The following is a 72,089-nucleotide window of genomic DNA, read 5'->3' on the forward strand; positions in this document are numbered from 1 at the left end:
GAGCTAGATTATTCTGTCAGGAATTATGCTAGGAATACAACAAAATTTAAAATGTGGGGTCTCCCTTTCAATAAGTAAAGTTATGTCTTCTTATTTTGCAGATTCTCTAGAAGCAATAGTATGATGATGGTTAAGGCCACAACTCTGGAGCCAGACAGCCCAGTGTCAAGCCTCAGTTTCAATAGTTAAAGTCAGTTCAGCTGTGTGACCTTGGGCAAATTACTTACCCTTTCTGTGCCTCAGCTTCCTCATCTATTAAATAAGAACAATGGAATCATAGTGGCTACTTCATGGGTGAATTGAATAAGTAAAGATGCATCATCACTTAGGACAGTAGGGCTTGGTGCCTGGGCATATGTAAGTGTTGGCTATTGTTATTGATGGCCATCCACAGACTTGAATTCATTATCATTTGAAAAGGACTTATTTTGTAAGAAAGGAAAATATCACTTCCCTATCTGCTTTTTTCAGCTCTCAAGGGCCCACTGTATTCTTTAAATCGTCCCTTCTGGGGATTATACACAGCCATTCAGTTAAGGATGCTCTCAAAGCAAGTCTTCTATGGACTTTTCAGCGAGCTGGAGGTCTGCATTGCAGCACCTTGCTACAATTAGCCCAGACCAGTTTAGCATGTTGTCTTTAAACAGTGCAGTGCAAGTAGATTATTTGAATAGGATGTAAAACTTTATACTGGTGCAGCTGATAAACCTCTCCCCACGCCCACCCTCCACCAGCTGTTAGGTGTTTCAGGTAGCACATCGCACAGAAAATTAACTCCTGACTGATCCTTTCCCTTTTTGCTGTTGCCCCTTACAAGCCTTTCTCCACAGGACAGCCAGAGTGATCTCTTTCAAATGCAAATCAGATGACTTTCTTCTGCTGAAATCCTTCTAGCTTCTTCCTATTACACTGGGAATGCAATTCGGAATCTTCCCTGTGCGATACAAGGTCCACCTCATGCCTGTGCTCCAGGCACCCTGGCCTTTACTGAGCTCCTTCTAATACCCAGGGTGTTCACCTTTGTGATTTCCTCTGTCTGGAATATTCTTTCCTGGCTATTCACAAGGCTGGATTTTCTCATTCTTATGGGCTCAAGTAATGAGATATCACTTCCTTAGAGAGGCCTGTACAATCACCCTACCTAAAGTGAGCACTGCCCTCCCCCCAGTATTCTCTCTTAGCACACTGCTTATCTTACTAGAACATTTCTCAGTCTGTATAATTATTTCATTTCTTTATACACTTGCTTGCTTCTTGCTGCCTTTCCTGCTAGACTTCACACTTCCTGAGGGCAAGGGCCAGGCCTGCCTGGCTCTCACTGCATCCCGAGTGCCTGGTGCAGAGAATCCAAGTCAAAAGTACACAGTACACCAAAGTTGATGTAATTGCCTCTGGATCATCTAAAACCAAATTCTCCACTTGCTTCTGACTTCTGCTTTAAATGTCACTTGCTAATTCACCTTATCTCTTTTTTTTTTTTTGAATAGAAAATAAAACCAGTTTCTAGCTGTGCTGTTAGTAAAATGCTATGATATTTATTTTATACTTTTTTCATGCTCCTGAATAGGAGAGGTAAAAATTCCCTTTGGTCGCAGAGTTTTTGGATAATCTCTTTCTGAAACTCCTGTTGAGTGCTTTAGGATCTTTTGTGAAAGAAAAGAATTTATGAGGAGTAAATAAAACAGTGGTTTTCAAAGTGTGGTCATCAGACGGGGCGGCAGCAGCATCACCTGGGAACTTGTTAGAAATGCAGGCTTTCAGCTGCCACCCTAAACCTACTGATGCAAACTCTGGGGGTGGGGTCCAGCAGTGAGTGTTTTAACAAGCCCTCCACGTGATTCTGATGCTAGCTAGTTTGAGAACCAGTGAAATAAACTAACTTTTGTCAGAGAGAAGTGGAAAAGTTGCTAAGTTCTATGAATCTTTATGCAGGTCAATAGTTTAAAAGCAGGTAATTAACATCTACTGTATGCCAGGAATTGCCTGGGGTGCCTGGGATTCAGAATTAAACCAGAGAGGGCCTGATGTGGAGAGAATGGCAAGTAAACAGTCTATTGCAATATATTATTTTGCCTGTTGGGATGGAGGAAAGCAGAAAGAGCTGGGGGGGGGGGGGGAGCAGGACTCTTTCAGCTGAGAATCTTTGAGAGTAGCATAGGATAAGGGTACAAAAGTGTGCGCTTCGGAGACACCTGCCCTGAGTTTAAGCCAACGTCCATTATTTACCAGCTGTGTGATCCTGAGTAAGTTACTTAACCTCTCTGTGCTTCAGTTTCCTAGCTTAAAAATGAAAGTGATAATACTAATAGTAACCTACTTCATAGGGTTGTTGTGCTGATTAAATGAGTTAATAAGTGAAAAGCGCTTCAGTGCCTGGTTCATTGCGAGTACTCAATAAGTATTAATTAGACATTTCAACGTCATCTGCTTGCAAGCAAAGGCTATCAGATGTACCTGATCATTAGGGCGGTGAGTGAGGGGAGGTTATCCAGGGAAGGTCTCCACTGTAATTGCTGGCAGATCTTGCTACTCAAGGTGGGATCCCTTCACCAGCAGCGTCAGCAGCATTTGTGGGCTTGCTAGGAATGCAGAATCTCAGGCCCCACTCCCGACCTCCTGAATCACAACCTGCCTTTTAACAAGATCCCCAAGTAATTTTTTTTTAATTCATTTATTTTATTTATTTTTGGCTGTGTTGGGTCTTCGCTGCTGCGCGCGGGCTTTCTCTAGTTGCGGAGAGCGGGGTCTACTCTTCGTTGCGGTGCGTGGGTTTTTCATTGCGGTGGCTTCTCTTGTTGCGGAGTGCGGGCTCTAGGTGCGCGGGCTTCAGTAGTTGTGGCTCACGGGCTCTAGAGTGCAGGCTCAGTAGTTGTGGCGCACGGGCTTAGTTGCTCCGCGGCATGTGGGATCTTCCCGGACCAGGGCTCGGACTTGTGTGCCCTGCGTTGGCAGGCGGATTCTTAACCACTGCGCCACCAGGGAAGTCCCCCTAAGTAATTTTTATTTATTTATTTATTTATTTACTTTTTATTGCGGTACGCAGGCCTCTCACTGTTGTGGCCTCTCCCGTTGCGGAGCACAGGCTCCGGACGCGCAGGCTCAGCGGCCATGGCTCACGGGCGCAGCCGCTCCGCAGCATGTGGGATCGTCCCAGACCAGGGCACGAACCCCGTGTCCCCTGCATCGGCAGGTGGACTCTCAACCACTGCGCCACCAGGGAAGCCCTAAGTAATTTTTTTAAAGCAGTTTTTAAAAATGGAGAACCACTGGTGTAGAAGAGTGGTTCTGAGCCCTGGCTGCACATACCCGAAGAGGGGATATACAGGCAAAGGCACTGACTCCTGGGACAGAAACGCCTACAGATCTGTGTTGTGCGACAGGAAGTGGTGGCGGGGAGAGGAGGTGTACACGAGCATGGCCATGGCGGGAGGGTTGGACCTCATCCATGGGCAGGTTTGCAGCAGTGAGGCCAGAGCTGTGGTGCCTTTTTATTTGAGAAGCTCAACATGGCGACCCTGCAAAGGCTAGAGGAAGGAGGGCCGTAAAACTGCCCTGCTTCCCTGGTGGTACAGTGGTTGAGAGTCCGCCTGCCGATGCAGGGGACTGGGGTTCAGTGCCCCGGTCTAGGAAGATCCCACATGCCGCAGATGCGGCTGGGCCCGTGAGCCATGACCGCTGAGCTTGCTCGTCCGGAGCCTGTGCTCCGCAGTGGGAGAAGCCACAGCAGTGAGAGGCCCGCGTACCACAAAACAAACAAACAAAAAAACTGCCCTGAAAGAAACGATGAGACTCGGAGGCAGTGAAGGTGGAGAAGAAATGAGGTTGAGGGTTATGCGAAGATGACGCAGGCAGGTAGGACTGAGCGTGGGAAATGAAGGCAGAGGAGTCAAGCGTGACTCAGGCTCTGAACTCACGTGACTAAGTTTAAAAAGCTGCTCTTTGGAAGTTTTTCTTCCTAACTCCTTTCCAGGGTTTCTCTCTAGTTCAGTTTCCCAAAGACTGTCCAGTGCACAACCTTCTATTCCTAGCCACCTAGGGATTTCTTGCAACACATTCAACAAGCATTTGGCATTGCCTCCTGCCATACGAGGGTTTGGGACAAAATGTTCTGTTGGATGCCAGGAATGATGGTGGGATCCTTCCATCTTTGTCTCATGTCTCTAGCCGTCTGTTCAATTATAGCAAAACTTCAGTTCCCCAGGCCCCTTACAGAATGGATCATCTCATGTAAGCAAAGTTTTCATGTAGCTGAGGACTAATCTTTAATGTGTGGGAAAATTTTATTTAAAATATTATACTGTTTTTGAGGGTATATTTTAATGCATTCGTTTTCATACTCTTTCTTAAAGCAATGGGGCCTTTTTTTTCAAGTAGAGTTATAGAATCTCAGTATATAAAACAGAATAAAGAGTTACTTTAAAGAAGTAAGGAGCAGGCCAAGCCCCTGGCACGTGCTTTCTAATTTCTCCATAATTTGTTTCCTGAGAGTCCTTCACGCATACCTTGGACCCTGTCAAACAGTTTGAACACCTTTGTTTTAAAATGAGCTTATTCTCTACTGATTTCTTAAACAAAAGAATCAAGTGTAATGTTTTTGTATGACTGGGGACTTTGTCTTCAATATCATTAATGTGACATGATTGAGTTGGTACAGATAACTTCCACTGCAAGTGATAGGAATCTGACTGTAACACCGGCAAAATGATGAATTTATTGGCACATGTAACTGGGAAGACTTGAGTGATGGTTGTATATCTGGCCTGGCTGTGCTAAAATGCCTCCATCAGGGTTCATCCTCTCTCTTCATCTATCGATTTCGACCTCTCTCTGTTTCTAAATGTGTCAACATTTAGCAATATTCACTCCTGCCAAAGGGAGCTCCAGACTTCCTGCAAACAAGATAATTTTGTTAGACTCAGGTAAAATCCTTATAGGTCTCGGAACAGAAACCCTCTTCCTCAATATCCATGTAGCAGTTCTTGTGGGAGTGCTCAATTACCCTGCCTGGGTCACATGCTGACCTGTAAGGCCAGTGGTCAGGTAAGTCATCGTGATTGACAGTTGTTCTAGAATCCCATAGGATGGGCCAGCTATAAAAAGATGCTGGGCAGATGACAGCAATATAAGTCTACTACTGTGCTGTAGGCTCCTTTAAAAAAAAAATACTGAATTCGTACTGGGTCCTGTGGCAGAGACCATGAATGAAACAGGTCTGAACAGGATGAAACAGAAGACCACCCAGAATTGAGCAAGCAAGGCATACGCATAAACCACAGACTGTTATAATGTGATGAGTTGTGTCTGAGGGGAACACATGAAGTGTTCTGGGAGAAATGCTCTGGACTGAATAGATGAACAGTAAACTGTGCTGGAGGAAATCAGGAAGGACTTCACGCAGGAGGTGATATTTGATGGCATTTGCGTGGTGGAGGAGAAAAGTGATCTCAGGTGGAAGGAACAGAACATGGAAAAGTAGGGAAGTATGAAAGAGGTTGGGGCAGTCGGAGGTGAAAAGCTGAGAGTGGTGTTACTTTCTCAAGAGCTGGAGAGATGGTGTGTCAGTCCATGGCTACTGTCCAGCCTCTCCTCCCCGAGACTGCAGACCTGCTCTGGCCCCCAGCTCCCCGATCCTCAGGGCATCACCACCCCCTGCTTTAGTTACCATTTACCTCTCCTCCCCTGACCACGAGATCCAGACCATTCTTCCTGCCGTCCATCTCTTCTTTCGTGTGTTCTGTTTTTCCTCTTGTTGCTTCCACACTTTTCAACCTTCTTACGTAAAGAAAGAACACCAATTTTAAAGACCATCACGCCAGTCAGAACATTTCTTTACTCCAGTGAATTTTTGCAACCTGGGCTCCCCATTACAATAACCTGGATCTACCCCCAGAGACTGATTCACTAGGTCAGGTGGAGCCTGACCATCAGTAATTTGTAAAGTTCCCCAGGTGACTCAAATATGCAGTTTGAGAGCCACTGCTTCACTCTATGTGCACAGTGCCTCATGCACTCACAGGAGCTTTGGAACATTCTCACAGAAGCCTCTCTGTGGCTCCCCTGCCTAAAGATCCTGCCACAGCAGAAGCCTGGTCCCTTGATGGTCACCAAGACTTTACTGTAGTTAGGTTTAATAAGCTAGCCCCAGGCTTGTTACGCTATGGTCTTGTTCATAAAAAATTATGTTTTAGCCTTCCGGACATCTAATTTTGCAAATCAGTGTCAGGTACAGAAAAGATACTGTCACTAGAGAGCAAGGCATTCAGTAATTTTAAAGGTCAAAGACCCACGTGGAAATTAGCTTTCAGCTATTGAAATACATTGACTTACACACAACAGAAAATGTGGTCTCAGGGCACACTGGGTATTTACACATCTGTAAATTAGTCCATTAGTTATATGGATCCTGATATCTCAAGTACTCACTGATGATGCTGGTAGTATGGTGAGAAACACTCGTAAATGAAGAAAGGGATTCTGTTTAAAGGCTACTATAATAATAGCTCTCATTGATGGAGCGTCTACTTTATGACAGGCACTGCACTGCAAGGTGTGTTTACCCCAAATCCTCACAACAGCCCTGCAAATAGGAAACTCGGGCTTATTAAAAAAGGGAATTTACCTACAATAATACAGTTACAAGTGAAAGAGCTAGGATTCCATGCCAGACCATCTGAGCAAAAAAACGCTCCCATCTGTGCCACACGTTCCTGCTCAGTTCCTGATCGTCAATGACAACAGTGTGCCGGGGGTATGCTGCGTGTGACCCGGCATCCCGGGAGCAGGGCTACCTCCAGTGCAGGGGAATCTGTCCCCAGAACCCTTGCCCACACTGTGTATTATTTTTTAAAAGAGTATTATTGATTTGACCAATGGAATATGATGGCTCATGTTAATTTTTTTCAGATGTTGGTTCTGATCAATTTCCTTAATTTTGAATGATCTGACTCAAGTACATTGTATTGAAAGTAATTCAGAGGGCAAGGATGCCGTTGGTTTGTTTCTTTGAACTATTAACCTAGGAAGGGGAAAAGAATGGCCAGATTTCGAGCACTGATTTTAGTATTTATCGACATACCAGTCATCAAGGTAGAGAAGTAGAAATTTGTGGTCACCCTCACCAAAAGATTACAAAGCATGTTTTGTTTGTTTCGTTCAGTTGGTCAAAAATTGTGTCTCCTAACTGTTCTGCATCCGGGGGTAAAACTGAGCTCACTAGCAAAATGTCCGTTTTGATAAATCGGGAACCAAAAGACCAAAACTAATGACTTCCACAGTGGAAGGTGCCCTGGGAAATATAATATAGAATAGTGGCATCAGGGGCTTGTTTACCATGATACTGTGTATCTATCTGATGGGGAGTATAAATAGTTTTCTTTGCGCAAAGGGACCCAGGGAATAGTGAATCAGGGAATAATTGACTTGTCTTGGTATGTTTGTGAATGTGCATTTTTATCTGATGGCAAATATGCTGTTGGCCTTTGAGTCAGTCACCCACTGTAAAATTTCCTTAGCATCATGTGCAGGATAGCATGCCCATCCCCCCAAAAACACACCAGCTTGAAATTAATTTGAAATTAACATTAATCAACCAATGTTGTATTTGGGGCCCTATGTGAAAGCCACCTACTGCAGCTGACTGCCCTTCAGCAGGCAAGAAGTGATTTGCAATATAATTTAAATGAAGAGTTGGTTTCCTTTCCCATTTAGACCACACCAGTATGGAAAACTGATTGTCAGCCATTCTGGTGATGTGCATCAACTTGGCTATTCACTCAGAAAATGAAGTTTCCTGAGACACTGGCACATTTAATTTATTTTTTTTCGCTGTGAAGTTAACTTCAGCTTGTTAAATACAATGATGATCCAAACCACAGAAAAGCCAGCACCATTAATTTTAATGCTCATAATGTAGTGGAAAGAGATTATATTCATTTGGGAGTTTTTCCCTATTAATAGAATGTTTACTTGCCCCTCTCCTTATGAGTTAATTATTATTTTCCTTCCGTAATGCTCTACTTATATCTGAGCAGCCAGTGTGTCTATTAATGTCTTGAGTTTATGAGTTGCTGGTGAATCTATCATTTTGCCGTGTCTATCACTAAAATACCAACAGCTTGGCAGTGTGGTGAGTGAAGGTGCAGGTGATAGGGATGCTATGGGTCCCTTTACAGAACCTTCTCACCTATTTTTATAAAACATTTACTTTTAGTAGAGTTTCTTTTCTATGCTTTGATTGGGAGATTGAGTGACTTTTCAGTGAATTATAAAGTAGTGAGTTAAGAATTTGGTAACTTTCCCTTGTTTATCATTCAGAGGTTTTTTGTTTGTCTTAAGATTTTTTTAACTTTTTTAAATTAAAAAATATTTTAATTTTTATTGAAATATAGTTGATTTACAGTGTTGTATTAGTTTCAGGAGTACAACAAATATGTATCTAATTCTTTATATATATATATATTCTTTTTTAGATTCTTTTCCATTATAGGTTATTACAAGATATTACAAGATATTAAGAGCCTCAATATCTTGTAATGACCTTGTGTCTTGTTCCTTGTGCTATATAGTAGGTCCTTGTTGGTTATCTCTTTTATATATAGTAGTGTATATATTTTAATCCCAAACTCCTAATTTACCCCCCCTCCTTTCCCTTTGGTAACCATAAGTTTGTTTTCTATGTCTGTGAGTCTATTTGTGCTTTGTAAATAAATTCATTTGTATCATTTATTGTTTTTTACATTTTTAATTCATCTATTTCTTAATTTAATAGACACAGAGCAGCCAGTTATGCAAGTAGTGTGCTAAGTACTGGGGATTAAAAATAACTAAAGCAGGCTTCCCTGGTGGTACGGTGGTTAAGAATCCGCTTGCCAATGCCGGGGACACAGGTTCAAGGCCTGGTCCAGGAAGATCCCACATGCCGCAGAGCAACTAAGCCCGTGTGCCACAACTACTGAGCCTGCGCTCTAGAGCTCAGAGCCACAACTACTGAATCCCGCACGCCTAGAGCCCATGCTCCACAACAAGAGAAGCTACCGCAATGAGAAGCACGGGCACCGCAACAGAGTAGCCTCTGCTCACCACTGCTAGAGAAAGCCCACGCGCAGCAACAAAGACCCAACGCAGCCAAAAATAAATAAATACATTTATAAAAATAAATAAATAAGGCATCTTCCAGGAGCGCATAGTTCTGAGCAGGACTGACAACAAGGAATTGTAGCACAGTAAGATGAGTGGTACAGGTGAGCTGGGCATATGGTAATAGAGGGTGGGATGGAAGGAGCTCTCTCTCTGCAGAGGGGGCTATCAAGGGAGGCTTTACAGAGTAGGAGGTGCTAGAGCAAGATCCCAGTGACCTGGGCCTTGAGTTCTTCAGGTTGGCAGTGAAATGATGGGTGAGGGTGGGAAAAGGCAGTACAGGCAGAGGGAATAGCAAATTCGAGGTGGCGACTGGGAGGCTTTTATTGGAAACCAGCTACCTGCTATTTAAATAACAATCATAGGAGCTGATATTTAAGTGCTCACCATATGTCACACACTGTTTCAAATTCTTAGATCTGCAAACTCAGTTAAGCCTTATAATGGCTCTTTGAACTTGGTATTACCGGCATCCCCTTTGCAAATCCAAATCAATGCCTGGAGAGATTTGGTAATTTGCTAAATATCACACAGCTGATAGGATCAGGACCAAGACTGGAACCCATGTTCTTTGACTCCAAAGCCTACAAGTTTAAGTATTATGCTCATGGCCTCATTGCCCTTTAGGACCTTCATTCCAGCTTTGCAGATAAGGCATGCTAATAGTGACTGACGGTCGGGACTGTCTAAGGGGGATAATAACAATACCTATCTGTCACCTGTGAAGAGGGTTAAGTGAGATATAGAAAGTATTTAGAACAGTGCCTGGTGCATAGGAAAGCATTTTAAACTATTATTTAAACTAGTATTATGATTTAAACGAGTATTTTAAACTAGTATAATAATACCAACTTCAAAGTAGTATTATTAAAAGTAGTAGAGCCCAATAAATAGGAATTCAATAGTACTCAGGGATTAAACCATTTAGGGGTAGTTTACTGCAGAGGTCATTATTCAAGAGACATTGTGGAGTTGGTGGCATTTGATATAAACCGGGATGGCTTAATGGTAGAATTCCTATAGGTAGGACTTGGGGACAGGGAAGTATTTCAGCAAGAGAGAATGGAATGCAGAAATGCAAGCAGACTGGAAAATTCCATCATGCTTGAGAAAAGTGAATAAACTAATCTTCTGAAAGCAGAGGGTCTGTAAAGAGAAACGGAGAATAAAATCAAACAGGTAGTTAGAAATTGCTTATAACCAATGATGTTTGTTGAATGTTTGGCACTGTTTATATTTTGTATTATTGAGTCATCGTAAACATTTTCCTGGGATTATAGACTCATTGTTTTCATTTAAAGAAAATGAGGTTCAGAGAGGTTACATAATTTGCTTACCATCATCCAGCTAAAAAGTGGTAGAACTTGAACTCGAACCCAAGTCTATGCGTTGGGTTCTTAAGTCTATGGGTAACTTAAAGTACCATGTTCATTTGACTACCCCATGCTTTCATCTTTGTAGCTCTGACCTTTCTACACATCATGAATATTGATAGAATAATTTTTCTAGTGAAAAGGGTAGGAGAAAAAAGTAAGAATAATGTGTCAACGTGTTCTTCTTAGAATTTTGCTTATCAACCACTATAGCCCAACATTTTCCCACTTAATAGGCTGTGTCTACTTCTATTAAGATGGAAAGAACTGGTCTCCCTGATTCCGTTGACACATACCCCAGCTCCGGTTTCCTATTTGTGTGTACCTCTTACAACAGGTACCTCCTAGAATAAGAGCTAATGGTTAAAAGTTTGGGTGTTGAAGTACTGCCAGGTGCCAGGGCTAGAAGCCCAGCCCCGCCCTTCATAGCTGTGGTCAAGAGCAAGATACTTTCTCTATGTTTGTTTCCTTATCTATTTAATGATGACAGTATGGTACCTATGTCAGTGGGTAACTGCTGGAAATAAATGGATTATTCCATATAAAGACTAAAAACTGCTATTAAAATGCTATGATCGTTCATTAAATATTAGCATTATTGTTGTCATTATTATGCCTTATATCTTGTGTCTCACCAAATAAAGACCTATGACCAGCTCTTTTGGGGAGGACTTTCCCATAGTTGTCTTTTCATATATTGCTGAAGAGACTGTAAAATTGCACAGCCTTTGTAGATGGTAATTTGACAATATCTATCAAATATTATAAAACATGTTTTCTTTACCCAATAATTCCACTTCTAGGTGTTTATCCTACCGATAGATTCAAAGAAGTGAGAAATGTGGAATTTGTACATTTTGAATTTTAACCTGTGTATGTATAACCTAGTCCAAATTTTTAAAATACAGATTGATGAATATGCTATGCTTTGTTTGTACCCGCCACGTAGTCTAACACAACACTTGGCACAGAGACACTGACAAATGCCCTTTTGTTTAGCCTGGTACAATTCCTTCGGATCCCTGTGCCCCAAGCCCACCTACACGCACCGCGTACACTTTAGGTGATGCTTCATCCTGAGCCACTCAACTCTAAACATTGTGACTGCTGACTCCGGTTTGCTTTCAAAATTGACATATACTTCTTTCATTATAGCGATGTCCTTGGCTTCTCTCCATGACTATTCCTGACTCGTGGCCCTGGCAATCTTGGGAAAACATCATCCAGTTTCTTGGATCCAGATCCTGGGGCCTCCGTTTCCCCAGCATTACCCCCACCCAGCCTGGACGCATTGACCCAAGCGTTTCCTAGGACACGTGTAAGTAAAATACTTGACTCTTCCATGATAATAGTTTAAATCATCCCCTCCCCTCCACTGCACACTCCACTTTGGAGCATGGTTTTGTTTCTCTCGGATGCTGTTCCTATTCTCTCCCTTTCTGGAGCTAACTGCCTGTCCTGAAGTTTATACCCTCAGGTTTAGTATTTGTTTAATCAGTAATTATCCAAGGAGCCGGTAGGCAGTAGAATCTGAGAACTGAAAGGCAGAAGGCTTTGTTCTCCTCCTGTGTGGTTCCATTCAGGTTACTTGTCTCTGACTTAGACTGGAGACTAAATGGATTAAAATAAAACCAATTTAAGCGAAAAGAAGAAACGTTCACAGACACAGAAATAGAGATTCCTGCTATCTTGGCTGCCTAGAAGATCTGCAGGCCTCACCAAGGAATTTAAAAAGTAATGTTTCTTATCATAAGTGACAGAAATATGCTGCTTTCTGCATCAGTAGATATGAAGATTAAAGGGTCTGACCGTGTTAAACAATTTTGCACAGCACCAGGCACCCTGGGCTCTGCTCTCTGCCTTATTACCCTTCATCTTGTGGCTATTTCAGGCCCAATTTAAGAATACGATGCGGTCTGGCTTTGCAAATTGACATCCTTTAATTTAAACTGTCTTGTGAGAGAATTAAGAAATTATGGAACAATTATATGCCTTGAGTTGAAAGCTGGATGGCATCCCGAGATCCTTGTACATCAGCCATTTGAATTGATTAAGTCACATAATTGAATTACACCTTTGCCCCCCATAATATCTTGTGGCAAATATGTTGGTATTTCGTTCTGGGAAAATGCTTCCATAAAAGTAAATAGGGGTTGGGGTTGGAGATTGACCTGGGTGTCAAAGGAAACCTAGGGGCAGGGTGGGATGACATTTTGAGATTTTGTGCGGGGAGGTTGATTAGCAGAGCAAGTGTTCCATTTGAAGTTTAAATGGAAGTTCGCAGATCAAAACTCTGTACATGATACACGGGGAAGTGTGCTTTCCCCAGTCTCCCTCTACCTTGTCCTTCAACCTTCAGCTTAAGCGTGTATTGCTCATTCTCAAGGCTTCTTTTAACATCTCCCATGAACAAAGATGCCGGGTTTGGTATAGCTTCCTTTGTCCCCCATGTTTTCCCGTATACCCTTCCATCAGAGCACCTCCCACAGTGATGACGAGTCTCCTTTACCAGGCCACGTGGCTGGGCAGGGAACCGTGTCCAACTTGTGTAGCATGGTTGTAGCGCTCAGTCAGTATCTGTTGAATGGGGCTTTATTTGGAAGCTTCAGTGGTTAGGTTCTAAACTCAGTCTTCTTTTGTAGTATGGAAATCAGAAGGATGTGGACTCTGATAGTAATTTTTAAAGCATTGTTCTTAAGTAGGGTTTTTTTTTGCCCCCACTTTTGTCATTCGACCCTTTTGTCAAGGATTTCTTAAACACCAACTCTGTCCATTTAACAAACGTTTATTAGGCACTTATTATATCAAAAAGCTAAGGTAGGTGCTGAGGGGGAAAAATAGCCAAAAATTATTCCCTGTTCTTTCGAGGAGCTCAAAATCCTATTGGGAATTGGAGAGGTTGGTGTGGGAAATAGGCTAATAGCCTTGGTGACTGAAGGAGCAAGCAGGCTGCTGTTGAGTGGTCCAGGACTATGAAAGGGGGTGATGGTAAATTCCATTTTACTCCCCTCTGAAGCTTGTTCTGCCCTTGTTCTGCCCTTGTTCTGCCCTGCTGCCCACCCCCCCACATCATCCATTTTGGAACCCAGCAGAGAAGAAAACTCTTGGACGAATGGCCTGTGGTCAGGCAGAATGTGTGCCTTTCATCTGAAAACTCCTCCAAGGAAGACAGCTTTTAAAGCACTGTTCTCCCCCACCTCCTTTCCCCACCGCCCCCAGCTTCCAGCTCTCCATCCTCTCACGCAGCCTTCTGGGTCTTCGTATTCTTTGTCTATTCCGTGCAGCACAAGAACCTCTCTCTCTTTAAAAGCTCTTTACCTTTTCTTTACCTTTATCAAAAAAAACACTCTTGGAGCTTTTTAAAAACCCAACTACAGCTATCCTCCTGAATATATTTGTGTGGAAGGGATTAATCAAGTCTGTCAAACATTGAGCTGTGAAACCTTTAATATTTCTAAAAGGTTTAAAGTCTGCATATTTATCACATGCATCATTGAGAATAATCTTTCTATTTTGTAAAAAAAAAAAGTTAAATGCTCACTGTAAAATATTGTGGTAATGAGCACAGCGGGCGACAGGCTCAAGCAGGGGCCTGTTTGTGACACTGGAGTGGAGTTTCTGGTACAACCTTTCTCTGACATCACTCCCCTAGAGACCACCCATCATCTACCCCTCATCTATGTGTATGAATGTTTTATATTGTGGAATTCTAGAACCTTGGTGCTCAAAGGGAAAGGAAAGAAGGAGAAAGGGACTGGTCTTTGTGGAGTGCCTGCTTTGTGCCGGGTGTCGTGTCTGTGTGCTTTGAGTGTTGTCACGTGGTCATTTTCACAACTGCCTTTATAGCAGGCAGTATCACCACTGATTTATAGACAAGGAAACTAAGATTCAAAAGGCGAAGCGATTTTCGCACGGTCACGCAAATATTCATTTGCAGACCTGGGACTTGACCCTAAACTAAGCCTCTCTGATTCTCTCACTCTGTTTATGTGGCATAAGCTTGGCAAATGCTTAATACAAAGTAGGCACACATGAGAGGGTCCCAAAAGTTGGTTTTTAATGAAGAATCTTTGTTCTACAGACAGAGGGACAGTGTAGATTATTGGGCATGATTCTGAGAATCAGAGGTGTTAGATTTTAAGATGTTTAATCCAGAAATGGTGGTAGTTTCCTTAGAGTAGGGAGAGAGCCATTCAGGGCTTTTTATTAAAATAGCTAATACAAACAACTATTTATTTATAAAGTGCTTTTACGTGCACAACCTGGTTTAATCTACTCTGTAGGCTTGTGATGTCACATCAGCATTTTTGCCATTTTACAGATGGGAGAACTGAGGGCCAAAGACATGGTTAGTCCTGCCTACGTCACTCAGCTAGAAGCAACTCAGCTGATGCTCCAGCTTTGTTTTTCTGGTGCCACAGCCACAATCTCACCACTATACTGTACCATTTTTAAAGCATTTGATTATTATTCCTAAGAATGCAAAAAATAAAGTTTTGAAAAGAAAAGCATGAAAAGACCTTAGAGACCCATCAGTCTTGTTTTCCAGATTTGACAGCAGAGGCACAGACACTGAAAATAGTATAAAAGAGGCCCAAGCAATGTGTTATGATAACATTGAAGAAAGGTGAATGTATTCATATGGAGTGTAAAACCAGGGAGGGCTGCCCTGAGGTGGTGACCCTTGATAATATCCTAAAATGAGGAGGATTTAAATAAGAGGGTGAAAATTCAACAAATGATGCTAAAATGGAAGAAAGGAATGATTGTGTGGCAAAATGACAATATGGTGGTCCCATGGGCAGAGCCCCTTCAAGAAAGCTCGAGTTTGTTGTTTCAGTATAATTAGTTGTGTAACTTGCATTGCCAGAGTGCCACCATAGCGCCACACACATGTGTAATTAAACCCCCTGCCAGCCAGGCAGTGTCTTCCTCATGCCTCCACTTCATGCCCCAGCTTTGCATCAGAGCGAGCGACCAAAAGAAAGGCCCTGAGGTTGGGATGATTTGAAATTTCAAACTCACCTTGTCTGTGAGTGGACCTTTTTGTGTTTACCTGTCTGTGTCATATTGGGAGGAAAAACAGATACAAGACTTAGAAGGAGGCAGAGCTTTCTGCTCCCAGGTTACTGTGAAGACAACAGGCCCATTTCTGGAACTCTTTTGGGTGGGCGAGATGTTTCCCCAGTTTACATTTAGCAAACTGTAATTAGCATCAGCTGGAGAAAAGGAACAACTGTGTTGGGAAATACACTTTCCTCTGCACAACAGCCTCTGTTCCTAAGGGTGGTCCCCAGCATTGGGTTTTTCTTGTTAGGAGGCAGTGTACAGAGGCCCTGTGTAGCTGAAATGGGGTTATTCTGGGGGTGAAGCTCTTTGCATAGAGACCAGATGCTGATCCACTTCAGCTGGCAGAGTGTACCTTGCTTACATATCAGCCAGTTGGAATTGTGAGGTTCTTGTATGTTTTCATTCATTCCTTGAACATACATGAACCCACACCCAGGTAAACCTTACTAGATGCTGAACAGTAGGTTAGATGCTAGGGGCTACACATCACCCATGCCTCTGTGAAAAGCCATGCTGGTCAAAAGCAGATTCGTGGATGGATACACAGAGAACCAGCTGAGGCTTTTTGGTTTGGGGACTACTGAGTAAATCAGACACTCCCTGTGGATTAGTTAGGATAAGTAATGCTAGCTGCATTAACCGTAACCCCTCCCAGCCTAGATGAACACAGAGTCTTGTCTTGACATTCCCTTAAACTCAGTTCCTACTCAAACAAATGCAAGATCATCTGAAAGATTGCCCTTTGCTACCACTTTGAGCGGACCTTCCAGGAAAAATTATCTTCCAGTGTAAAGTGGAATTCTACTGGTGAGGATTTAATTAATAAAAATCATCTGGAAGAGCCTGAAATGACTTCATAACTCTTGACCTCAGAATTCCTCTTTCAGTATTCCATCCTAAAAATAGAAATTACAAAGATGTATGAACAAACAAGTTTATTTCCACATTACTTGTAGTTTTGAAAAAGGGAAAACAAAATTTCCCAAAAGGAGGAAAATGCTTCACTAAAGTTTTTCATATTCAAATAAAGTAGTCATTAAATAAAACATTCTAAAGAATTTTTTATTGTTCTTAGTGGCATATGGACATGAAGGTAAGCTTCAGGACTTTATGTACAACACAATTCCAATTTTGATGCAAACATATCTCTAGGTGTATAGGCATAGACCCCTAAAAAGGCTGAAGACAAGGCATTAAGATATTAGGAGTGAATTTCTCTGTGTAGTAGGATAAGGAGAGCTTTTATTTCCCTCTTTATATTTTTTCTTCTAAATCTGATATTATGATTGAGAATGCATCACTTTTATGAATATAAAAAAATAAATCATTAAAAACAATTTCTAAGTGTAAAGAAGAAGGGCTTTGGATCAGGACTGACTGACTCATGTAGGGGAGATCTCAAGCATCTCAGGAGTGAAGAGGCATGTGCAAGCCGTGTTCTAGAACTGTGTCAAGTCCAGAGGGGGAACAGTGGGCTGGAGACCAGAGGACCAGAGGACATCATAAAGGTCAGGATTTCTGCAAACTAAGGGGCCCACAACTGGGCTAGAGAGCATAACTGTCAACTCTAACTGGTATTCAAAATGGGAAAACTGAACCGATTTAAAAATTTAAGATTAGGACAGTGGGTTCAAGTCCTGGCTCTACTGCTTACTAGCTGTGTGGCTTTGGGCATGTGTCTTAACCACTCTGAACCTCATTTTTAGAATGCAAATAAAACCACCTTCTTTATAGCATTGCTGTGACATTAAATGTGACCGTTATTTTCAAATACCATATGAGGTAAGGGGGCACTTGGGCTGTGATGCTGCACAGTGCTATATATATATTTGCATGGAGTGTGTGTATATATATGTATACACACACACACACCATACACATATATATGCCAAGTAGGGCCCAGGGTCAAAATATGAGGGGCTTCAGTGGTTGGACCTATGAAATTGCGGTGTGGTGTTATTGACAGCATTGACCAACACCTGTTCTTAGCTGTGATCCTTTTGGCCTCTGGGGAAACAGAAGAGACAGAATCTAGCCTGGCTTACAGAAGCTTGGGGCAGATTATCTGTAACACCGTGGAAGCTAAAGCCTGGCGTCTCCCACCGCGTTCAAAGGGGCGCACCTTGGGGTAAAGCCCTTTCTTCATTGCAGCTTTTCATGGTCCTCTCCTGCCTTCATTCCCCACTCTGTCCCTGCCCCCACAGGACCATCACCAGGACCACCTGGAGCCTAAGTCTGAAGGAGTCTCTGTCACTGTGACCCTCACCTGAAATTTGGGGGTGTTCATCGTGAGAAGTCTCCCCCATCTCGTTTTTTTTCTTTGCGGTACGCAGGCCTCTCACTGTTGTGGCCTCTCCCGCTGCGGAGCACAGGCTCCGGACGCGCAGGCTCAGCGGCCATGGCTCACGGGCCCGGCCGCTCCACGGCATGTGGGATCTTCCCGGACCGGGGCACGGACCCGCATCCCCTGCATCGGCAGGTGGACTCTCAACCACTGCGCCACCAGGGAAGCACCCCCCCCATCTTTTCTTTGCGTGTCCAGCTTGGCATCCACGCAGTCAAGGCCCACTTCATGTCCAGCCGGCACCTCAACCAGGAGAAAGGCGAAGCGTCTTGAGTGAAATGTTCTAAGGCATTGATGGTTCTCACCAGATGATTCTGAGCAAGGGGGCACTCAGGCTGCGACACTGCACCATTCTGCAGAATCAAAGGAGAGGAAAGACAGCCAGCCCTGGAAGCCATGACTTCACCTCTATCTTAGCTCAAGCTGCTGTACCAAAAACACCATAGACCAGGTGGCTTAAACAGCAATTAGTTATTCCTCACAGTTCTGCAGGCTGGGAAGTCCGAGATCAGTGTGCTGGCAGATGCAGTGTCTTGAGGGCCCATTCCCTGGTTTGTAGGCAGCCACCCTTTCCTTGTATCTCACCTGGCAGAGAGAGCAGAGAGAGGAAGGCAGCTGTCCTGTCTCTTCTTTCTTTTTATTTCTTTTCTTTTCTTTTTTTTTTGGCTGCGTCGGGTCTTAGGTGTGGGTCGCGGCACACGGGATCGCCTGTTGTGGTGCACGGTCTTCTCTAGTTGTGGCATGTGGGGATTTTTTTTCTCTCTAGTTGTGGCATGGGGGCTCTAGGGCGTGTGGACTCTGTAGTTTGCGGCATGCGGGCTCTCTTGTTGAGGTGCCTGATCTCAGTAGTTGTGGTGTGCGGGCTTAGTTGCCCAACCAGGGATCAAACCTGAGTCCCCTGCATTGGAAGGTGGATTCTTTACCACTGGACCACCGGGGAAATTCCCTGTCTCTTTTTTTAAAGGCACTAATCCCATTCATGAGCACTCCACCCTAATGACCTAATTACCTCCCAAAGGCCCCACCTCCTAAACCCATCACATTAGGGATTAGGATTTCAACATATCAGTTCTGGGGAGACACAAGCATGCAGTCCATATCAGCATCCCTGCTGCTTAAGCAAGGGATTCTGAATCATTTTCCCACTTCTGTCTGAAGCCAGTCTAAATGGATTATCACAGCCATCTCCTCTAGTGATGAAGACACCTATGTGCCAGATACTGTGCCCAAGCATTGTCACATGCGGTACATCTGGCTTTCATTGTATTGTGTTTCCTCCAGCAAGAAGAGTTTTGTTTTTCTCCTCTGCTGACTGCTTTTTTCCCCCTCCTAGGCATATCTTTAGTTATATGGCTTCTAAACTGAGCAAAGGTGGGATGGGAATCCCTGAAGGTGCTATGGGATGGTTTATTTTGGGTGTCTACACCCTCTTTCCCTGCCTAGTTGAGGGGGACTAGTTTGCTGGGATGCCCTTGAAATTCAGCCCAAAGATTTTCAGCTTAACTTAAATGGTGCTCAGTGACTTCTAAGAGAAAAGAGCATGAAAGGAAATTGCTCTGTTTGCAGCTTAGTGACTCCCCCAAATTCTAGGCTGGTCTGTGAGTTATGCTGCCAAGAAGCCTGTTGCTGATTATGCTGGATGCCCCATAAATTAGTGAGGGCTGGACTCGGAGGTGACAACTATCACTGAGTCTCTGGAACAGAAAATGCAACACTAATACGTATGTTTCAGAAATGTCTTTTGTCTATATGTTTGGAGGAGAAAGTGCTGATGAGAATCAATTTCATATTGACTTTAAATTTTTCAATTGACCCAGAGCCCTTTTTATTAAGTAATGTGCACAAAAACATTTTATCCCAGGCCAACTTGATGGCTTGGAGAATTCCCTTCAGAGTGCGGCAACCTGGAGAGAATTAGAAAAGCAATTCATTCATTTACTCTTTTATCCATTCTTTAATAAATATTTGTTGAGCACCTGCTACGTGCTCAGTTCTAGAAACTACGCTAGACAGTGAGCAAGACCCAATCTGCCTTCAAGGAATCTAAAATCTAATGAGCTTGACAGACACATCGATAAATAAGCCTGGCCTAGTGTGATGTGTTTTGTTAGACGTAAGTGCAGGGTATGTGGAAGTAACGAGGACGGAATCAGAGGCATCCTGTGTACTTGGCGAGTACTTAGCTCTTGTTGATTGAATGAATGAATGAGTGAGTGAGTGAATCAGATGGCCCTCAAGCTGAGATTTGAAGAGAAGTAGAAATGGAAAAAGAGGTAAAGGGCATTTGGGGCTGAGGAAAAGCGTGTGCCAGGACAGGGGTGTGTGATGTTTTAAACATAGCCCAGCTGTGAAAGGAAGCAGAGGTGGGCTCCAGGGAGTCAAGGACTGGACATAAGGACCTTGGGTGTTGAGCCGCCACCTGTGCAAATAGACATTCTCATAGAAGGCAGAGTGGACCCAAGGGGCCTTGCACCCCTTTAGAGGACAGGTCTCACCACACAACAGATTCCTTATCCTGCTACATTATTTCCTGTGTTTAGAGAGTAGATCGTACGTGCAGCAGGTAGTTGCCCATTGGTTCCTTTGGACACTTTCCTGAAGAGGCACAGCCCTAGAACCAAAGTGCCTGCTCTGAGAAAGATCTAGTTTCAAATCCTGGTCCTGCCATCCTACGCTGAGCAGGTACCGCAGCTTGCTGCAAAGCCAGCCTCTATCTTCAGTTCTGACTGAATGTTGGGCAAAGCAATGTGAAATCTCCCTCTGTTTGCTGCCTTCCTGTACTTTTCTCAGCTCGTCTTTCCCACATTCTTGTTACTGTCTTCCTGTTCGTTGGTGTTGCCATCTTGTTTTCTTTTGTTTTAACCTTGTTTGGATCGTCAGGCCAGTCTGGGGAATCTTGAGTATCACTCTTCTGAGCGTGTACCTCTGGGATGTGGTCCCTGGGCTTTGACTTACAGGTTAGAAATTCTGTCGCACTCCCCTGAACTTGATTCAATGGCTGCAGTGGCCAGGCTGATTTATGGCCGTTTCTTTCCATGTTTGATCTTAGCAAACAGACAGCTGTTATAGAGCAGCTTCATTTTACTCACCTGCTGGCATCTTCATGTTTGGTCTAATAGCTTGTTAACTGTTCTGAGGACAGGCACTGCCCTTCCTGGCTACCATGGAGAGATTGATCTCTATGGAAACCACATCACATCGGGGACCATGCTCATTCTTCAAGGCTTTCCTTCTCCATTTTTCTCTGGTGGCTTCTGGGTAACCTGTAATGGTTGGAGCCCTGCCTCACCCTGCCAGGAAGCCACTGCTGATTTAAAGCCTCTCAAAGGATCGTAACAAGACACACTGCTTTCCTCTGGCCTTGTTGCTTATTCTCCGTCACACTTGGTCCAGGCCTGCAGGGAGCTGTCATCTCCCCTTTATCATCTCTCCTTTTGGCATTTCCCAGGTATTGTTCTCACCCTCTCTCAGAAAGCTTTGACACAGTTTCTCCAGATCTCTTTGCTCATTAATGTCTTGCAACAATCCCTCTGAATCCTGGCATTCAACATGTTCTTTTTTCCCTCATTTCTTTTTGTTTATACTCTTTCACTCATCTTTTCAGAAATGACTCCCAAGCTGTTTGGTCTTCATCTGTACCACAGAGATTTGTGTCAAAGAGCCTCATGTAGACTGTTCAGTTATAATATATGAAGAAAGAACTGATTTATGTGTAATAGGACTCTAGCGTGTTCGTTCTGCTGATTGCATTCAGGGTTCAACAATAATACTACTAGTAATTGTGAGTGTTTATGTAGAGCTGACTATGCGCCAGGCATTGTGGTAATAATCACCTATGTCTTCACAATAATCCTGTAAGGTCAGTACTCTTATTGTCTCCATTTTACAGATGAGGAAACTGAGACACAGAAAGTTAAGGAACATGCCCTAGGGCTCCCAGCTGTTAAATGACAGAGCTAGGACTTGAACCCTCGTCTCAGAATCCATGCTCTTCACCACTGTACCATACACTGGGCAGTGACTGTTGATCTCTGTACACATGTTCCCAGAAATGGCCCATTTCTGCTAAGCTAAGTTGTACTCCTCAACAATGTCAAGATTAAATGTCACCTGCTGTGTGAAACTACCCAACTTCCTCCACATTCACGATGTAAGTTCATTTGTTCATTTGACAAACATCAAACATAGTGGTTATAGCCCATTCAACAAGATTTTATCAGGTGCCTTCCGTGTTACTGTGCTAGGCATTATGGCTACAATGGTGAGCAAAGAGCAAGCAGACCCTGCTCTCATCCTACTTATTTGTTTTTTCTTAACATCTTTATTGGAGTATAATTGCTTTACAATGGTGTGTTAGTTTCTGCTTTATAACAAAGTGAATCAGCTATACGTATACATATATCCCCATATCTCCTCCCTCTTGCATCTCCCTCCCACCCTCCCTATCCCACCCCTCTAGGTGGTCACGAAGCACGGAGTTGATCTCCCTGTGCTATGCGGCTGCTTCCTGCTAGCTATCTGTTTTACATTTGGAAGTATATATAAGTCCATGCCACCCTCTCACTTCGTCCCAGCTTACCCTTCCCCCTCCCCGTGTCCTCAAGTCCATTCTCTACGTCTGCATCTTTATTCCTGTCCTGCCCCTAGGTTCTTCAGAACCATTTGTTTGTTTGTATTTTTTTAGATTTCATATATATGTGTTAGCATACGGCATTTGTTTTTCTTTTTCTGACTTCACTCTGTATGACAGACTCTAGGTCCATCCCCTACTTATTTTTGAGAAAAGAAAAGTAAGCCAGAAGATAGATAGACAGACAGGCAGAAGGAAAGACAGAAGGAGTCAGAGATAGCTGTATCTATACATATCTATAAATTATATCTATGGATCTACATTTATAAGCCTCTTTATCTATTGATGAATCAATCCACTGATATGAAGGGTTTTTTCCAATCAATTTCTTCTGCCTCTTTATATGATAAAGCTCACTTCCTGAACCTCACATTTAAGATCCTCCATGATCTGGCCTCAGATGACTTTCCTGGCTTATCGCCTACCAGTTCCTGCTTCCTGTTCTCCAACGACCCACTCCAGACCCCGACTCCCAGAAAATGTTTCTTCATTGGAAACCATCCAAGCACAATCACAGCACCATGCTTTAGCTCAGCCTTTTTTCTCTGCCTCAAGTTCCCTTTTCATATTTCCCTTCTCACATTTCTCCTTATCCAAGTCCTTTCCAAACACCAAGGCTATGTTCCAGCACCCTTCTCTGTGGAACTGCTCCAACATCCCCTTACCCACATTCCCACCTACAAGGAATCGGTCTGTATGTCCTCTGTGCTCCAGTGACACTGGACACACCCCTCTGTGACAGCATCTATGACTCCAAGCCCAGCTGTCCATGTGCACGTTTGTTCTCCTCACTAGGACTGCAGACCCCTTGACAGTGAGGAACAGGCCTTATTGCTTGCTGTATTTGAAGAACCTAGGACAGTGCCTGGTAGATACTAGACTTCTATTTTTTTAAATTAAACTGTTATTAATAATAATAACTTTGAAAGCACCTGATTGCCATCTGTATCTGACACTCTGCTAAGCATTTCACTTGTTTTATTATATTTTTCAATCATAAGAATCTTATAATGTAGATTATGATAGAGAAGCTCCAGTTTACAGATGAGAGACTAAGGCTCCGAGAGTGTATGGTACCTGCCCAGGTCACATGCCCCTAAGCAGCAGAGCCCGTCTAGATCCCAAGGGGACTTGCTCTATAGCATGTGAGAGTGGAGTCTGTTTGCTCTCTGTTCCCCATTGTTGCCCCTATACCTAGCACAGTAACCCTGAAGACACTTGATCAAATCCTGTAGACTGGATGAATGAATGTTCTGTAGCTAGTACCCTTTGATGTTGGTGGAATGAACAATGAACTTATATCTTGAGTCTGGAGTAAAGTGCTTTCACTTTCATATATAGTTTTACATACACACACACACACACACACACACACACACACACACACACACGGAAAAGGAAACCAGAGAAGGATTCTGTAAAATTCTGATAAGATGACCACTGGCTGCAAGCTGTATGTTTGTATTTTTTGTAGGAGTTGCCTTTGGGTTTAGGTGAAGTTGCTGGCAGAACCAGAACAGTCTTTTAGATGTTTGTAGTCCAGAAGGGTCAGACTTTGTAGTCAATAAAGCCAGTATTAATTCCAGCCTTGCCATGGCCTCTGTGTGACTTTGGGCCAGTTAACCCCTCTGAAGTTCAACATAGTGATTAATGTGTGAGAATCGGATGGCCTGGCTCTAAGTTTACTTAACTTCTCTGTGCTTCAGTTTCCCTACCTGTAAAATGGTTATAATAATATCATTTCCCTCATAAAGCTGATGTGAGAATTCAATGAGTCAGTTCATCCGAAGCCTTTAAAATAGTACCTGACACCCAGAAAACTATAACTAGCTCTTAGATAATTCTATTTCAGAGGGATGTAGTGAGAAACGATTAATACATTCATGAAGCATCTAGACCTCTAAAGCTTAGGCTCAGAACTGGTACTACATCACTTCCACCATATTCTCTTGGTTAAAATTTCAGAACAATCCCAGATTCAGGGCTGTGGAGGGGACGAAGTAGGGACCTAAATGCAGGAGCAGAGATTCATCAGGGGCCACAAAGGGGTAGCCTGTCACAGCATTAATAGAAGAGGTGACATGGGCTATAGATCTGAGTTGGTGTCAGTGGGTATTAAAGAGGCAAAATGGATATCAGTAATTTCACACATTGACACCTATTCTACCCTCGGAAGAGCCCTCAGGCCCTCCCCTCAGAACCTGTTCCTCATTTTCTACAGCATTGTAACCAAGTGTTAGTATATGCTTCACACAAGAAATCAGAAGAATGTTTGCGAGATGGAATTGTTTCTAGAGACAGGTCCCCTGGCAACAAAAAAGGGAAACATGACAAAAGACAAAACATGAAAAACTATAATAAAATGAAAAAAAGATCCTACAATGAAGGGGAAATGAGGGCATTTGCCACGGACTGGCATACAGACAAGCATGTATTTTGCATGTGTGCTGTTTCATCAGAAGCTGGATTGATACTGCGTACCCTAGCCTTTCCAATCCCTCCATCGGTGGTGGTGAGGAGGGGAAGGGGTTGTATTCCTGATGCTCGTCCAAGGAGGCAGGGGTTGTCTCGTTCACAATGGAATCCCCATGACTGGCCCTTAATTGGTGCTTTGTAAGCATTCGGTAATGGTATTGTCAGCCGTTTATTTGAATGGTTTGCTATTTGCTGGTGCCATACTAAATGTTTTCCAGATATCATGCAATTCCACTTTATAGTTTAAAAATCCTTTTCACCAATATCAACTCTTTTATCTTCATTAGGATCACCTTGTTATAGATGAGAAGATTGAGACTTGGGAACATGGGTGTTTGCTGAATTGGCCAAGTTGGGATATAAACTAATATGGTTCTGTCTCCTAATCCAGTGTTCTGTTTCCTTACTCCAGACATCCCAGATTATAAGTAGCTCCATCCAGATCATTTACTCATTGACCACATTTACTGAGTCTGTGCTAAGTGCCTGAGAGTCTTGGGCCAGTCTCTGCTGTATACTCATTGATTTTGATCTGATGATGTGCTGTGCATTTTGATATACACGATATAAATTCATTTTCACAATTGCCGCATGAGGTAGAGACTCTCGCCAGTGCTGCCAATGAGAAAATTGAGCTCAGAGAGGTTAAGTGAATTTCCCAAAGTCCTGCAGTTGGATGGTGCCAGAGCTGAGATTCAAACACAAGTCTTTGTAATGCCTAAGCCCATGGTCTTTCCATTATATCATGCTACTTCGTCTTCCTCCTACAAGATGGCCTTTCAGCTGTACTCCAGTCATCTTCCCATTATGCTGGACCCAGAGCTCTTTCCAGACCCAAGCGCAGAGCCTGGAATCGAGGCTGAAGATGTGTCAGCACTCACAGGCAGGGTCAGAGTTTTCTGTACCAAACACCTAGACCTATACATAGGTATAGGCTAACACTGAGGATCTCCTGTATGCATCTAGCATTGGGCGTGCCATTTACATACAGTATTGCATTGCAACCTCACGTCAACCTTACAAGGTTGTATCTATTGCCCCATTTTACAGAGGAGGAAACAGAGGCTAAGAAGGGAGAAGTACCTTTCCCAAAGTCATTTACTCTGCCCACCTCCAAAGCACTATTCACTCTCTCAGATGCCTCAGAGAGGGTTTGAATTATATAGAACACTGTCTAGGAAAACTTCATGAAAAAGGTGAAGCCTGAGCTGTACCTTGGAAAACGTATCATGCAGACGAGATAAGTCTGCTGAGGGCCAATGAGCCTGCTATTACAGTTGTGATTAGGTTTCCATGTGTTTCTCAAATCAGATGTGTAAATATAATCAAAAACATTTCTCTTTGCAGCGCAGATCTCCAGCAGATTCCACCCGGCATCGTAGTTCTGAGGAAAGATGATAAATTAGCTCTAATTAGCTTTCCCACGCATCAAGGCACATTTCTCCTGTTGCTGCTTTGCAAACAGGAGAGAGAGGGACTCTGCTGGGCTTCTCCTAAGGAAAATGGTCTGCAAGGGGATGGTGGTAGCGGGTTTGGCACATGACTTTCGGTTCTTTATCACCTTGTGTTGCTGTGCACAAGCTTTTTGTACTCCCTGGCCTTTGGTTTTTCCTTCTTGTAAAATGAGGAGCTCAGACTAGATTCTTTCTTCTCTTATACAGTAAGAGTCCATGAATCTACTGTCCTGGAGGATTTCCCAGCTTGAAGCACCAACTGCTTTTGTATATGCAGTAGAGTTATTGAATAGCCACTGTTTATCTATCAGGCATTGACCTAGATACTGGAGGTATAAAGATGAGTAAGAACTGGTCTCTGTTTTTTTTTTTTTGACCGTGGCAGAACCTGCCTCATGATTTTATTTTATTTTTTTTGAATTTTATTTATTTTTTTATACAGCAGGTTCTTATTAGTTATCTATTTTATACATATTATTGTATATATGTCAATCCCAATTTCCCAGTTCATCCCACTACCACCCACCCCCCGCTCTCCCCCCTTGGTGTCCAAACGTTTGTTCTCTACATCAGTGTCTCTATTTCTGCCTTGCAAACTGGTTCATCTGTACCATTTTTCTAGATTCCACATATATGCGTTAATATACGATACTTGTTTTTCTCTTTCTGACTTACTTCACTCTGTATGACACTCTAGGTCCATCCACATCTCTACAAATATCTGAATTTTGCTCCTTTTTATGGCTGAGTAATATTCCATTGTATATATGTACCACATCTTCTTTATCCATTCATCTGTCGATGGGCATTTAGGTTGCTTCCATGACCTGGCTATTGTAAATAGTGCTGCAATGAACATTGGGGTGCATGTGTCTTTTTGAATTATGGTTTTCTCAGGGTATATGCCCAGTAGTGGGATTGCTGGGTCATATGGTTGTTCTATTTTTAGTTTTTTAAGGAACCTCCATACTGTTCTCCATAGTGGCTGTATCAGTTTACATTCCCACCAACAGTGCAAGAGGGTTCCCTTTTCTCCACACCCTCTCCAGCATTTGTTGTTTGTAGATTTTCTGATGATGGCCATTCTAACTGGTGTGAGGTGATACCTCATTGTAGTTTTGATTTGCATTTCTCTAGTAATTAGTGATGTTGAGCAGCTTTTCATGTGCTTCTTGGCCATCTGTATGTCTTCTTTGGAGAAATATCTTTTTAGGTCTTCTGCCCATTTTTTGATTGGGTTGTTTGTTTTTTTAACATTGAGCTGCATGAGCTGTTTATATATTTTGGAGATTAATCCTTTGTCCGTTGGGCTCTGCTTTTAAGGAACTCTCGTTCTAGTAGGGAGAAAAATGATAACTGCTACTTATTCCTATGTACCAGGGACTTGGCCATGCCCATCAAATATGTTATCTCATTGAATTCCTGCAAGAGACCTTTGAGATAGTATTGTTATCTGTCTTCTAGAGATGGAAAAATAGTCTCTGAGACATTAAGTCACTTTTCCACAGTTTCACTGCCAGTATGAATGGAACTCTAATTTCAATTCAGAGCCTGGTCTCTTAACCACTGGATTAGATCATCTCTTTCAGAAAGTGTTAGAAGCCATAAAAGTAAGAGACAGCAGGTCATAAGGAGGCCATGGGATGGTGAGATATATTCCATGCGGGTGATCAAGAATAGCTTTAGTGGGCTTCCCTGGTGGCACAGTGGTTGGGAGTCCGCCTGCCGATGCAGGGGACATGGGTTCGTGCCCCGGTCCGGGAGGATCCCACGTGCCGCGGAGCGGCTGGGCCCGTGAGCCATGGCCGCTGAGCCTGCGCATCCGGAGCCTGTGCTCCGCAACGGGAGAGGCCACAACAGTGAGAGGCCCGCGTACCGCAAAAAAAAAAAAAAAAAAAAAAAGAATAGCTTTAGTTAGGATGGTGTTTGAATGGAATCTTAAGGGAAAGATGGGTTTTTAATCTGTCAAGATGGAAGAGGAAAATATTTTAGGTGGAAGCATAAGGACATAGAGGTAGGAAAGACAAAGAGTGGGCATGGGTGAGGAAGAGGATGCTGTGTGAAAGAGAGCCTAGTGGATCATAAGACTGGGTGCTATGCTGCATTCATTCAATGGCGAATTGTTATTGAGTGCCTACTATGTGTCAGGCGCAGTTACAGCCTCTGGGAAGGGCAGAATGAACAATACAAATTACCATACTCTAGTGCGGGGTTCTCAACCGAGGGCAGTTTTGCCCCCAGGTGACATTTGGCAATGTCTGGAGTTAGTTTTGTTTATGACAGCTGGGATGGTATCACTGGCATCTAATGAGTAGAAGCCAGCGGTGTTGCAAAATATCCTACAATGCGCAGAAGGTCCCCCACAACAAATAATTATTGGTCCTTTTAAGATGTCAGTAGCCCTAGTGGAATGACAAGCTGGGGACAGCTCATTAAGAACCTTGCAGGCCAGGCTGAAGAATTTGCCCATGCCTTTTCCAGATCAGGTGACCTCACGCAACCAAACATAACAGCGGAAATGACAATAGCAAACCCTTTCCATTGCAAATGACCTCCCAGCACAAAAGACATCATTTCAGTTGCCTCAGCTATTTTATTACAGGCCTGGGATGACCTGAAAATGCAATTCTACCACCTCTGGTTCAGGACCACTCAGGGCTTATGAGAATATACGCTCGCACTCCCCCACCCCCAAAGGGATGGCTTCTTCCTTCTTAATCAAATTAAGTAAATAGTATCTCTGCAGAAACTCTGCACAGCTAAGGAAGTTATTACAAATGACCCAATCTCATGGTTCTCCCCTGAAAAGGAAATAGACTAAACCATGTCTAACCCTCTTCACCCTGAACATTTTGAAGTACTGGAGCTGGGCCAGAGTCTATTTATTGAGTTAAGCAATATTTACTGGATCTAGCTTGAGAGTGTCAATATGGTGGAACTTAACTGCCTTTTAAAATGAAAGTCTGCTTTTCACGATCATCTCGAGTATCCAGTGCTATTTTGCTTCTCTACTGCTGGCTAAGAAGGAAATAGGGATTTAGTTGTGGCTTCGAGGAAACTTCAGATGGCAGTCCACGAAAGACAAGATACATATCAGGCACTTCGAGGTGGGCATCCCAGAAACAGCACAGGCTCTGCAATCTGGCATGCCCATTTGGACACCAGCTTTGCCTTTCACTCTGCAACCGTGGACAAGTCTCTTAACCTCTCTGAACCCTAGTCTCTTTACCAAGAAAAACGGAGAGCCAAATACCTCTTAGAATTATTGTTAGGATAATTGTGGTGAGGAAATGGGCACGAAGCCCCATGCCTAGCCCAGAGCAGGCCCTCCGTAAATTGTAACTGATGATGTCAGATCATTTTCCTACCCAGATTTGTCTGCAGGGCTGTGGGGTCTGGTAGAAAAAAACGAGGATCTGCTCTTGAGGTTTAGTTACTTTTCTTGTCAAGGGCAGGAGAGAGGGGAGATTTCTTGTGCACTAGAGGCTTCTTAGCAATTCATATAGTTCAGGCCAAGTCTCTGGGTCCAGGCAGAGGCTGGCAGGTAAGCTCTCCGCCAGGTTGGAGAAAATAAGAAAGAAAATCAATTAAAAGGGCCTTTCAGGGAATGAGGGGTGGCAAACGCCCAGGGTTAATCCTGATGGGAGATCTATATTTCCATAACAGGCGAGGCTTTCCCTTTAACCCACTGGCACGGTGAGTTGGAGTTTTCCGGGGTGAAGTCCATTACTGGCAATGGGTGTGCCACGTGTGATTAATGACCCTGGTTACGGGCCGGTTAGCAACGGAGAGCTCCATCCATCTCACTTCATGGAAGCATCACACACCATTTATTGTCTGCGGCCAGGATGTGTTCTTTTGCAATTAGGTAAATGCCTTCTTTCAGAATAGACGTGATAATTCCTCCATTACTGCCCCCATGCCTCTGTCCCACACTCAATGGCGGAGAGGGAAGGCAAGGCCTGGAACAAGTCTGAGATGGAGACTGTATCAGGTGCTATTCCATGACCTCAGATAAATATGGTCCAGGAGTTTTTGCCTGCTCTCAGCTACCTCTTTTCAAAGGAACATACAACCCAGCGAGTCCACAAATATCATGGCTTTAAAATCCACCCAGGGGAGGGCTTTCCTGGTGGCGCAGTGGTTGAGAGTCCGCCTGCCGATGTAGGGGACACTGGTTCGTGCCCCGGTCCGGGAAGATCCCACATGCCGCGGAGCGGCTGGGCCCGTGAGCCATGACCGCTGAACCTGCGCGTCCGGAGCCTGTGCTCCGCAACAGGAAAAGCCACAACAGTGAGAGGCCCGCGTACCGCAAAAAAAAAAAAAAAAAAAAAAATCCACCCAAGGGAAAGAAGGAAGGGCATTCATGTTAAATGAATCCCATGCTCATTTCCTGGTGTCAGAAGAAACCCTCACAACTAATTGTTTTAAATAGCAACTATGATTTCTGGGGGCCTCCTCTGTGTCAGGCACTGTTCCCCCCTCAAAAGAGCTCTACCAGGCATGCCCGATTATTATCTCCAGTGTACAATCAGGGAAACTGAGGTGAAGAAATGAGAAGAAAATTCCTCTGTGTTGGACCCCTAGGAAATAACCAAGTTGGGCCTCACAGGCTCGTTCCAAAGCTGTGCACTTCACCACTCGGCTATCCTGCAATTCTGTCTCATTCATAGATGAACATGGGCCAGAGCAGGAAGAGTGACAAACCACACATACATGTTTCTTTAAGGCAATCCACCATACACAAGGAAAAGGAGAGCATTACTTTATTTCACAGTTATTTAGGGAATGCCCACTATGGCCAGGCACTGTGTAAGTTCTGAGAATATAACAGCGAATAAGATGAACGGTTACAGAGCTCACCCTCATGGCAGTAACAACAATGACAGCCACTAGTTATGGTTTATTATACACCTTGGGCTACACTAATTATTTTACCTACCTCGTCTTGTTCAATCTTCACTATAATCAATGAAGGATGCATTATAATTATCCATATATTTCAAATGAGGAGATGGTGGCAAAGAAAGTTATACATAACCTGGCCAAGTATCAAGACCCCACCAGTTGATTGTAGATGGATGCTTTGAATCCACAGCCTGATTCTAACTGTGCTTTCAGAAACTGAATAAGTCGTTGCAAGTGTGTTGAGATTTCCTGAGAGCATGGCGGGGAGCAGACAGAGGGGTATGGAGATGGAGGTGATGGGTGCTTAGGACAGGGGGAAGTAGCCTAGTCTGGGGGTACAAGGAGAGAGTCCAAAGTGAAAGGGAGTGAAAGGAGATCCCACGAAGAATGGGGACTGAGGAAAAGAGGAGGAAGAGGGAGAGTTTATCATGCTCAGTGAGCCTTGAAGAGCATGACAATTTTTCGGCCTAGAGAGACCACTGTCACTGGAGTGTTGAGACCGTGGGGACAGCCTGATGTAAAGCTGGGTATGTGGGTCAGGAGTCAACTTACATAGGCCTAGTAGGCTGTGTTAAAGATTTTTGAATTTCATCATATGGAACTTAAGCCAAAGCGGGAGAGGCTGTGTGAGAGCGTCTAGTAAAGCCACCAAACCTGTGTGGTCCTCACTCCATAATACGGGCTTGGCCCTGTGGGCAGCGGTCTAAACCGGGACTGCCTTTTCTGCCCCGCCCCCCTGCTTTCCAGATGTGGGTACATGATTATTGCCTGACAAGGAATGTGAATGGAAGTGATGTATATCCAGGCTGGGGGTTTGAAGAGGCAGGGATGCCTTCTCTGGGCTCTTTAGATGTTTCCACTTCTCGAAGAAGGCAGCTCTGAGTCACAGGGTAGAAGGAGCCTGGGTCCCTAACTCACGATGGGGCTCGTAGCTCCGTGAGGATGGGATTGCTTTGTGAATGAGAAATAAACTTCTACAGGTTTGAGCCACTGAAGTGTTGAACTGTATTTGATACAGTAGGTAGCATAAGGATAACTAATTACGGGGACTTGACTTGTATTTTAAAGAGGTTACTCTGACACAGTAGAAAGGATGGGGAAGAGCAAGAGAAGATTGGAAGACCCGTGGTCCAGGCGAGCAGTGGTGGTAGCTTAGACCATTCCTAAGATTCCAGCAGCCCTGTGCTCCACAGCAAGACTTCTTTAAATTCTCCAGTCTGATGGTACATGAAGCAGAGGGAGTGACTTGCAAAAATGTCAAATTCAATTTTTCCAGAGTAATTCTAGGTATTTTATCTTTATGTAGTATGTGCTTTCATGATTCACATGAAAGCAGTGGAACGTGGAACCATGACAAAGCAACGTTTCATCAGAAATGAGCAAGGAAGGAGCTGGATACGGGACAGTTAACTGTGAAGTAAAAATCACTCATCCCAAGTCCACTGCTGGGGCTTCACGAACCGATGCACCCTGACGTGGCTACTAGGTGATTATGAGCTCGGGATCGAAGGTCAGACAGGTCTGGTGGATCTGAGTCCCTTCCTCAGCTGATCATTACCTGTGGGTGCATTTTCTGCACCTTACATGGTCTCGGTCTCAGTTTTATCAGCGGCGAAATGAGAGTAACACGAGCACCTGCCTTGTGGGGTTGCTATAAGGAAGAAAGCACTTAGTCAAGATCATGGTGCATAGGAAAGACTCAATAAGCAGGAGCGATCATTATGTTATTGTTATCAGTATTCCATTATGGAAAGACGTATTGAACCCTGGCTTCACCTTCAGTCTCTTATGAATTATAGCCCTTATCCCTTCTTCTCCAGAAGGGAGTCTTCCTCCCCAATCCCCACCTGGCTCATTCTGGTTTCTACCGACCTCAAACAGTGCCTGGTACCACCACCACCCCCTGCCCGGCTTTCCTTTTTCTTCCGAGCAAACGTCGCTCCTCATTTTATACGTCTTCCTTGACGTATTGATATTCTGTCTCATTCCACTGGAATGTGAGCTCTGTGAAAGCGGGGATTTTATCTCTTGCTCACAGCTGTATCTCCAGCATCTAGAATAGTGTCTGCCATAGCGTAGGAGCCCAGTACAGATTTGATGACTATAGAGAAGAATTAATGATGATTTTATCACACGTGCACTATGTTCCAAGTCCTAGCTTTACTTCAGATCTTCCTGTTTCCTTTTTCCTCTGTGGTGCCCTAGTGGATCACTTATCAACCCAAAACCTGTGTACAAATTTATTCTTTTTCTCTTCTCTGAAAGCTACGCTCCCACCATCTCCTGTTCCTAATCTGCTTCCACAGAAACCCCGCGCCTGAGACAAAGAATCTGCAGCCTTACCAGAAGGGGTGACAGACCCTGTCTTGAGTGCCTGGCAGTTCCCTGTGGCATTCAATGCTGGTGCTGTGGAACTTATGTGCTTCCACACCATCCAGGTTATCAAAGCCTGCAAATTAGAATTATGGCTCAGAAAACTGCCCTGGACCACAGGGCCATCTTGTTATGTGATCACATGCTTCCACCAAAAAAAAGTTAACAGTTTTATTGAGGTATAATTGGCGTATAATAAATATACATATTTAAAGTGTACAATTTGATGACTTTTGACATATGCATCCACCTGTGAAACTATTACCACAATTAAGATAATCAACATTTCCATCAAAGCCCAGATTTACCTTATGCTCCTTTATAATCTAACTCCCCTCATTTCAACCTCCCATTCTCCCCCACACACAACCCCCATACCCAGGCAACCACAGGTTTGATATCTGTCCCTCCAGTTACTTTGCTTTTCTAGAATTTTATAAAATTTGAATCTTGGGGTATAAAATCTTTGGATTCTTTCTTTCGTCATAGTTACTTTGACATGCATTCATGCCATCAAGTGTATCAATGGTTTGTTCCTTTTTATTGTTGATTAGTATTCCATTGTATGGATTCACCACGCTAGTTCATCCCCTCAACTGTTGGGCGCTTGGGCAGTGTCTAGTTTCCGGTTATAACCCATAAAGTTCCTATGAACATTTGTCTAATGTCTTTGTGTAGGCATATGTTTTCATTTTCCTCAGGCAAATAACCTAAAAATGGGATTGCTGGGTTGTGTGATAGGTGTATGTTGAATGTGGGTTGCTCTTATGGAAGTGTCACGATCTGTCACTGGTCCATCCATTCAAGTCTGGTTGACAAATGTTTCACCTGGAAGTGTGTGTGTGTGTGTGTGTGTGTGTATATATATGTGTGTGTGTGTGTGTGTGTGTATGTATTTAGAAGCTAAGGGAGCTTTAGGAATTATTTGTTTACATCCCTGTTTAAAAGACTGGGAAACTATGGCTCAACACGTTTAAATAACCTGCCGCAGTTTCCTGGTAGCTTAGAGAACTTCCATTCCCACAGTGGATTCAATAATCTGCTTGACTTAGTAGCAGTAGAAAGACAACTAACTAACTGTACAGATGAACCCCGAACCACTTTTCTTAGTCCGGCTATTGCAAAGTAAGGCACTTATGTGCACTATTGGTCTTAGCTGCTCCATGAGTTCCCTAAGCTCTGTGATGTGGATAGGTGATAATTAGTGCTCAGACTTAACAGAAGAAAGCCATTTTCTTTGAAGTTATTCACTGACACAGATCTCTGCTGGACCTAACTTCTGCCAGGACAGATGATTCTGGGGGCTGGCTGTGGTAGCCAACCCAGCCAGGAAGCTGAGACAGGATTGAATGACTGATGGAATTCATTTCAAGTTCTCTCTCTCTCTTTGCTTCGAGCAACTCCTTCGAATCAGGCTCCCTGAGGTAAGAAGTCAGGGAGACAATGGCCAAAAGGCATCTTTGTGTTACCTGATTAAGAATAAACTGAATTGGGGGAAACTGGTCACTCCACTAACCTGAGGGGTACTTAGTCACGTGGGCAATTCTTAAGAGAAATCCCGTTCCCTGACATTCAGGGATTGTGATTCCAAGTGCGGAATGCCGACCTGTCACTGCTCAGAACCCTGTGCCCAGAGCATCCCAGTCTCCTCTCTAGCTAATAACCTATTTTCCATCAGGCACTTCTGCAGGGGGTTGTCATTTGAGTCCTGATGGAGAAAGAGATGGCCTGTAAAGGCAAAGACATGAGGACAAAGCTTCCCTAAGTGGCTGACACGTCTGTCCTGCTCTGTGCCTTTTAACTGGGATTCCAAAACTTGGACCTACTTCCTGGCCTGGGCTCCAAATTATTTATGTCCACCAGTTTACCTGCTGACATATTTCTCATCTCCCTGCCTCTTGACTCCCACATTTATTTCCTCTTAATTGTTCAGATTTGCTGCTTAGACCAAACATGTGGAACCGTTCCTCTGCTTGGGCTCTACTTTCCTTCTCAACTATAGCTATTATTGCCATTTTAATATTGTATTTAATACGTATTATATGTTAAGAATATTCTATTTGCCAACCAAGTTAATAGGTACTTTATATTCACTGCTCTCATCCTTTCAACAACCTTGCAAGATAAGCTGTAGAACACCCACTTTGCAGATGTGAAAACTGAAGCTTATTGAGGTAAATGATTTATTCAAGTCCTCAGAGCTAGGAGGCAGTAGACCAGGGGGCCTTCAAGCCCTGTCTACTTTGCTCCAAAGCTTTGCATAGGGCTTCCCTGGTGGCGCAGTGGTTGAGAGTCCGCCTGCCGATGCAGGGGACACGGGTTCGTGCCCCGGTCCGGGAAAATCCCACATCCCGCGGAGCGGCTGCGCCCGTGAGCCGTGGCCGCTGAGCCTGCGCGTCCGGAGCCTGTGCTCCGCAATGGGAGTGGCCACAGCAGTGAGAGGCCCGTGTACCGCAAAAACAAAAACAAAAACAAAAGCAAAACTTTGCATAATGCTCTATAATTCACATTCATCCTTGCGTCATTCTACTCTTGGTTTCTCCAAGCTAACTAGTACAACTACAACCCCTGGAACACTTTTACCTGCCCTGACAATGAGCTCTGTTGGTATTAGGAATGGGAAACATTTCCTGAAACCAACATAGAGATTAAAGTGAAAATAAATAAGGGGTGGGTGGGTAGATAAGCTTCAACGTGATTTCAAATATCCATTTCACCAATATGAATACCAGGGCCATACCTAGATGAAGTTAAAAACTGCTATTAAATAAAGGTCTCTAGTTAGCATCCTAGTATGCTAACGTCCCTTCAACTAAATATAACACCAGCAATATATTTAGTTTACCTCTTGCATTCATATTCTGATATTCAGAGCTTTTTCATATCCCTAATTTCAAGTGGGCTCCAGAACAACACTTAGTATGGTCCCCGTAATTCAAACAAGGAAAATATTTCAAAGAGAAGTTAAAAGTCTTCCTTAAGGACACAGCAGTTTACTGTGTAGTCAAGTAAAGGGTAGAAGTAACTAGATCCTGGTCCTTCAGATGCTTAGATTTGTGTTTTTGTCAAATGTAGCACAGAAAAAAAAAAAAGTATTTTGAAGGGAACTAGTATTCGCTGAATACCTACTTAATACAGAATGTTGTCCCTTGTATTTTATTTTCATGCATTACATTCATCCATTATGTTCAGAGCATTAGCATGAAGTAGGTACTGTTATTGTTCTTGATTTTCTAGGTCAGGAAACTGAGGCTCAGAAAGTTTAGGCAACTTGCCCAAGGTCATAGGAGTCAGAGAGTCAGGGTTACACAAAGGAGTGTCCGATTCCAAAGCCTCAAGGCTTCCTCATGGCGTGGCATGCTTTTATTCTCCATAGTATCCAAGATGCCTGAAGAATCGCACTCAGAACACAAGGGCGCACCCCAGCCTATCCTGCTGGTTGCTAGGTAACGTCTGTTTGGCTCCACCTGGTAAATATCCTCATCGTTATCTTGCCAGCAGGTGCGGGTGATCAGGATGGTGGTTAAGCAGGCACTTGTTTTCAGAAGACCGGGCCTGGTTTTGAAAAGCCACAGAAGTATCTTTGGGTGATTAAGTTCCAGGGTCCCACAGCTTTACAATGACAGCATAAATATTGTAGGCTGGATGGACAAGAACCAAATGGGGATATTCCCTACTGCCTTGTGAGAAAGCTGCCACTAGGGAGGACTTCCAAAACAAATAAACACCCCATATGCCAGAAGAGAAAGCCCAGGAAAGGCCCGTTCCAGCTGGAGTTGGTGAACGTCATTCCCCCAGGAAGCTGGTTGTGCCTGGTGGAAAGCAATCCAGGTGGCTAACCTCCGGCATGACTGCCCTGGTCCTGGTCTTTGGCCACTTCACTGGGTGACCTGCTGAGCCAACAGAAGAGGAATCCTGCAGCTGTGGACCAAGACCTAAATACTTATGCCCACTGGCTCAGAGACATGCTGCAGTGGGGCTGGGGCACAGGTGTTGGGGACTCGTTTGTTTCAGCAGCACTTGGCTACGACTAAGCAGAAGGAGACTGGCCACAGGGTACCCGGGTTGCAAGCATGGACTTAACGCAAACGCACCTGTGCTCAGAGGTCTGCTCCTCCAAGCTGTTTGTTATTGGGCAGGTTATTTACCACGTCTGAGCCTATTTTTCTCATCTGTTGAATAGAGATGATACCTTAGGTGATTGTTGCAAGATTTAAATAATACTTTTTAAGTCTCAGCACAACAGTATATCCTTAATAATAATTTATTATATTGCATATAATATACATTATATATTATGTATGATATACCATATATTATAAACACTATCTTACGCGTTATAATGTGTTATATGTGTTATAAAAATATACACATGTTATTACCATTATTAATATTAATAATAACAATATATTGTTATTACCATCATTTCTTACCAGAAGTCAAACATTTTTTAGGAACAGGAGAGACACAGAGGTCCAGGATTTTTCTCAAGGTAGCAATCATCTCCTCTAGAACTTGACCAAATGGTTATTTTCTCTCTGCTTAAATGCTCCCATTGGTGGGCAGCCAAGAAGCTCATGTGGCCATTTATTTCATTCCATTTATTGGACAGCAATGGAAAATAATTCACTAAACTGAGACAATCTGCCTCCCTATGATTTCAACACTTTGGACCCACTTCTCCTCCCTCAGATAACAGAATAAAATAGTGCTAATACTTATTAAGCTCTTACTCTATTCCTAGCATCGGTCAAAGAAATCCATTCACATTCACTCACTTAACTCTGACAACAATCCACTGAATTAGTTAGTTATCTTGATTTTACAGATTGGAAAATTGAGGAAACAAAGTCATCTTTCACGTGCTTGGCTTGAAGTGTTTAAAGTCAGAGCTTGTTTCATTCATTGAACTGAAGTTTACTGAATATTTTCAATATGTAAGATTGTTGTGTTCTAGTTTCTAGCAATATGGAAGGGAATGCCAAGAAAACTGCTCCACTCAGGGAACTTGGAAAAGAGATTGAAAAGGCAAGTCACAGACTAGAAGAAAAGCAAACTTATGATTACCGAAGGGGAAAGGTGGGAGGGAGGGATAAATTAGGAGTTTAGGATTAACATATACACACTACTATATATAAAATAGTTAATCAACAAGGACCTACTGTATAGCACAGGGAACTCAATACTCTGTAGTAACCTATAATGGAAAAGAATCTGAGAAAGAATAGATATATGCGTGTGTATAACTGAATCACTTTGCTCTACACCTGAAACTAACACAGCCATCTGCCTCTGGAGATTGTAAATCAGCTGTGCTCCAATATGAAATTTAAAAAGCTGAAAAATATCATAAAATAAAAGGGGAAATATAAATACATAAATAAATAGGTAATATCTTTAAAAGGTTTATCTGACAAAGACCTTGTATCTGGAATAAGTAAAGAAATTCTTACCACTCAAAAATATGATAATCCCATAAACTCCACCAAAGAAAAGATAAAGATGACAAACACATGAAGAGATGCTAAAAATCATTAATAGGGAGCTACAAGTTAAAAGCACAATAAGATACCATTATAACCCACTAGACTAAGAGTAAAGAGAGTAGACGGACTAATCGTACTAAGTGTTGGCAAGAAAAAAGAGCAACTGGGACTCACATACACTGCTGGTAGGAATATGAAATGGTACAACTACTGTGGAAAAGAGTTCCCTCTTGGTAACTCATGTTATCTTTCCAATGATTAGAGGGTTGAATGATCTTGTTCTGTCACTAATCAGCTGTGCCAGTGAGTAGGTCACCTCCCCTCTCTGGGCTTCAGTTTCCCTATTGGTAAAATAAGAACCTTGGACCAGGTAACGTCTAAGATCTTTTCCTACGTGAACTTCTGTGGCTCCATGTTGACAAAATTGCAATACTTTAAAAATACTTTTATCTTGATTAATGACTTTTATCAAGCCTTAAACATTTCTCTGTAAAGCCCAAGTCCAACGTTTAGCATAGTGCCTGGTACACAGCTAGTACGGAGTAAATGGTAGTTGGGTGAGTGGATAATTCCCACCTACATCCATCGTATATTTTTCACTTGCTTCAACTTTCTAGCTGTGTGACCATTAACAGATTGCTTAACTTTTAAACTCAGATTCATCATCTATAAAATGGAGGTCATAATAGTACCTGTATCAAAGGATTGTTCTGAGGATAAAATGAGTTATTATATGTAAAGCGCTTACAACAGTGCCTGGTACACAGAAAGCCCTATATAAGTGTTAACTGTCATCATTGTCACCATCATCACTACTTATTCTATTATTCCTCATATATTTCCATTGTCTTCAGAACCCTTCTCCAGGTGTCAGTGTTATTGAGTTAATCCAGATGTTACTTTCTTGAGACTCCTCATGATGCTGTGGTCAGTGTTTCACTTTTATGGTTAACCCTCTTTAGCCATATTAAGAATTAAACCTAAGATTTTTTTCTCAGCACATTTGGAAATGAATTTTTCTTTGTCTGATCATGCCTACTTGCCTTTCTGCTTTTCTTAAATTATTTCCAATTACAGTGTCACATAGTTGCTTTACTCTCAAGTTTCTCATCCTTCTGTACTTTTTTTTTTTTTTTAATTTACTTTTGGCTGCTTTGGTTCTTTGTTGCTGTGCGTGGCTTTCTCTAGTTGCGGCGAGCGGGGGCTACTCTTCATTGCAGTGCACGGGCTTCTCATCGCGGTGGCTTCTCTTGTTGTGGAGCACGGGCTCTAGGCACGTGGGCTTCAGTAGTTGTGGCTTACGGTCTCTAGAGCGCAGGCTCAGTAGCTGTGGCGCACAGGCTTAGTTGTTCCATAGCACGTGGGATCTTCCCAGACCAGGGATCAAACCCACGTCCCCTGCGTTGGCAGGCGGATTCTTAACCACTGCGCCACCACAGAAGCCCTATGCCTTCTATACTCTTACCAGCTTCTTTCTTTGGCTGAGACAAGGCCCTTCCTTACTCCCTCTAACTTCTGAGACAACATCAGTGACACCAGTGAACGCCCTGAGAGACGCTTGTGTTTTAGCTGAGTGGGGCTCCCGTCCAATATCTGCGTGGGTCGCGTGAACACAGCAGCTCGTTTCGTCCAGTCAGTGAAAGTGCACTTATGGGGCGTCTTCTTCGTGCAGGCTCTGTTCTAAGTGCTGATTACTAGCTTTACACCCCGAGTGTATCGTCCAAAGCCCCTCATAGACCCAGTCCTCAGATAAACACATCCCCACTGAGACCCTCCTGTGAGAGGTGTAATAATCGCTTTTATAGATGTTGGTCATAGCTTTTTGTATGTACAGTAGCTACTTCATTGACAGGGGCGAGGTGCTGGAAATAAAACACTGTATACAGCATGCTGGTTGCCCCTGAGTAGCCCTTTGTCTCATGGGGCGGGGGCAGATTTGTGGAAGGATTGCAGCATGCCATGGTAAGCGTCTTGAGGTGCAAGGTGCTTCTGGAGGAACAGTTTTCATGGCTGAACAGAAGCATCCTGCTTATCTGAGGTCACCTTCTTGAATCGATAAAGTGGGCGTAAGCTTACTCATCTCTTCGATTCTTAGGAGGCCACCCTCGGCCTTTGCTCTCCTCTGCCTACACTTCCTGTCTAGGGGATCTCATGCGGGCCCGTGGCCGTGGATACCAGCCCTCTGTGGATGCCTCCAGCCCAGCCCCCGTTCAGGCCCAAGTCCCTGTAGTCATTCCTCGTGCTCCTCTTCCTTCCACACCTCACATCAATCCAACAGCAAATCCTGCCCACTCTCCTGATGCTTACTGTACATCTGACATTCTCATCCACCTTCATGAGATTATTGCAGTACCTCCGGAGTCTCCATCCGTCTTTCCTTGCCCACCTCCTGTCAGCTCCTTACACAGCAGAGAGAGAATTCAAGACTGCAGTCAGACGGCATCATCCCCTTCTCAGATTTCCTTGTGGTCGCCATAGTATGCCCAGGAGAGAACCCCCAATACACTGTAAAAGGCCCTACAAGGCCCATGTGGTCTGGCCTCCACCTACCACTTTTCCCCTTTTTTCCTTAATCTTCCTGACACATGTCCCCTCAGGTCTGCACACCTTTTCTCTCTTCCTCCCTCACTGCCCCTCCACCTATTTGCCCGGCCCTCCTTTACTCCATTTCAGTCTCTGCACCCTTGTCACGTTCTCAGAGCCTAGTACCTTCCCTGACTAGTACCCCCATCACGTTTCGTAAACTCACTTACAGCATCTATGGTTGTCATCCATTACAGTAGTTGTTTATTTTCTTTGTTTATTAAATGACCCTCAGCTAGAATATAAGCTCCGTGAGGGCAGGGACGTTGTCAGCCTTGTTCATTCATGTGTCCCCAGGAAGATAAGGCAATACGGTGGGCACTCCGTAAGTATCTGCTTAATGAATACATGAATGAATGTGGATGAAATAAGAGCATATTTGTAAAATGCCAAGCTTCAAGTTTTGCGTTTATAGCACTGGTTGCTTTTTGCTCCTACCTCACTTCACCCCTTTCTGTCCCCTTCCAGCCACCCCCAGGCCCGGCTAAGGGTACTGTGCATTCACAGATGCCTCACAGCCTTCTTTCCATTTCATGAGGAAGTAATTAAAATGCAGCCTCCTGTTATTCCTCTCCTCAGGCTCATTCACTCTGAAATCCCCTGCTCCTCTCGTTTATCGAGGCCGTGACATTTATTCCTCTGAGTTTAAGAAAGAAAAAGTCCAGAAAAATGTAGTGATCATTTACATTTTACAGTGAGTCGACAAGTCATCGGCTTTTCTTTCATTTCTTCACGTCTCTGGAGATTTGTATGCAAGGCTTGAGCATAACTCTCCCACGTGAAGAATGCGTGGAAACGGCCACCTCCAGGGTCTTATTGTGGGAATTCCTGGTCTCAGCATCACGGCCGCCCTGGCCAGACCTTGTCCAGGTAACCCAGCACATCAGTCTTCCGCTCTCATCTTCTAGTGGAGCTCATTGCGTTCACTTGCACACCAAGTGCAGCCTGTATGTTAGGGACCAAAAGGCAACCAGGCCACCAGCTTGCAAACCCCTGACTGTTCCCCAGTGTGGTGAGAAGAGAAGGGCACCGGCTGCAGAGACTTGGGTTCAGATCCAAGTGTATCACGTTTATGATCTTGAATAAATGTCTGGGACCCTTCATCATCTTTAAAGTCTCCTCCTCAGGGTTGTCATGAAGATTAGAATAAATAAGCATTCAAACAGTGCATCGCTCAGAGGGACTGGATGAATGCAAGCCTCTCCTCCCTCCCACGATGGGCTCTTCCTTGGACCATGGTGACTTCACACTCCCTTTTTTTTTCCCCAGAGAAAGGGGCATAGTCCCACTCATGGGGCCTCGTAGACACCCTGCAGTAGTATACTGGGTACATTTTTACTCAGCTTGTGGAAGCATCAGCCTTAGAGTTGGAGTCTTAGGGCTCCAATATCATTTGAAATTTTTTTAAGCTGAAAACTATTTTCATAAACACAGTTGCAGAACACAGGGAACTCTATTCAATATCTTATAATAACCTATAATGAAAAAGAATATACATATATATATGAATCACTTTATACCTGAAGCATTATAAATCAACTATACTTCAATTAAAATAAAAAAAAGACTTGCAGGGAACCATTGCAGCATTTGGCGCATAGTAGGCATTTAGTGTTGACATGTATGTTGAATGAATGAATGAATGTGTAATACAATTAAAAAATAGCTGCTCTGGTTAAAACAGACACTGAGGTCTGAGAAGCCTGCATTCTAGGCCCTCCCCCGTCCCAGGAAATAACCTTTGAAGCACAACCCCTAGAATCTTCTAGGCTTCATAACATTTTGGAAACCACTAATCTGGTCTAATGCCGTTTCTACTATAGACATTTCTCCTCCAGCATTTTTGATGAGATGATTTTCCTGTTGCTGATTGAAAAAAAAAAAAAAAAAAAAGGGGAACAGCTCATTCTAGTTCTGGACATTAGGGGATTTTAAGAAGTTTTTCATGTTGAGACAAAATCCACACCCTTAAGTTTCTACCGGTTGGTTGTAGTGCATTTCGTTCATTCATTCATCCATTCGTTCACTACATGTATTGAGCCTCAATTCTATGTCTTGCCTGAAGCTTCACTGTTGGGATATACAGATGGCCTTTCTTTTTCCTTTTTAAGTTCTTCATTCGCTTCGCGTTCAGTGAAACTCAATGTGGATTTTTACTCAAGGTCTTCTCGAGCAAAGAGAGATTCCCATGACAATATGCAGCGAGAACTTCTGAAAATCTACTTTCCAAATATCTACCTTAATAAACCTATGCAATAAATCAGCAGCTCAAGTAATCACCTCCTCCTGCCAGCCACCTGGATTTTTACCTCTCTTTTCTCATTTGTTATTCAAAGTGGCTTTTCTCCAGGTAGCCCCAAACACTTGCATACGTATTGCTATCTAATAGCCCTTTGGTAAAGCTTCTGCCACATCCATCCGAACCAGCCATGCAGAAGTTCCTGCTGGTAGTCTGTCCATTCAACAAATATTTATTGAGCACATACTATGTGTCATTCACTTTTCTAGGTGCTGGGGATATTACTATGAATAAAACAGACAACATTCCCTACTGTCATGGAGCTTACATTCTGGAGGAGGGAGGTAGACTGATTAAAAACAAATAAATAGGTAAAAACTGCATCAGTCTGTCAGATGACAATAAATATAATAAATGCAATGGAGAAAAATAGAGGTTGGGGTTACATCATTGCCTATAAAGCCCCATGATGATTAGAACCTGCTTGAGGGATGGCCTGTGTGTGTGTGTGTATGTGTGTGTGTGTGTGTGTGTGTGTGTGTGAGAGAGAGAGAGAGAGAGAGAGAGAGGGAGATTATTTCTGATGGCCTCAAGCAAGATGGCAGTGGTGAGATGATGAGGGATGGGGCAGGGAGAGAGGTGGGGTCCATGAGTGAGCCATCTTTTTTCCTGCCAGTGGTGACACAGGGGCTGGTGAAGAGGGTGGTCCTCTTTGGATCTCACAGAAGTCCTTGGATCCCTCGTGATTTTTACCAGTGGAGGGAAGAGGGAAACATGGGGGCGCTATGGATATACATATGAAAGTATTTGGAACATAGAAGTAGGAGGAGGCAATTAGGAAGGATGCTTCAAGGTAGGAGACAGCATAGGAGTTAGCCATTTGTGGGATGTCAGGGCAGAATACATTCTGATGGCCAGAGGGAGCCATACCTGCAAAGACCTGCAGGGATGAAGGCATCTGGTAGGTTTAAAAAACTGCATGTGGTTCACCTTATCTGGAGCCCAGGATGCAAAGTGCAGTCAAGAGCTACAGAGGGAAGGAAGAGCTACGATGAAGGAATTCACATATCATGCTAGGATTGTAGCTTCCACACCTCCAGCATTGGGGGAACATTCCAAACTGAAGAATGAGATGACCAGATCTTGTGTTTCAGAAAGGCTTTTCTGGTATCCGTGGTTTGCAGGGAATAAAGACTCACTGAGAGGAAAGAAATGAGCCAGAAGCGAGGGCAGAGGGCAGGTAGCAGGGAAGGAGAGGCGGACACCAGCCCAGCCATCCAGAACAATCGCAGTCCTCTTCTGCTCAAAGACTGGCCTGGGGTCTTCTTTCCACCAGACGAAACTTCTCGATTGCTAGGGTCAGCCCACCTCAGGGGTGTGCACAGGTAGTTGGTGCTTTCGCTACGCGCCGTAGATCACGGCAGCTGCCCTCTCTCGTCCCTATATCCTGCTGTCCTCAGGCAAAAGTCAATGTCAAAGTGAACAGGTGTTGCTGATGGTACGAGAGACTAGGAAAATCAGGAAACAACAACTTTGAGCCTGAAATAATAACATTTTAATTGGAAATCTGTGAAGAGACTAACCTGTGTAGACATATGCAAATTCTATGCAAATACACATGTGGTCTTTCTATTGTCAGAACCTCCATCTGACCCATGGGAGTTCGTAACGGTAGATGCTATAGCTTTCAGCTGAGGCTAAGGGCTGTCGATGAACAACTCTAGGTTTTACCTATATTTCAACCATAATTAAGAAATATATTGATGGCAACCTGAACTTAATTAGCTTAACTGAATGTTGGAATTGATTGGGTCTGGAGAGAGCCCAGTCTCTGAAGCTAAGCCTTGGGGAGTTTGCAGGGGGTAGAAAGAAAACGCAACTTGAAAGCACCTAGCAGAAGTGAAAAGGAATGGGCGAGGGGCCACTGGGAGCATTATTAAAGGGGAAGGATTCTTATCAGAGAGTTGGAAGAGGAATGCTTACATTTCAAATCACGCATAGCTGTTCTAGGTCAGACCACGCAGTCAAATGGGGGGAAAAATGATGTTGGGAAGCAAGATTGTGTGAGATACAGAGCGGCAGCAGGCATCCTTGTGTGGGAGTGTATCACACTGAACACACGCATTAGACTGATGGGGACCAAGCCAGGCCACCAGGCTCCATACAAGCACTTAGGGCACCTAATGGTTAAAAACAAAGGATTTCAGCTATGAGGTATGTCTTCTTCTGTCTTTATTAAGACCTAATTATGTAAGCTATCGAATTGTATTTTATAATACATGGTTTAATTTTCTTATTTCAAAACACCTACATTGTCTGGAGTTAGGTGATCTTGAGCTTCAGCGCCAGCTCTGCACCTTTGTACAACGTGACCTTCACATCTTGACGCCTCAGTTCCTTTACCAGATTTGATAGTACAGATCCAATGTGATGCGCTGGTAGAAAGGTGCTACACCCCCGGGCATTGATCAGTCCACACCTCATGTTCTTGTTCGGTCCTGTGGTTTGTAAGTGGTTGAGCTGAGGCGCAAACTGTGGTGCCTGGTTGTGTTACACGTTTCTGCCTTAACCCCCTTGCTGTCCACCCTGGTTCTCCCCTTCTCTTCAGAGAAGCTCTCTGAGTTGTGTCCAGAGGTGTAGTCTGCTCCACCTGTGTGGCCTCACCTCGTCAACAGGGACATTCTAGCCAAATCCAGCATCAGCTTTTCTGTCTGTATCTCACCTTCCATGCTCAATTCTTCCCTAAAATCTCCCCCTTCCGCACAAACAATGATGAAATAGAGCATGAAGTAGGATATAAAACATGAATTACATTTTCCATTTTGCTTTTATAATTATGTACATATGCATGCGTACACATCTCGGTACTCAGAGAAAATAAATTACTGGAAGGAAAAAAGCCAAAATGTTACCAGATGTGAATTCTGGTCATTGTTGGGATTTTCCAACTGTCCACAAAGGATATATTATTTTTAATTAAAAAAAATCAACATTAAAAACATGACTGTATTTGCCTGGGAAGCCAGTTAACCTGGGTCTCAACCCTGCTTCTTACAGCCTGTGTCCTGTCCCTCGTGAGGGCACTCCTGGTGGCATGGTCCTCCAGGACTCTTATTTGAGAGAAACATAAATTCCTCCGACCTTCTCTGTTGTCCTGTCTCAAGTTTTAGCTGCACAAGAAGCAGGCTCAATTTCAGGAGAATAGCAGCTTAAATTTACAACATTGTAGAAACCAAAGCCCCTCTTGTAGAAAATTCAAAGAGTCCCTGGAGGTAACATCTAACTTTCTAGGAATATCTTCAGGCATAACCTCCAATCTTGATGTGACCTTCTCTTCCTTCAGGTGTGAGGATTGCGTCTTGGAATGGACATTCCTGGGATTTCCAGGCCCTGATAAGTGTCTAACCTCATGGGCACCCCCTTCACAAAACTGGATCATGTAGTTGCCCCCACTACCTACATACACACAGACACACCCACCAGCACCACCCTGCCTGTGATGACCACGTAGAGCTTCAGATCCAGAGCAAGGCCTTGACCTTGATTTGGGACAGTCGAGAACCAACTGAGAAGGTTCCTTCAACCTTAGGTTGTTTTGCAACTAGTCTGGCTTAGCCACTCGTGATCATTTCTGCATTGCTGCTTGTGTCTGAGTGATTGCTTTTGGTAACTCGTGGTATAACAGCCCCTTCTGTCTGGCCTCTGAACACCTCCAGCCCCGCTCACCATGCTAGAAGGTTACAACTCAGTAGCAACAGGTGATCTATCAAGATGACCATGTCGTTTTTTCCTTTGAATTACTGGTTAGAGGCGTTATATTAATGTATGTATCCCTGTAGTCCAGGAAGAAGTCACATTTGGTCATGATACTTCTTTAATAAGTGAGTGAAATAGGTTTGCAAATGTTTAATGTGGGATTTTGGTATCACATTCCTGTGACATGTGTGTGTTGGTGTGTACATGTACATACATACATGTTCTATCTTGGTCAGGTTTTGGTGTTATAATGTCTTGATTTACTACGTTACTAATCTACATTATTATGTCAGATTATTTAGACTATACTTTCTGTCCATTCTGATCTTGTCGAGGTTTTCTTTGTATCCTGGCATACTCTTACTTTGAATGATCAGTGTCCTAGTTTGCTTTCAAAAGACATGCATTCTTTCTTTGAGATTAACATACTAGCTGAAAGGGCAGTCTCTGGGAATACCTGCTTCAGTTTGGAACAAGGCTTAATCTCTTATGACAATGCAGTTGTGTTATAATCTTGGGTAAATTAGTTAACCTCCTTGTGCTTCAGTTTTCTTATCTTTAATACATGGATAATAATTTTCTAACTCACAGGGTTATTGCAAGGATTAAATGAGATAGTAGTATATGTAGATATTTAGAACAGCGCCTGGAACATTGTAAGAACTCAATTAAGTTAGTTTTTAGCAATTTTTAGAGTTGGATACATACTTTAATAAAAATGGTATTCTATGCTCAACATCATTAATCATTAGAAAATGCAAATCAAAGCTACAATGAGATATCATCTCACACTGGTCAGAATGGCCATCATCAAAAAATCTAGAAACAACAAATGCTGGAGAGGGTGTGGAGAAAAGGGAACCCTCTTGCACTGTTGGTGGGAATGTAAATTGATACAGCCACTATGGAGAACAGTATGGAGGTTCCTTAAAAAACTAAAAATGGAACTACCATACGACCCAGCAATCCCACTACTGGGCATATACCCTGAGAAAACCATAGTTCAAAAAGAGTCATGTACCACAATGTTCATTGCAGCTCTATTTACAATAGCCGGGACGTGGAAGCAACCTAAGTGTCCATCAACAGATAAATGGATAAAGAAGATGTGGCACATGTATACAATGGAATATTACTTAGCCATAAAAAGAAACGAAATTGAGTTATTTGTAGTGAGGTGGATGAACCTAGAGTCTGTCATACAGAGTGAAGTAAGTCGGAAAGAGAAAAACAAATACTGTATGCTAACACATATATATGGAATCTAAGAAAAAAAAAAGGTCATGAAGAACCTAGGTGTAAGATGGGAATAAAGACACAGACCTACTAGAGAATGGACTTGAGGATATGGGGAGGGGGAAGGGGAAGCTATGACAAAGTGAGAGAGTGGCATGCACATGTATACACTACCAAACGTAAGGTAGATAGCTAGTGGGAAGCAGCCGCATAGCACAGGGAGATCAGCTCGGTGCTTTGTGACCACCTAGAGGGGTGGGATAGGGAGGGTGGGAGGGAGGGAGGCTCAAGAGGGAGGAGATATGGGGATGTATGTATACGTATAGCTGATTCACTTAGTTATAAAGCAGAAACTAACACAGCATTGTAAAGCAATTATACTCCAATAAAGATGTTAAAAAAATAAAAATGGTATTCTAGTTTTGTCTTTCTTGTTAAAGTCAACTTCAAGAAGGTTATTTCTATCACTACCTCATATTTCTAAGAGTTTTTGCTTTATATACTTTGCCATTATGTAACAGCACACATCTTATTGCTTTACTGTAAAACGAGCCGTTTATCAATACAAAATAACTTTCTTTGTCTCATGTAATGCTTTTTGCCCTGAATTCTACTTTGAAATGTTGCCAGTTGCTGCTTTCTGTTTGTTTGTTTCTATGTTTGATAAATATTTGCCCAGCTTTTCCCCCCTTTTCTTTCTTGTTTTTGTTTTACTGTTCATCTCTTGTAAGCAGCATATGGTTGGATTTTGCTTTTAACCCAATGTGAAAGACTTTATCTTTTATTAGGGGAGAGTTAAACCATTTATATTTACTGTCATAACTGATAGGTTTGGTCTTATTCCTGTCTTTTTGTTTTATGCTTTCTCTTCTTTATACTTTCTCGGGGCTTCCTTTGTTTCCTGTCTTTTTTTATATGGGCTAGCTCATCTTCCTACTTTTTTTCCCCTTCTAGTGATTTAAAAGCTGAATATCTGTTTTTAGCCAGTCCTGGGTGAACCTAAAAAATGATCTCTGAGCTTCAGTAGTGACAGAAGTGTAATGGTGGGTGAGTAGCCAGGCCACTGAGCATGGAAGTCAATAAAATCGGTCCTAAGCCTCAGAGGAATAGCGGTAGTTGTTCCCTGAGCCACCTTATCACAGCTGTGTGAAGCCCAGGCTCCTTAAATCTGTGTCACATTCTTGTGCTTCACACTTGGGTCCCAGCCTACCTATCTGGCCCGATCTCCTGCCAGCCTTAGCTAAGTACTCTGTGCTTCAGACACATCTACTACTAACCATCCCCCAAATCAGACTGATTCGTAAACATCTCCACACGTTGGTTCAGGCTGCTTCCTTTTTGCCTTCTTGAAGGGTGAAGACACCCTTCAAGACCTGATGCAATGCAGTGTGTGTGCGTGTGTGTGTGTGTTGCCTTCTCATTATACTGTCCCATTCTTCCATAGATACCATTAGGTAGCAGAACTCACTGGATAAACCTACCTGGCTTTGAGTTTCAGCTCCCTTCCTTGTAGCTCTGTGTGCCCTGGATGCAATTTTTGACTTTAGAGCCAAAGTTCCCTCATTTGTGCAAAGGGATGCTGACGTTATATCTCCCTTAGAGTAAGGACCGATTGAGATAACGAGAGAAGCATGGGAAGAGCTTAGCACAGTACGTGGCACAGAGTAGGTATTCTGTGTATTTGAAATAAACAAACAAAGAAGAAATACACAAGGGGGAGAGGACGGATTGTTTTTTAAATATGCATGATGTCCTTTTTAAAATCAAGTTGTACGATATCTAGGCTCTCTTTAGAAAGGCCAAAGCTTGTTCACTGCTGGTTCATTTTAAATGAACCTCCACTACTTCCCCTCCATCTCTGGTAGGGTAGCAGTCATGTGGTCTGTAAAGCACTTCACGTGCAGGCATCTTCTTCATTTATATTGCCTGCCTTGCAAAGGGCTGCCGGCCTAGGGAGAATTTATAAAAGTGGAGTCTATTTATTCAATTTATTAAACAGGAATATTTGAAGGGTTTTCATTTAGAAGAGTGAGTTGATTTATTCTGTTTGCCTCCAGAAGGCAGGTCTAAGTCCAATGGGTAAAAGTGAAAGGAGGGCAGATTTTACCTCAACCTAAGATAGAACAAAAGGTTTGTTGAAAGAGGATTTGTTTGTTCATTCATTCTCTCAATCCATCTATTTATCACTCAGGAGCCAGAGAAGAGGAAACTGCCTTTGATCTGGCTCTTGCTGTGTCTGGGATACTGTGGTCAACTCTCTCACAAACTTTAACATCACGACATTCTCTTTACTGTGTAAGGAGGCATATTATCCCATTATATAGATATCAAAAACTGAGGCTTAAAGAGGTGGTTGCTTGCCCAAGCTGAACAACAGCCTGACTGAGTATGGCTTAAACACCAACCTCTCTGTTCTCTGTAGAACTCACTCTCTTTCCACTCGACTGTGGTATCTGCCAGAACAGATAGAGGGTCAGATCGGTGTGACCACCAGAAATTGGATGCAAGACTGAAAAATCCATCAGCCCACCTTTCCGCCATTGTTCTTTCCCTTTTCCCTTCCTGCTGTCTATCCATCCATCTCTGCCAACCCCCAAACCAGCCCCAGTGTGCCGCACAAAATTAGACACTTCTAATTTTTGTGGTTCTAACCATCAGATGGTGAATGTTGTCAAGACATTCTCAACGTGTTCCTGGGTGGGCAGAGCAGCTGCGGATGAGGCTCTAAAGCAGAGCAAGAGAGGGGAAGAAATACCCCAGCCTCTTTTCCTTACTGCCCCTTGACCTCCCCTCAGAGCTTCCCATTAGCAGAACCCAGCAAAGAGCCATAAGTCAACGAAGCTCCCGTGAAGCTGTCCACAGGAATCCTGGGTCACAGAGGAGGGCAGACATGGGTGAAGAATGGATGGGGCAGGGACCAAACAGAAAATATCCAGCTCATGAGGGGAGATTGGATAAGTGACCTGGTGGGCTGAATTGAGGGGGAAAGCCCACATTGAATGATCATAGCAGGGACTCTGCTCCTCTGGGCCCAACCTTCAGAAAGGAAGGGGTTAGAGAATTCTGTAATGATTTCTTCTAGAGGCAGCCGCCGTTCACACTGCAGCCCCTGCCAAACGCCAGGCTGGTTTCAGTGTGTCTGAGTCTCTCGCAGGATTACTCCTGGGTGTTAGGATTCACTCATTCATTCACCAGAGATTTACGATGTGCCATCCTTTATCCTATATAGTGGGAATTCAGAGATGAGAAAGGTAGGACTCCTGTCCTTCAGCACATCACAGGACACGAAAGGAAACAGATCTGGGGATCAATTATTTCAGGGTTTTAGATATAAGATGAAAGTATGAATGCTGGCCCATGGGGTCGTAGGTAGAGTGAGTAACCCTCCCTGAGAGAGTTTAGAAAAGTGATGCTTGGGTCTTAAAGGATGACTTGGAGTTTTAGAGTGGCAGGAGAGGGCAAGACAGTTCCTGGAAGACGGCATGGCAAATGGCATGTTGTGTAAGATTGGAAAAAGATGTTGTGTTCAGGGAACAGCTAGAGAGTAATTGTGGCTGGAGCTACCAGCTCATGGGGCTACAGAGCTTCCTGGGAGGTCAAACCTGGTCGAATTCCTGCTTCTTCCAATATAGCAAGTCAGGAGGAAACACGTCCAAGAAGGTCAGACCCTGCTGTTCCTGCCTGTTTCCTTCCACAGCCTTCTAAGAGAAGGCAAAAGGGAAGGTTGTCCCAGTGCCCAGGGTGTTCACCTGTCCGGACAAAAGAACTTGAAGGTACACTGGAGAGGCTCTTAGGTGAGCAGACTACAAAGCCAAGTTCATTCAATTTCACTGATCTTTCTCCAAAGCTTTCTGTGTGCAAAGTTTTTCTGGAAAATATCAATACAGAATATGTCCCTTCCCTTAGGTAATTTCTAAATTGGTGAATCTTGAAAGGCTTCCTGGGAGAGACAAATTTTGAACTGATAACCTAAGTATAGAAGGAAGGAAACCAACAATTTTTTGAGTCTCTGCTATGTGACAAATAATACACTGGGTGCCTTTGATGTATTATTGTATAGAAGTTTCATGGTAATCTTATGAAGCGGGTATTATTACCCCCATTTTGCAGATAGGAAACTGAGGCTCAGGAAAGTGACTTGTCTAAGATCACCCAAATGGGTAATAACCAAAGCTGAATTCAGACTTGACATGAATCCAAAGGATTCTTGCCATTGTGTTATGTGGGCCACTGAAGGACAGGACAGTGAGGGGTAGAAGGATTAGGGCAGAAAGAGGCTTTTCTTCTGTTAAAGGGATGCTGCTATCCACCTAGCAATGTTGTTGGGGGGACTTCATGAAATAAGATACGCCCTTGTTTCATACTTTGTTCTTTGCCTTTGCACATGGTGATCTCGCAGCCTGGAATATCCTTTCTCCCATCCCTACAGCTCCCCATATCTCTTGCTGCCTGTTTTCCCTTTGTCTTTCTTAACTTGGCTTAGCTAATCCTTTCACTAGGAAGCCTTACACTCGTCACATAGCATTGGATGTACCTGAATGTTTGTTTGCCTCCCAGACCTGATGCTGAGCCCCGGGCTTACTCTTCCATGTGGCTTCAGAACCGTCTACAAAGTGTGTCCTGTTGAATGAATAAACAGCCATCTGAGAGGGCCTACAGCGTAACAGGGGCTCCATAAATAATAGTTTCCCTTTTTTCCCCTCCTTTTTCTGGAGGCAGCAGACATTTTTAATAATCAAAGGCAAACAGGAAAACAATTATTTTATTTGAAATGAGCATCTTTCAGGAAGCTTGGGAATAAGGACAGCCTCCCTCCTTGAAGGAAAGGAGACCTGGAATGCTATGCTTTTTCTGGGCTGACTCTATCCGACAGGTCCCAGGTCCCCTTAACCTCACACGGAGAGGCCGGGGCCCTATGGCTCCTGGTGGCTGCCTCTTACCTGGTAAGATGTGGTGGCCCTTCCACTTATGGGGCAGAGGGCAGGGCTAGCTGATGGACTGACACAAGCAGGGTGGTACGCAAAGTAACAGTAAAACAAAATGATAATGCATTTCCTAATAGCCTCCTTCACAGCTGTGTACACTGATTTAATCTTTGCAAAGCACTCTATTGTTTATGAGGCCTCTGGGTACAATTTTATGCCTGACTGAAGAGGTTGCTAATAGCTACCATATTTGTGTTTAAGGACCTGCAAAGGATTAAACAAAGTATTTTAGAGCAATGAGCCATAATAAACTAATAATACATTGCGAATAATAAATGTTTTTTAGCCAATAATTGACTACAAATCTTGTGAACCTTAAATGACAAAAATACTAATTATAAATGCAGTTATTCTATGTATCCTTCAATAGGGATGGAAGATCAGAGGATAGGGGACCCGGGGTACTTCAGGTCACTGGGGACTGTGGTGTGGACACTGGTCTCTTCCCCTGGTGTCATGGTTGAGAACTGTCAAGGTCACTTAGGGAAATGCTGGGTTTCATTTGCATCTTGTGGGGATGGAGCAAGAGTCTGGGGCCTAAGCCACCCACTTAAGTTGGTGGGGTTTGTTTTAACTTACTCATTTTCTAGTCCTAAGGTTTCCAACACTTGGTTTGCATTTGGGAGAATTGCAGAGACATCCCCCAGAGCATCTTGGAAACAGACTGGCTCTTAAGAAAAGCTCATGTTTTTGTTAAGCTTCTGCAATGAGCCAGGTTATCTTTTTTTTTTTTTTTTTTTACTGAGAAACCTGAGACACAGAGAGATGAAGTATTTTGCCTGAGGTGTCATAGTTGGTAAGTGGCAAAGCCATAGAGCCAGCTGTGGAATTCCAAAGCCCATGCTCTTTTCCCCAAATCTTATTACAACTCTTTTTTGTTCCTGAGCCTCTTGTGGGGCATAGAAGGGAGATTCATACCCTTTGAAAGAATATATATCTCTAAGTTCTGTATCTCTCAGTCATACCAGTTATTTTTTCTTTGCACGTGGGTAATATATAATCATGATCTAAATTTTAGATATTTTTAAAAACTCAAGATGAAAATTAAAATCACCAGGACTTCCCTGGTGGCGCAGTGGTTAAGAATCGCCTGCCAGTGCAGGGGACATGGGTTCGAGCCCTGGTCCGGGAAGATCCCACATGCCGCCGAGCAACTAAGCCCGTACGCCATAACTACTGAGCCTGCGCTCTAGAGCCCGCAAGCCACAACTACTGAGTCCATGTGCCACAACTACTGAAGCCCACATGCCTAAAGCCCATGCTCCGCAACAGGAGAAGCCACCGCAATGAGAAGCCGTCACTCACAGCAGCTAGAGAAAGCCCGCGCGCAGCAACAAAGACCCAACGCAGACAAATATAAATTAAATAAATAAATTTATTTATTTTTAAAAAATCACCCATAATTCTGCCATGCAAATAAATCACTGTCAACTTTCTGCTTTCATTTTCTCCAAGGATTCTGTTCCATGTAAATGTAACACAATATTGGAATTGTATTTTATGACTCTTTGGTATCCTAATTTTCTAAAAACAGCATTATTTGATGGCATTAATGTTCCCTGAAAGATATTTTTTTAATAATTACATAATAGTTCATGGTATATAGTCCCTATAGATCAGTACTTAGGCTGTTTCCAAATGTTTCCTTATAATTAAAAATTCAATAATTATTGAGCCTGGCACAGTGCATGGCACCTAATAGTCATTTCTGTGTCTTTTATGAATGAGCAAATCAATCTTTGCACATTTCTGATCATTTCTTTTGAACAAATTTCCAAAAGTGAAAGTTATTAGATCAAGTTATGTAAATATTGCCAGACTCTTGATATATATTACTGAATTGCTTTCTAAAGGGGCAGTACCAATTTTCAGTATATGACAGGCACTCATAAATTCTGGAACCTGTTTTTTTTAAAGGATAACTTAGTTACTAATATGTTTGTACTTAGCTTCCTTACTGTCATATATTGAATGAAACACAGTTACCAAGACTCATTCCTGAGACATTCCCTGTTTAGTGGGGGGAAGAAAAAAAGAAAAAAAATATGCACGTGAGTGCACACACACACACACACACACACACACACCATTTATTGAGGACTTACCATATACCATGAATATACCGTGAACTATTCTAAGCTCTTTACATGTATTCATACTTTTAATGTCTCGCTAATCCCATGAGGCAGACAATAAAACTCCGAGCGTTCATTGAGTTGCCTAGGGTCAGATAGCAGTTTTATGATGGGGCCCACACTCTACTTCACACCCAGTGGTTATAGATATGAATGAAACAATCAGATAAAGAGTTAATTATGATAGGTGTGGTCAGTGTTATGATAGAAGAATATAAACAAATCAGAAGAACACAGAGGACTCTGAAGGGTTCAAGGAGAGATTCACAGAGAATGTTAAAGGATAAATGGGAGTTTGCAAGGAAAACAAAGTGGAAGTGCACAACAGGCAAAAAGAACAGCAGATGCCAAACATAGATTATAGAAAGGAGTTGGTGGGGTGGGGCTGGGGGGCAAGGAGAAAACAGCCTAGGACATTTAAGGAGCTACAAGTAATAAAGGAAGGGAATAATAGTTAATATTCTAGGCTTTCGGTTCAAATCCAGCTCTGTGATCATCAGCCATTTGACCTTGTGAAGCTTAAAGTTACAAAATATGTAAAGGCTTAGCAGAGTACCCGACACTCAGTCAGTGGTGGTGTGGGTGTGGACATGATCTAATTTGGAATGAGGGAGACACCTTAGGACAGGTATCGCCCTCATTCCAAATGAAATCCCATCAACTGGGCATCCACCCACTTTCATACATTAGAGGGCAGATCTGATTTGGAGCAAAGACTAACCATGTTTCAGGCCAAAGGAACACAGCCTGGAAGTTACCTTAGACAGGTCAAACGGGATGATATGAGTACTGGAGGGCATGGCATAAGGGTAGAGACATGAGGGTACAGGAGATGTTCCGCCTACAAGAAAGAGGAGATCTGGGGACACTTTAATGAATGATCAATGAAAAACACCTGGCCCAGTGTCCACAGGGGCCCACACTGAATGGTAAGGACGGAAAGCAGTACAATCAGATTTGTGTTTCTTCAGAGATAAATGGACAATGGATGGGGAATGGTGGTAAGGGGAGGAAAAGAAAGGTGGGGTGGGAGAGAGACCTGTTGTAGGTCTCTGTCCAAGGGAGCAACGCTGATAGTTTGGATGGTGTCAATGAAGATGGATTTGAAAACTATTCAGGAGGTAGATTTTGATTTTGAGATGGACTTAATGGGATCAGTGAAGGAGAGAGAGGAGCCAGGGATTCTTCCTGGGGTTCTGGCTTGAGGAGCTGTGTGGATGGAGATGCAGTTTCTGAGATGAGGAGACTGGAGGGACATCATGTTTTGGGGGCTGTGATGATGTGTTCAGTTTGTTGAATGAATAATGAGACTTTATGCCGTAGATCAAGGCATATTTCTGGCTCTTTTCGTGCAGAGATGGGAAGGGTGTAGGAGGAAGGCGTGGAAGACTCTGAAATGGGGTAAAAGACAAGATCTCTGTTAGCTATTATGTGCAGTGACAACCCTCGCTGTGTTTATTGCCCATTTAATAGAGTGTACATTGCAACCCACAGTGATAATCAAAAGACGGGAGATGTCGAATGAGATGCGGAGATACCATAGATGGGAAATTTGTTTCACTGTGAACAGGTTTTCATTTATGAACAGGGATTCTGGATAAATCTTAGCTTCTGCATCCCTCCACCTCTCCTTCCCTCATCCCCCAAAGAGGGAGCACAGATGCTTTCGAGCCACAGTGTTTGGAGGCAGAGAGCCATTTTGAAAAGACAGTTTTGCCGTAGGAGAGAGAGAGAGGCTAGGGAGTGACTCCCCAGGGATTGTAACGTCAGTTACTTTATCTGAAGGCGAATGATATGCTAAGTATCGAAAGTCATCTTTGCTGCCATTTTCCTTGAAAGAGAACAGTGATGGAACCCTTCAGACCAATGGTCCGGCCCTTCTTGACCCAAGATGAACTGTATTATATTTTGATGCTTTTTTTTCACTTTTCTCTAGCTTTGGTTTGCTCATTTGTAAAACAGGGATCATAATAACGTTTTCACAGAGTCGAGGTAAAGATGAACAGTCATTAGACACCAATTGTTAGACAACGGATGCAGTAGTAGTCACGTAGTAAATGTTAATGACTTCCTTTTTCCCCCACTCTTTTCTTTCCATACTTTGAAGAGTCAGACTGGGCCATGAGGTAGGACTGGCCTTGAACTGGGTTTTGAGGGAGCATCATTGAAAGTGGGGAGTCCTCATATCCAGGAACACTAATTATCCACTTTCCTTGGGGCCTTGGCCAAGTGGGTGGAGAGTCTATATCAGCAAAGGTCCAGGGTGGTTACTGACGAATGCCGTGGGGCTTTGCTCATCCAGGTGGTCGTCCCCGTGTGTCCTCGGAAGCTTGGCTGCTTCCAGGTGTCTTTCGGGGACAGCAGCATCTGGTGGCTGCCTGAACAGTAACCAGGCTGCAGGCTTCAGGGGGAGCAAATCACAGCATCTGTGTTTCTCCAGCAAAACAGCAGGACTATTAAAATAGCTCTTAGGCACAATCTATCACTGCACTGTCTCCCTCGTTTGCACGGGCTATACCTGGGGAAATGAGAGTCTGGAGGCCCTGATGTGTTGGTGGAGCACTAGAAAGGGAATCAGGAGACTTGGGTTCATGTCCAGGTCTTGCCAACCACTGGATGACGTTGGCCAAGTCACTCGGACTCTGTAGGCCTCGTTTCCTGATCTTAAATGCCCAGAGGCTGTCTTTGATTTATAATGACAATTGCTGCTTGGGCCATATAGGTGGGATTCATCATAGTAGGCTTCTTTATTATATGACATTGGAAAAATGGCTCAATTTCTCTATGACTTAGTTTCCTCATCTGAAAGCAGGGATGCTGATCGCTACCATAAAGAAGGGTTCTAAAGATTGACTGGGATGCTGATTTTAGAGTCCTAGACATGATTCCTGGCATGTAACGAGCACTCAACAAATGTCAGTTGCCTTTCTATCCCTAAGTCATAATATTGCTTAATATCTGTGCTGAATTACAGGGCTCCTAAACTGTTTAGTCTGAGCATAGAATCTAAAATCATGTTCGCAATCATTATGATCAAGTGTGATGCAAGCACATTAGTTTCTCATTGGCGCTTCTGCACATGTTGATCCATTTGCCCCTCCTTCACTTGTTCTTCAAGGTTGAGCACAAATGATTCTCCTTCATGAAACTTCGGACCCTCTTTAAGGAGATCTGATGGCTCATTTAGTGAAAATGAACCCAGACCCCTCAAGTTTCACAAAAAATGGAGATGGTAGACTTGAGAAGGAGTGCATGGATTATCCTGTTGCCTGAATACACGTCTGTCAACCACGTGGGAGGATGCGGGTGGGCCTCAGCCCTGGAAGACGCACTTGGCCACCTTTCTGTTTCTTCTGCTCCCCCGCATGTATTCCCTTTGTTCCTTTTTATGAATAACCTAGTGTCGGTACATAGTAGGTATAATGGGTTTAATGAATATTTGGAGAATGAATGACATATGTATCTAATTCCGCAGTACTTTTTCATTGAGCATCTGTTGTGTCAAGGGGGCAAGCAACAGGAAATTTCTCTTCATGTTGTTTAGCTATGTATATTTTATTTTCAAAATGAGGTTAATTGATTCTTAATGGGATGGTGGGAGTACAGGCAGCACAATTTATATTTCCTTAAGGCTCCATGTGGTACCTCACACAGGCATTCCTTACCTCAGTGTGATATTGTAGTCAAAACTGTGTGAATTTACTGCAATCCGAAACCACTGCATCACAGTTACAGTGCTTATTGTTTGCAGTTGTTTAATGTACTTTATGTTTCCACATTTTATAGTCTAATGCATTAGACTGCAGAAGAGCCCAATTCATCTTCTTCTGCTTGGGATTTTAAATAGGTTAATAGGATGCAAATACAAGGCGCATTTTTGCATTTTGTTACAAATATCATACACAGATGTTACTATGCTCTTTGGGCAAAATGTAATGAAATGGAATTTAATATGATACTTTCAAACACATAAGATTTTTCCTGAGGGTTTTGTGACCGCGGTCCTAAACTGTGTTAAACCATACAGCTCAAACAAGTCTGAGCAAAGTGAGTTTCTTTCCTCATTTTTTTGGCCTTTCCGAGTTTGATGACTTTTGGTTGCCCATGCTGAATGATGTTTGGGGTTTCATGTGGTTAGGCTAGGCTAGAAATGAGTTTGAAAATATTCAGCTCTCTTTGTGAGAATATATTGCTGTTTCTATACTTTTAGCCGGCTTCTCAATTCACCACCCATTCTATTTATTTATTCATTCACCAAACTCACTCGTTCATTCATTTATTTATTCAACTCTACATCTTGCTCTGTGATCCTGGCATTAATCTTTCTGTTTCCCCACCCTCTTCCCTGAGATGGAAGCTGTGTGGTCCTGGGCAAACCTGCCTGACTAGAGTGTAGGACAGTGGCTGGCTCTTAGAAGGGGCTGCATACCTGAGAACAGGAGGAATGGATGTGAGTTTTCTCTTTTATATAGTGAAGATTTCTTTATTTTAAGGATGAAATGAAATAAAGCTGTAAAGTACTTGATGCAATGTAAGACATGCAGCACTCAATGTTCATAGGGAAAATGCGTAAATGAACCCATTTCTAAATGTATAACATAGGAACTAAACACCTAGGTTTGTTTTCAGAATTAAATAATACGCCATTAACACCTAGAAGAGTGCCTAGTATATAATAGGTATTTAATTTGATCTCTTTTCTAAAGAAAGATAGTAGGATCTACCATCCATAATACGGAATAGGAATGACCCAGTTAAACCCATTAGGGGCAGATTTCTAAAATCCTGACTTTTGCATACCCTGGAAGAGGAAAGAGCCCATTTCTTCTTTTTTCCCAGGCACTACTGCATAGGAAGTCCTTCCCAGGCTCGCTTTATTTCCCCTTTGCTCTACAGAGCTTCCTTCCTCCCAGCCTGACCTCACATGACTATAGGATCGGGTATGTTATGTCAGGATTCACAGTGGAGAAGGAAAAGAAGGGAATCTTCACAGCTCTTCATCCCTCTCTCCCAAGCCCACAGTGACGCCCTAAGGCCAGTTTTAGATGGAACCCAGTCCATCTCTAGCCACTGTCCTATCCCACTCCTTCCCCTTCCCAAATGCCCAGGCATCTGAGTTCAGTTCCCTTTGAAATATAGACAAATCTACCCCAGTCCTCTGAGCAACCAAAGACTCAGGAGAGAACAAATACAAAGTCTGCAGCTACTTTGACTCCCTCTATCTTTTTTTTCCCTCTTTGCCCCTCCACAAATTGAATCCTCTCCATTGACTGCACATCTGCATTTCAGGAGGCAAGCTGCAATTATTCAATGACAGCACGCCCTGATTTCCACTGTGGAAGACCCAGGGCTGGCTGAGATGACCCAGGCATGACCATCCTCTGTCAGCAATGCTAGAGAGAAGCATCTGACTTAAAATCACACAACAGCGGAGAGCACTGTTGTCTGGCATTCTCATAAGTCATTCAAAATGCTGGGACAAGATTGCCCCACAAAGGGCCTATAGAACATTCTGGAAGATTCCTCTCTCCTGACACGTCAGTAAGGCCCCACTGATGGCTCTTACAACTATCCTCATGACAAGAATGGCTAGTCGGTGGAGTGACTTTTTTTTTCCTTTTATTTAAATAGTCCCAGGTTTTAAAACTTGGAAGAGAGATGAGAGGTATCCCCCCAAATCCTGCTCTTCTGTTCCCCATCCTCCCTTCACATAGTTGACTTGTTGTTCAGACTTCAGCTGAAATGTCATTTCCTCAGGGGAGTCTTCTATGATACTTCCATCTAAGTCAGACAGGCCTGCCATAGTTTGACATAGCTCTTTGTGCTTTCCCTTTGTATCTTGGATCATAATTTATTATATGCGCGTGTGTGGGGGTGTGTGTGTGTGTATGATTTTATTAATATCATTATGTTTGTCCTATTGTGTGATTCATGTGCATCTTCTCCACTAGAATATAAATTTTACTCCCTAGCACAATCCCTGGCACAGAGTAAGTTCTTGATGAGTATTTATTGAATGAATGGTTGGACAAAGACAGGAAATATGGTCAAAATAAAAAGAATAAAAGAAGGTGGTTAAATATGCAAACTTTCAGGTATAAGATAAATAAGTTCTGGGCTATAATGTACAGCATGATAATGATAATTAAGACTATATATTTGAAAGCTGGTAAGAGAGTCAATCTAAAACAGTTTTTATCACAAGAAAAACAAATTTGTAACTATGTGAAATGATGGATGTTAACCAAACATCGTGGTAATAGTTTTGCAATATATACATATATCAAATCATCATGTTGTACACCTAAAACTAATACAATGTTGTATGTCAATTATATCTTAATAAAACTGGAAGGAAACAAATTTTAGGAGTCTAATAAAGAAATATTTACTAATTGGTTAATTTGAGGAAATTTTTTTCATAGCCTATAAGTGAGACAGTGTTTTACGGGTACCCGAGATCATGCACACATTCATTAATTCACTAGGAGGACTCAACACATAATCATACTCACAGCTAAGACTTCTTGCAGAGGTACAGCAAGGATGCACACCTAGATCAGTAAGGGAAAAACTTAGGTGGAGTCTGGAGGGATCCATGTTCAGGCTTTCTAACCTCTCTCCCTCCCATGAGGTGTCATACGGAATGTGTTCTACCCCCAGCCGTGAACATTCAGCAATGTTCGTTAGGGTGTTTCTGGTCCAAGGAAGCTCATTTGAGACTGAGTGCCCAAGGTCTTTACTGGGGGTCTGGTCACATATGGACTCTCCGCCTAACAATTACAAAATTCCAGTCTCCAAGAAGGAAAACAGATATTCAGCCTAAACCAAATTATTTGCATAAACAGTCTAGGTACAGTGGACCAGTCTTAACAGGTAGGGACCATTTTCAGAGCCAAGTTCCCAGTCATCAGCCAAGGACTAATCTTGCAAACAGGTCCTTCTAAAGACAGCAGCCGCAGGCCTGTATGTTAATTCCGTCCTGTACAGAGGACTAGATCTTATTATTTTCATGTGTGTGGGGAGACACACATACTCACATCCATGTACACACATGAGCCAACACCTGGGTAAGAGAGACTATTTAGTGTGGCCGTGAAGAAGGCCAACTTTGGCATCCAGCTGCCTGGGTTTAAATCCTAGCTATACTTGCTGTGTTGTCTTTGGTACATTGCTTTACCTATCTGTGCCCTTTACCCATGTGTAAAAATGGGAAAAGTAATAGACCTATCTTATAGTATTGTGGCCAAGATGAATGAGATCCAGCATTCTCTCCACAGTGCTTGAGAAAGAGTAAGTACAAGCTAACTGATGGATGGTGTCATCATTACTGCTATCATTATTATTCAGAGGTTACCCAGTATTTAATGGTCCCTCTAAGTTCAGTGCATGTGAGCTGAGTGACTGAACGACTCTGCAAGTGACAACGCACCTGGGTTCTAATTTTGTCTCCACCTGTCACTTACAGCGTAACAGCGGGTGTGTTATTTCCTCTCCCTCATCTCAGTTTCCTCATCTTCACGATTAAGATGTCAGTCCTTGTCTGGCCAGTTCCCATAGCGGAGCAGGAGTGAGTGCAGAGTATCACGGGGAAGCATTTGACTTGCGGAGTTAGATAGATTTGGGCATCTCTCTCTGCACCTCAGCCTCCCAACCTGTAAAGTGAGGATATCGACAGAGTATCATACTTCTGAAGCATAGGCCGTTGCTCACTTGAGATAATGGGTGTAAGAATCTTCTGTATTTACCCAATTTTTTGTCTGGTAATACCAGACAAAGCAATTGGGGGCTGTAGTAGCTGTACTGGAAGTAAGTCTTACCGAGGACTTACGGACCTTCAGCTGGGGTGGGAATCTCTAGGTGGAAGAGGGCAGGCTGAGCAAAGAGATGTGAGAGAAAGAGAGAGAGAGAGAGAGAGAGAGAGAGAGAGAGAACTAGCTGTGTTCCCACCAGACTCTGAGTTGCCCAGACCTCAAGACTGTTTTTCATACTAGGTCTCTGGCATCTAGCACAGGGTCTTGTCTGGCAGGAAGCTCTCAGTCAATGTTTGTTGGTGAAAAAATGAATCCTATCAGCCTAAGGTATTATTACTCATGAAAAAACCATTGAATGAGTGCCTACAAACTACCAAGCACTTTGTGCATTAATTGTTTGCATGAGAGCAGTCATACGCAGTAGGCATTTTTCTACTCATCTTATGCAGATGAGAAAATGGGGGTCCCGTGAACTAAGAGTCAGAAGGCAAACGGGAGATAGAGCGTGAATCCAAGCTCAGTTCTGTGAGGCTTTTAAAGCCACAAGACACTTTCAACCATCTAATGCTAAAATTGTCATGGTTTTCATACTTCGTTTTTCTTAAGTGGAATTCTTCAGAATTTTATAAAATTGTCAGTCAGTCTCGAAACACAGTTTCACAGCTCTCTTTTTAAAGTTTTCATGCACCTTGCCAAGAGAGGAACAAGCCTCATTGCAGACACTGTAAGTGGACCTCTTGTCTGTCGTTTAAGGCTATCACCCCAACAAGGTTATTACTTGAGGGGAGGGGGTAGTTGGGAAAAAAATGAAACATTTATTAAATTATCCAAAAGAGCACTCTACTAGGTTTCCTTAGCATGTGCTTGCAAGGTGATAGATGAACTGAAATAAAATTATTGAATTGAGAAGCCATTCATTACAAGGGAATTTCAGGAAACCAGAATGCTTTTTATAATATTACCGCCAGAGATACCCATTAATGAAGGTTACGTGTTCTCTGGCGTTATTGAAACCTCTGGTTTGTCATCCTTTCCCCTCAGCCTCCTTTCTAATGGTGCAAAAACTTATAATTTACAACATAATTGGAAATTGGAAAGTTCCTGACATAATTGGAAAGTTAATTAGTTTTCTTCAGATTTCGCCTGCTTTATTTTTTATTTATTTATTTATTTTGGTGTGTTAGTTTCTGCTTTATAACAAAGTGAATCAGCTATATGTACACATATGTTCCCATATCTCCTCCCTCTTGCGTCTCCCTCCCACCCTCCCTATCCCACCCCTCTAGGTGGTCACAAAGCACCGAGCTGATCTCCCTGTTCACCTGCTTTATTTTAACCACTATTTTCATAGCCTTTGTTTTCCCCCTGATTGTCACTTATGTCAGAGGTTTGATAAGTTTTTGTCTTTGTTTATCCTTGCTGTCATTTGAAATCTGAGACTCAATACATAAGCCAAGTCAGTCTCTGCCTGCAGACATGGTTGCATCCATTTTTCTTGTCTCACTTTTTTTCTTTGACTTTATTCCAATACCTCAATCAACAGGCTTTTGTTGAGCATTATCCTGTGTGCTATGGCTGGAACAGGGGAGGGGGCAGAACACAAGGAAGAAGGAACAAAGGCCCACCTCCAGTTGCCAATATTGCTGGGCAAGGGGGAGATAAGACAGAAATGTATCGGAAGAAAACACATAAAAATGGATACTCAGAATGGCTGTGTGGCACTGTGAAAAAGCATGGGTTTGGAAATCAAATCTATAGACTTACCACATATGAGCTGTGGGAACATCAGCCAAGTAGTAAACCTCTCTGAGCCTCAGTTTCTTCCTCTGTATAATGGGGATAAGCACATCCACATCATTGGAGTGTTGTAACGTAGAAAGATAATGCAAGTGAGAGCCTGGCATAGGACCTGGGACAAAGCAAGCTCTTGGGCTTGTCAGTGACTCCCTCTTCTCTACTCCTTCCTCATCCCCAACCTAGTGCCACCTTGTGACACCTACAGGCAGACCAAAGGGAGTGCAGAGAGAAGCAAGCTTTGTGTGTTCCAGGGAAGTCAGGATAAGCTGGAAGTCATGGCTTTGGAACTGGACCTTAACACATTAAAAAGACGATAGTCATTGCCGTCATCACCATCATTATCATTATCAAAATTGGAGGAGGAAGAAAAGAAAAAACAAAGAATAGCTACTATTAAGCACTGAGTATTGCCTCTCTAAATACTTTGCAACCTTCTATGATTTATTTTTCCCAACAAAACTCAGTGAGATGGATGTCACTATTTTCCCCATTTTTGAAGATTAAGAAATAGGTCCAGGAAGTTTCATTGCCCAAGGTCACAGAATGGCTGTGCAGCCAAGCTGGAATTCAAGCACAGGTATGTTGGACTGCAAAGCTAGGGTTGAGCTACCTCTTGAATTCTCCTGGGCACAGACATCCACCTCTTTTGTTGACTTTTTTCCCCCTTGACCACTGGGCCCTGGTTAGTTTTCTACGGTAGAGGATCCCTTCAACAATGACTGAAGCCATCCTTCATCCTGATGAGTGTTTGATGTCCTATAGGAGAAGGGCAGGTTATGAAGGGGAAACAGGCAGAAGTGTTAACACACACAAAAAGAATCAAAAACCGAATCTGGCCTTTGGCAGCATTAATTTTTCTCCCAGTAACTTATCTAAGATTTAGCTAGTCTTATATTAAACAATAAGGAGTTACCATAGCAACCTCATTGCCATGTAATAACACTCACATCCTTCCCAACTGTAAAATCAAAGCCAGAGACGCAAATAGAAACCATTAAATTACCAAATAGCCATCTTCTTCGTCTCTCTTTTTCCTTCGTAGAATGATTATTGATTCCTTTCTTTATTGTAGGTCATGACACTATTACTAATGTTTTTCCCTTCCCCCTTTCTGTTGCCCTCTCTGTGAACAAGGAGGGTCCAGGAAGGAGCACCGGGTGAATGCCTTCAGTCCTCCGAGTGGCAGAGAGCCTCTTATTCCAGGCGGACAGAGCTTGAGTCGGTGCCATCTCCTGCCAGCTGCTGCCAGTATTACCCTGGGGGCATTTGTTTCTCTTGCTGGCTGCAGAATGCTTGATTAACCCCACGCACTTGCCACATCTGCTCCGACGCCTGCTCACTGCATCTCTTCACCTTCTGGCAGAAATTCGCTGTCCATGTTGGAGCTCTGGGCAGCTGTGTCTGCAGCAGATGTTCTCTCCCGGTACACAAAGTGGGGAAACTTTCTCCCCCCTCCCCTCGGCCACCTATGTATACCTGGCCCTGCTTTTTCCCTTTTTTCTTCTTGGTGAATTCAGTTTCCCTTCAACATTCAGTTAGGCATTACTTCTACCAAGAAGCTTCCCCTAACATTCTCAGCTTGGGTAAGGTGCCCCTCCTCTGATATTCTGCAGGTTCTGTTTATTCCTCTGTATATTGCACCTGCTAGCATGCCAAGCACATAGTAGGAACTCAATAAACATCAAACGCCCCACTTCGTTAACTGTGGATGGTATGAGACTGTTTATTGGCACCAATCTATGGGCAGTTAATCAGACTGACTGGTTCTTCGTTTTCTTCTGCGATTTCCACGTGTGAATAAAAGTAGATGGACTGAGAAGCAAGTTTGGTTTATCTGCTGTATCTCTAGCAAACCACATCTTTTTAATTTCATGCATCGATGGAATGATATGTCATGCCTGCTACAGCGCGACAGCGTGCTGCCTTGTATAACTCAAATGCTGATGCAGCTGGGCATGTGAAATTATTCCAAGAGGGAGTCAGAACCAGGACATCAGAAATGGTATCAATTTTCCCAAGGTGGTGTTTCTTTACCCTTTGCCTGGGACCTCATCCACTGTGGGACCCAACCTGAACAACATTCCCACATTAGCTCATTGAAGGGCAATTATGCTTTTGCTAGACACCAGGTACTAAGGAGCAAAATGCCTAAGGAGGAAAATTTTTCTTATTGGGGTCCAAATGGCCACTTATTCAGTCAACAGATATTCACTGAGGACCTCAATAATTGTTTGCACTATAATAAATGAGTGAATGAATGAAAGAGTAAAGTCTGTCTGCATTCTCCAGTCCAACTTCTGCCCTGCTACCAGATATGTTGTTCTAAAACCCACTGAGGTCACCCCCTCCATGGCATAAGCACTTGTGATGATACTCCATCTTCTACAGAATAAAATCCGAAGGTCTCAATTCAATGAAACATTCAAACGCTTTTACCATCTACCTTCAGTTCCTGCTATTGCCCATGCTACTTTCCGGGCACAGCCCTCCCTCCTCTGATGTTCTCATTTATTGCTCTCTGCTAGATAGGCAATACTCTCTTGAAGGGTAGTGTTCTTGAATTTGAGAGTTGACACAATAAGTTCCCTTTGAACATCCAAAATCTCCTGTCTCAGGCTGGATGAACATCTCCAGAGATGGTGAAGATGTGAGAGCTTCTCTTCTGGGCGAGCCGGGGGCCCTAAGCTCTGACTCAACCTGAGATTCCCAGGATCTGGGCTTTTGTTTGGGAGTGGGAATGAGCTGGAATAGCTCAGCGTAGAATCGGAAGGATCTTGCATGAAACTGAGCCAGTCCCTCCATGTTACTTGAGAAGGCTGACACCTGGAACAGTTAGTGCCTTGTCTGAGGTCATGGGGTTTAATGGCCACAAGAACACTAATCCCAGGGTAGGCCTTTCCCCAGTGCATCGGGCTGATATCTGATTCCCTCATGGAAGGTACCCCTTGAGGCCACTCGTCGGCCTGAGGTCAGCCATGTTCTTCTCCAGGCAGGTCACCTGTCAACTCCTCCTCCCAGCTCTGAGGTGGTGGATTTTTCCTGAAAACTTGAGTGCTCTTCTGCCTAGCTGCCACTGGAATCCCTGAAGCTCGACAAAGCGCTCTCTGCTGGCTAGAGCTGGGGATGAAAGCCATAAATATTAGCTCAGGCAACGAATGACTGACTCGGGGAATAAATATTTGGTTTTTTCTCAGAGGTTACGCTGTGGTATTGGTTAAGAGGCATAGCCTACTGTTGGCTTCGGATAAAATTGCTACTGAATATCTGACGTCTATTGGTCTCCGTACATGCTATCGTTAAGGTCAAATATCAATATAAACCCTGTGCTGAGAGCACCTGCATGTGTTGTACCCCGCTCGGTAACGAAGCTCTCAACCCGTTTTGAGGTAACACATCTTGGGTGTCCTATTTCTCTAAGTCACACCCCGGAAGAACAGTCAGTCAGATTTGAAAAGTGATCAGCCCTAGTCCCAGGAACAAAACCTCGTGCTTCAGTTTCTGAGGCAAATTCCTATCTTCTGTCCTACAACTTGAGCACATGCATAGCATATAATGCAAAACCTTCCCTGATAGGCACTGGGGATGGGGGGAGGGGAGGTAAATCTGTGGACTCTGGAACCAAGCAACCAAGCCTGGAATCCCAGCTCAGCCACTCACCTGCTGTGTGACCTTTGACAAGTGGCTTAAATTCTCCGTGTCACCGCTTCCTCTGTAACGTGGGGATCATAATAACAGCTTCTTCCTGGGGTGACTGTATGGACTAAATGAATTAAAATAGAGTAAGTGCGTGGAACTGCGCCGACAACTTAGCAAGTAGTATATATGTATTAGCTAAGGACGTCATCGTCATCATCACTGTTATTATCATCACTATTATTATTCCTCGCAAAAGACAGCCACCAACTGGCTAGACAGCAGTGGTCTCATAGAGCACAGGCTTCATAACCAAACAGTCTTAAGTTCAAATCCCAGCATTGGTGGTTACTAGTGGGGAAGGCCTTTGACAAGTTAATCGACCACTTTGGGCCTCTGCTTTCTCATCCTTAAAGCGGGACCGGCATTTTTGACCTCGGTGTCACTGTATGAGATGACATAGCTCATGTGGTGCTAGAACATGCAGGCCACCCACAAATGGTAGTTACCCTCCCTTCATCCCAGGCCCAGTCTCCTTGTACACATCAGAGCCTGGAGATTCATCCACCCAAGAATTATGGAGTTACTATTCTGCACTGGGCACCATGTTGCATGCTGGGGATATGAAGATCGTATGCTTGGACCTCAGGGGGCTCCCAGTCTCATCCAGATCCTGTTTGATTCTCTATTTCTTGCCTAGAAACACAGGATGTGTTCTCCTGTCTTCCACAGGTACATCACCTGCTTCTCCTCCAGAAGGCCCAGCTTGCTTTCTGTATGAAGACCCTCACGCTTCCTTTCCAGGGTCCGTGTGTCATCTCCACCTCCTCTCTTCCTCGAGTCCCACCTCTCACTCACCACCTTTTCTTCCAACTCAGGTTTAGAATCCCCACTTGATTAAAGAACACTGTGTTTCTTATATGTCAATATATCTCAATAAAGCTGGAAAAATGTGGTTCTCTTTTTAAAAACTTTTCTGGCAGAATTTTCTTCATTCTATGTGGAAAGTGTAGAGAGTTCTTTCTCTCCTCTTCTCCTGGGAGCCCTCTGTCTCAGCACCTCCAAAACCTACCTATTTTCCAAGATCTAGTTTGAAAAAAGGAATGCAAATATTATGTTAATGATTTCTATGTATTGATTATATGCTGAAATGATGTAGGTATCCTGGGCTATGTCAAATATATTTCACCAGTTTCTTCTTACTTTTTAAATGTGGCTGCAAGAAAAGATAAACTTACATCTGTGGCTTGCATTGTTTCAATTGGACAGTGCTGGTCTGGGATAATATCAGCAACGTTTTTAAATAAGAACTTTACTTGAATGACTAAATAATCCTTTGAGAGTGACAGCTTTTAGCCTGTGACCATCCTTCTGGATTTGTCCAAGAAAGTCCCAGTTTATGCTGATTGTTCAGCTATAAATTATTAGTCATGTCCCCTTTCATTATCAAAAGAGTCTTGGTTCAAATGATAAATTACACGGTGACCCTACTTAAAAAAGATACACCCGGAGCTCTTAGGTTACTCTGCAGATCCTTCTCTCTGAAGAACCCTTACCCAATGCGGCTATGTCCAGACTAACCCCCTTTTCTGTGGTCCTCACTGCTATCTGCCTGCTGTATCAGCATTCCCTTTAGCAAGAAAAGACACTTCCTACTTGGATTCTCAACTAAAAACAGTCCTCCCTTGCTAATTACCATGGCCAGCATGATACTTACTGACCAGCACTGTGAAATATTTCCCTGGGGGTGGCAGATGGGGAGAAGCTATCTTGAGTTCACAGGCATTATCCTTTAATTAGCTCATGTTGCATTTTGTGTAGATTATATATGCAAACTACAAAAACGTTCAGATACACACTCTCCCCACTTTTGGCCATTCCACTTTCCAATTCCGCCACACAAGAGAAGCCTGGTGTTAGGAACAAGATTTAGCCCTTGCGGAACCTCAGCTGCCTCATCTGTCAAGCGGATTTGAGGATAACCCTCTACCTCATAGAAACTGTGAAAATTTAATAAGATCATAGTTATTAAGTCCCCATCAGAATATCGCCATGTAACAGAGGCTCAGTTAACATTTTCTCTATGGCCCTTTCCTCAATGCAAACTCATTCTCTGAAACACAGGAAATGGGTGACATAAACTCTTGGTTTTTTTGTTTTGGTTTTTTGTGGTGGTACAATAACACTCATTTTAGTGATTTGACTTTGATTTGATTTTCTAACACTGTGCTTTGTGATTGACTCTTTTTAAAAAATTTTTATTTTATATGGGAGCATAGTTGATTAAGAATGTTGTGTTAGTTTCAGGTGTACAGCAAAGCGATTCAGTTATACCTATACATGTATCTATTCTTTTTCAAATTCTTCTCCCATTTAGGTTATTACAGAATATTGAGTAGAGTTGCCTGTGCCATACATTAGGTCCTTGTTGGTTACCTATTTTAAATATAGCAGCGTGTACATGTCAGTCCCAAACTCTCAATCTATCCCTCACCCCCTCCCCCGCCCCCCCCCCCCAGCCAAACTCTTGGTTTTTTCATTTATGATAGAAAGGCTGTTGGTAACCTGGAGAGCTGCCTAAGGAATGTGTCCCTTTTGGTCATCTGCGCCTCCTAAATGGTTGTGAAAGTTTTATTTAAACCTGTAATGGGAAAGGGAGAAATTCACCGGAATGCATAACCTGTCACTACCATCATCGCTGTGACAAATGGACATCTGACAGT

Source organism: Delphinapterus leucas, chromosome 1, assembly GCF_059928025.1.
Source record: "Delphinapterus leucas isolate spDelLeu-1000000601 "Yukka" chromosome 1, BTC_Dleu_Yukka2, whole genome shotgun sequence".
Lineage (NCBI taxonomy): Eukaryota > Metazoa > Chordata > Mammalia > Artiodactyla > Monodontidae > Delphinapterus > Delphinapterus leucas.